A 71043-nucleotide genomic window follows, 5' to 3' on the forward strand; every position below is an offset into this window, starting at 1 on the left:
ATTTAAAGATGTCCTGGAGGTTCCTAAGCCTCTCCTCATTTTTTTTTTTTTAAAATTCTTGTTTCTGCATTCTTTTCTGTTTGGTTGTTTCTTTCTTCCTTCTGGTCCACTCCATTGATTTGAATCCCAGTTTTCTTCCCACCACTATTGGTTCCCTGTACATTTTGCTTCATTTCACTTAGCATAGCCTTCATTTTTTTATCTAATTTGTGACCAAATTCAACCAATTCTGTGAGCTTCCTGATCAAAATACTGATCATCAGTATTTTGAACTGTGCAGCTGATAGGCTGGCTGTCTCTTCATCACTTAGCTATATTTTTTCTGGAGCTTTGATCTGTTCTTTCACTTGGGACTTTTTTTTTGTCTTGATGTACTTGTTATGTAGTGAGGGGCAGAGCCTTAGGTGTTCACCAGGGTGGGTCAACCCAGTTGCTGCATTGTGACACTGTATATAGGGGCAGGGTCAGAGAAGGGACAATGACGCTTGCTCCACTCTCTGCGAGATTTTAGTCACTTCCCTGGCTTCCCCCAAGCAAATTGGGCCCTTCTGGTGCTGATTCCCATGTGGCTGGGCTTGTGTATGTTCTAGGACCCTGTGGGTCTGTCCAATGAACTCTCCTGTGAGGCTGGGAGTTTCTCCCACTGCCTCAACCCCCACAGGTGTTTTCAGTTGGTGGTTTGAGGCTTTATTTCCCTATGAAGGAACCCCGGGTTGTGTGGTCTGTTTTGCTCCCCAGTTGTTTCTCCTGGTTTATCTGCACAATCTGCCACCTGGCCAGGTCTGCCTGCTGCTGCTTTGCCAGCTGCAACCTTGCGCGCCCTGCTCTACTATCGGGGCCACCTCACTGGGTCCGCCTGCTGCCACCTCGCCTGTCTTGGTCCTCTAGCCATCACCTTGCCATGAGTCCTCTCTGCCTGGCCTGTCTCTGCCCCTCCTACTGGTCTGGATGTATGTTTCTTCTTTAACTCCTTGGTTGTCAGACTTCCATACAGTTCAGTTTTCTGTCAATGCTGTTTTTTAAAAAAAATTGTTGTTGTCCTTCTATTGGTTGTGGGAGGAGGCACAGTGTGTCTATCTACGCCTCCATCTTGGTTGGAAGGCGTTTATGATTTTTTTTTTCAGTTTGGGGGATGTCTAGCCGAGATGGCAAAGCCAGGGGGCATTTGTAGTCAGGATTTTAACACTCGGTTTGAATTCAAGAGGGGCAGGTAACCTGAAGTGGGAGCTAAGAGTGTTTTCAGAGAATGCCCAGGAAATTAAAAAGAAATGTTTTCAAGAGCTCTTTTAAAAAAAATATACATTTTATTGCTTATATTATTACAGTTGTCCCACTTTCTCCCCTTTCCTCCCTTGACCCAGGTCATGCATATAAGATCTTTGGCTACTTCACTTCCTATACTATTCTTAACACCCCTGTCTATTCTATACCTACCAATTTGTACTTCTTAATCCCTGCACCGTTTCTGGGCTGGGTGGTCTGGTGTGGGGCTGGGATCCCTCGCACCTGGGTATTCCCCCCTATTTTTATCCACGACACATGGGTGGGAAACTGCTTGTTCTGCATCTCCACATCTCTGTCCCTCCTACCCATCTAGGTGGATGGGACTTCTTTAATTCCTCGGTTGTCAGACTTTCCTACAGCTTGGTTTTCTGACGATTCTGGACAACAGTTCTCTTGTAGTTTAGTTGTACGTTTTGCTGTGGTTGTGAGAGGAGGCGAGTCGTGTTTACTTATGCCTCCATCATGACCGGAAGTCTCAAGAACTCTTGTGGCAGGTCAAGTACAAAGGCTGAGAAAAATGGTCCTGTCCTTCCTTGTTTTATAGAAACCTATCAGGAAGGACCGGAATTGTAAATTACTGAATAAAAACTTGTTTTACCAATGGGGAACTTGGGCCAACATTGGAACAGCTATTATTATCGCTAAAAACACAAAAGTGAACTTGATGGCACTCATTTAGAAAGTAGGCATTCAGCACAAACTATTTTCTTATGCTGTAAAATAAGAGTAATGATGTATCTTTTTATCATCCCTTTCATTTTTTTAAAAAATATTTTATTGTTGTTCAATTACAGTTGTCTGCATCTAACCCCCAGCGCTCCCCCACCACCCCACCCATCCCTCCCTCCCTCCCCCACTTCCACCACTTGGGTTTTGTCCATGTGTCCTTTATAGTTGTTCCTGAAAATCCTTCTCCTTTCCCCCTATCATCCCCTCCCACCTTCCCTCTGGTTGCTGTCAGATTGTTCTTAATTTCACTGTCTCTGGTTATATTTGCTTGCTTGTTTGTTTTGTTGATTAGGTTTCAGTTAAAGGTGAGATCATATGGTATTTGTCCCTCACTGCCTGGCCTATTTCACGTAGCATAGTGCTCTCCAGTTCCTTTTCTAAGATTAAAGCCTTCAATGTGGAAAATACCTGTGATGGTCCCTATTTTGAGGCCTGGGTGAATTACTGGAACCTCTCTTTCCCAGGTGGAAACCTGCACCCACTGCAAAGTTCTGCTCTCCATTCATTTAAATAAACAAAACTATTCAGTTTCCTCGGTTTTCTAGATTATTAATTTAACTCAGTGGTTTACTTCATTCCAGTATTTTTTTGCTAACAGCATGACACTGCACTTTCTTCCACGAGAGTGTTTTTTCACCCTTGACGACAATTCTTTCTATAGGAATACAGGAACTGTTTATAGTCCTGTGGGTAGAACTTGATCCACGGAACCAACCCTGATGTGCTGGAATGTGCCTGATGTGCTACACCCAGCTTCCTCTCATCGGTGTTCAGGAACGTAGATGTCACGTTGCCCGATGAGTGTCAGATTGTAGCAACAGTTATGGATGTAGCGGCACACCACTATCTATTTCCCGGTTTTATTTTGCTCTAGTCGGGATCTCGGAACATCAGTCCCGCAGCACGCTCTTTGAGAAATGGGTGGTGGTTGGGGGCGGCTGTGTTCTGCACGCCCTCCAGAACCCCCCACTGCACAACAAAGGCCCCGGGAAGTGCCACATGGAAACTGTACAGTGACACACAATCCGGTGACTGTGGTTAACCACTCCTCTGCATACTCGAAAGTTGCTAAGAGACTAGATCTCAAAAGTTCTCATCACAAGGAAAAATTGTAACTCTGTAAGGTAATGGATAGTAACTAAACTTCACTGACATTTCACAATACATACATGAGGTCTGTCCAGAAGGTATCCAGCTATATACTATAAAAAAAAAGACATTTACTGAAGAAAAAACAAGGTACAGGAAACATTGTACATAGGACAATGATGCCTCGGTCCCCTTCAAAGAAGGCACCTTGGAACCTTACACAGCTCTCCCAATTGCCAAGAGCTGCCCCATCGTATTTTTCTGAATCTCATCGATGGTCTGAAGTCTCTTCCCTTTTGAAGGTGATCTTAGTTTTGGGGAAAGTCAGAAGCTGCAGGGTGTCAAATCTGGGCTGTAGTGGGGGATGAGTCATGTGGGTGATTTGACGTTTTGCCCAGAAACTGCATAAGATGTGATGCACGAGGCGGCACATTGTCGTGATGAAGCTGCCACTTACCAGCTCCCCATAGCTGCAACCTGTGAGTCATCCAGATGGTTTCCCCGGAGGAATATCCAAGGCCAATACAAAATGTGATGCAGATCCGTCGTTCTACTCGCTCGGTCATTTTGAGTGTGACCACACAGCACACATGCTCACTCAACGGTGTCTACTGCCCCCACTGACTAGTACAGTGAAGTCGTCATTGTTCACACGCATCCAGGCGGCTAGTCTTGGCCGCCAGGTTGCATTGATGTCTCACAAACAGTTCTCGTTATATCAGCCATGGCTGGACTTTTTCTGGACAGACCTCAGGACATCTGCTCATTATATCCATATGACATGTGATTATGTCACATCATCATGTCACATGGATGGACACTTTAAACTCATACAATGTTACATGACCATTACATCTTGGTAAAACTGGAAAAAAGTAAACAGATAGCATCTCCCTAAGTTCTTCATACATGAGATCCTGGACTCTGCCTTTTGTTTTTTAAATCCATGTGTAACATCCAGTGGACAGACTTTTGTAAATGTCGCCCCAGCACACGTAGACCACAAGGACCTTTTAAAATCCTGTTCTCACTCCACGGGAGAGCCAAGGCCCTGTGGGAAGGGCTGCAGGGCCTTCCCGGGCCTCTGCAGGGTGTCTGGCCCTCTTGGCATTGATCTTCCTTTTCCCATTTTACCTGGTCTCTAATTAATTTTCCTTGCTCCTCTTCACCCTATTCCTGGGGGCTTTGCCTCAGAGGAAAGTAGGGTAATTGGTTCTGTGTCTCTCTTTAAAAGAAATTGCTTCCAGCCGCGGGGCTAATTCCGACCTCATGGTTTTCCCTTCTGAAGCAAATCTCTGCTAATTTCTACCGCTTCTTCATTTGCTTCAGGCTGAAGTGAGAAGCACTGTGTCCTTAACTCTTTCCTCTCACTTTAGATTTTAGACTCACAACATTTATAATAAAAAGGGTGGGAAGGAATTAGTGGGCTACCAAAGTCATATACATAGGTCATTAGGTTATTTCTAGCTGGCGAGGAACGGCTCTCTGGGGGCCGAATACTTGACCTCCCAGTGGCTCAGTGCTCGCATCTGTAGGAGGGAACAGAACACCACCACATGGGACTGCAGCGAGAAATGAGTCCATGCTTGCAGAAGAACGTAGAACAGTAATTGGCACAGAGCTTTAATAACAATAATAATTTTACTTTTAAAACAAGATCCTCGAGTGAGTTTTCCTACAATAATTATGCTTAATTCTTTTTCCCAGGCTTTCTTCAACAAAACCAATCATGAAAATGGGGCCCACACAACACAGTGTTATTTTTTCATTTACCAAGCGTTGGTCGCCCTTTTGGCTTTGTTTTGGGCATCAGAAGCACTTCTGTGGCCCAGAAGAACATGGACACCCAGTCAGGGCACATGCCTGGGTTGCACAGGCTGGTTCCCTGCAGGCCAACTCCCAGCAGGGGACGCACGAAAGGCAACCACACATTGATGTTTCTCTCCCTCTCCTTCCCCTCTAAAGATAAATAAACAAAAACCTTTAAAAAAACCTTATATAAAAAAAGAACATGGACAAGCAGAGCTTGGGAAGGCTCTAAGGGGGAACCAGAGCCTGGGTCCTGGGGCTCGGCCTCCCACTTGCTAGATGTGTGTCCCTGGGTCACATGCTGAGCCACGGGAACTGGCAGGTACCTAGGGCTCCCTACGTGCCAGGCAGAGTTCTCGGCACCTTTCCAGTTCTCACTTCAGCAGCTCAGTCTCCGGCAGCTGGAAGAGCGTTGTGCATAGTCCTGGGGGCCCAGGCGGCATCTCCGGGTGATGGGAGGAAAAGGGTGTTGAGTGGGCTGCAGGCTCTTTCCCACACCCATGACTGGACAGCTCTGACCCAGCTCATTTTGGGATCGTAGAGGCCCACTCACCCTCTGTTTGAAGGAGGAGTTTCTAACACTAAAAAGATGAAAAAACAACCGATGAGGCCCCACCACCAGTCAGGACCACCCATCTCTGCCTCTGCACTCCCCACCCATTTGGCAAAACTTCTGGTAACACTCACGTCCAGGCCCAACTCCTAGCATGGTCAGTGACTGACCAGTGGGTCTCTCTCTCCTGTCATCGGGTGTCTCTGAAGGAGAAGGATAGTGACTTTTATCTTTTTTGTTTTTCGGTGCCCTCCTCAAAGGACAAGCAATGTATTGAGCTGATGCTCCAGAATTCATGCACTTGAATGAACGTCTTCTCTCGCCAGTGGCCTTGGGAGCCAAACTTCTCTCCAGTGTGGAGCTGTTTACAGGGCGCAGGGAACGTGAAAATCTCCGCAGGTGTAGAAAGATCTTTAAGTGTAAAGTTGTCAACACCTCAACAAGTCACTTAGCAACCAGGTAGAAAGCTTCTCTGATGAGAACGACGTGTCCCTCCAAGAATGGGATTCTTGTTGAGGTGACAAGTGTTCCGAAGGCCGTGTCAAGACACGGGCAAGGTGCCTGACACTCGAGCGAAATGTGGAAAGAGAGCGGACAGTGCCTTAGAGTTCAGCTGCATAAAAAGGAAAGAACCGGATGCCGCGGGAGGGTTCCCAGCCTTTGGTCACTCTATCTGGGCCCTCGGGACAACTCTGTGAGCATGCTCAGGGTGCAGCTGGGGAAACTGAAGGTGCAGCCCATTCACAGGAGATCCGGGAGGCTGCAGAACCAGCTGTTCTTAGTTCTCCATCCCCTCCCAGGTGCTTGGCCAAGCACTTGGTGTATGTCTTAAGACTTTTAGCCTTAAGATTTGAGATGAACACCTATTTTTGTTTTATTTATTTATTTATTTACTTATTTATTTTCACTTTTCTCACACTAAATTCTTTATTTAATTTTTAATTGTTGTTCGAGTACAGTTTTCTGCCTTTCCCCCCACCCCAGCCCTCCCTGCCTCCCTCCCGTTTCCACCCTCCCCTGTTATTGTCCATGTGTCCTTATCACTGTTCCTGCAAACCCTTCACCCTTTTCCCCTGTAAGCCCCTCCCCTCTCCCCTCTGGTCACTGTCAGCCTGTTCTCAGTGTCAGTGTCTTTGGTTGTATTTTGCTTGTTTGTTCGTTTTGTTGATTAGGTTTCTGTTAAAGGTGAGATCATACCCTTTGCGACAGCATGGATGGAACTGGAAAGCATTATGCTGAGTGAAAGAAGCCAGGTGGTGAATGCCTAGTTTTAGACTTCAGAGTCTGGTTGGGGTCAGGACCCCACACGCACCAGAGGTGTGGAGGGGGCATACCCCTGGCAGAGTGACAGAGCATGACGATGAAGATTCAGGGCCAACAGCCACCTCAACAGCCAAGTCAGTGGTCATCTTCTAAGAGTCCTTGGGTTTTTCATGTGCCCCAATTGCACTATTCTGGAGTAACACTAAAATAAAATGCTCATGTGAAGATACGAAATACAAGATGTACTGATGCAGGTTCCTACACGGTTAGCTACACATTGGCTGTGTTCTGAGGGCTGGAGGGCTCTATTTTTTAAATCCTCACCCTAGGACATGCTTATTGATAGAGAGAGAGAGAGAGAGAGAGAGAGAGAGAAACATTGATCAGTTGCCTTCCATATACACCCTGACCAGGATCAACTCCAAAACCTAGGTATGTGTTCTGACTGGGGATTGAACCTGCAACCTTTTGGTGTATGGATGCTGCTCCAACCGAGCCACCCAGCCAGAGCTGTTGGCTCTTTCTCTTTTTTCCCACAGGTGGCTGTGTCATCCGACTTCAGCCTTCCTCACTAATCTGACCCTCGTCAAACCAGTGTGGGCTGCCTCCTTTTCTGGCCCCACTCAGAGCGACAATCCCCGAATTGTCGGGGAAGATGTGGTCCCATCTACTCAGAAGGAGGAGGGGCCACACTCGTCCCAACCCGTACGGTGTGACTGGCCACAGCCGTGTTTTGTTATAACCTCAAGGGCCCTACCGGCTCCAGCCAATAGTTTCTCGGCCCCTGGAGGGGTTGGGCTCACAGCTATGTTCTGGAGCCCTCACGCAGCTGGGGAAAAAGCTGGCCTCTTTGTGGAGGGTGCTGTCAGCCCAGGTGGGGCAGGCTTCTCTGGGCCATGTGGGCAGGGTGTCCCCCAGTGGGGTGATGGTGAGCCCCCATGTGTCACGCCTGTCAGCCACGGACACTGTAGCTCAAACGGCTCACTGGACTAGCTTTCCGCATCCTGAGGGATACGATCTTGCCAGAGTGCCCATGAGCAGATAAAACAACTGTAAAGATTAGAAAAGTCCAAGATAAACAAGTAGTGCTGAAAAAGAATAACAATTACATTATTAGTTGCATGGTTAATGGAAATGAACAACCTTTGATTATCTAGTCCTGATAGGTAGGGAGAAGAGTTTTTCTTCATTTGCGTTTTCCATTTATATAAAAAATTAAACAGTTTTTAAGCCCTGGCTGGTGTAGCTCAGTGGACTGAGCACAGGCCTGTGAACCAGAGGATCACGGTTCAATTCCCAGTCAGGGCACATGCCTGGGTTGCGGGCCAGTTCCCTGCAGGCCAGTTCCCTACAGGCCAGTTCCCAGCAGGGGATGCACAAAAGGCAATCATACATTGATGTTTCTCTCCCTCTCTCCTTCTCCTCTAAAGATAAATAAATAAATAAATAAAATCTTAAAAAAATTAAACAATTTTTAAATTTATTGATTCTAGAGGGAGAGAGGAAGGGAGTGAGGAAGGGGAGGGAAGGGGAGGGGGAGAGAGAGAGAGAGAGAGAGAGAAATATCTTCACAATCATTGGTTGTTCTTATAGTGCCCTGACTGGGGATCAAACCTGCAACCTTGGTGCATTGGGATAACGCTCCAACCAACTGAACTGCCGGGCCTGGGCTTTGTTCAGCTTTAAATGGCTGCTGAGGTGACACTTCACTTTTTATAAAAATTTACCTTTGGTCTCCTTCAACTTGCTTTCTATGAACCAGGTCATTATTCTTTGTGATGGCGACTGCTCGCTGAGATGACACAGGGCTTGTGGCCCTTGCTTCTAGACTGGATCCAAATTTGAGGATCCTTACCAGAGAACATGATGCTCTGTGAAATAAGCCAGGCACAGAAAGACAAACACCACATGACGTCACTCCTATGTGGAATCTAATGAACACACTGAACTGACAAGCAAAACAGAGACAGGCCCATAGACGGAGAGCAGATGACAGCTAAGCGGGGGAGGGCTGGTGGGGAGGGATCGGCAAAAAGCAGAAAGGACTCAGCGACAAGGACAACAGTGTGGTGCTTGTGGGGGGCAGGGAGGGGAGTATAAGGGGACTAAATGGTAATGGAAAAAATAAAAAATTAAACAAACAAATTTAAGGGTCCTCAAATTCTCCTCAAGCATCTGGGCAATCTTTCTCCATGGCCATTCCCCACTGCTGTCTCTGGTTGTCACCTTGATTTCTGTCAGGGCGTCATTTTCTCTTAGTCCTTCTACCAGGGCCAGGATCCCGGTTCCAGCTGTAAAGGCGGACCCTGTGTTCAGGCTTTCCAAGAGTTTGCTTCCTTTCAGCATGCCCGCACGGGTCATTGGTGCAGGGTCGCTGCGGTGCGTGGCAGCCAGGCCGAACTTCTTCACAGCAGCCTTGGTCTCCAAAGCCTTCGAGATGCCATTGGGGTTGGAACTGGGATGATCTCCGTGTTGAGACTGGCATCTTGGAAGCTGACATGGTTGGTTTTCGTCTGCCGCGCCCCCACTTCCCCATTTGTGGGGTTTGGTGGTTACTCAAATATCAGCTTGAGCTTTCTGCCTCTGACCACGCTTCTCACAGGCCCTTTGCCACCTTTCTTGGGGGATGTTTCTTCATCAAACTTTGAACTATCCAGCCAGTTGTGTTGTGGAGTTCGGTGTCAGAAGCCCTGACCAAAGCTTCTTCCAGTTCTGGGCCAAGGGCCACTTTTTCTCCTTTACGAGTTTCTAAGGGCTTTTCTTCAGTGAGAAAGATTCTTCCTTTCTTTTCCCCAGTGAAGGGCACGGGGCCCCCCATCTTTCTGTTCCAAAACCCCCTCCTCCTGGTACAGGAGGGGGAGCTTGAGGTCCAGGGGGCCGGTGGCTGCTTCCTGTGTCTGATCTTTCTGTGGGAATCCAGTGGGACCCGCAGGGGATTTAGATCATCAGGAACGTTTTCCAAGTGCTCGGTCCCTCTTCTGAGAGTTTGCCAAGAAGCCCATCTCCATCAATGCTCTTGCATTTCTTCAGCTCTTTGAAAAAGGAGTGCTGTGGTTTCTCATATGCCTTTCTCATGGGCCATGGACATTTCACCGGGCCAGCTTCCCGAGACCTCAAAATACCATCCTTGCGCCCATGCCAGAGCCAGTGGTACAAGCTGTCCGTCAGTCAGTCCATCAGTCCCCAGGGTAGTCAGGCCCCCAGCAGGGGCAGCCCTGGGCTGGGTGAGCACCCAGATTCCACACCTCTTGAGCCTTGGCAACCCATCTCCCTAAATCTCCGTGAGTCTCCTTCACCTCGTTCCACACATCAGCCCACTTCATCTTTGCCCAAGAAGAATCCCATGCCAACTACGGGGAAATGGGGCTTGGCATTGTTTTGAAGCTATTGGAGCAACGAGAGATTAAAGAAAAAAAACCTGATTTATTTGGTCTGGGGGAGGGCCTGAGCGTTGGGGATTTTCAGAAATTTCCAGGCGGTTTTACTGGGCAGCCAAGGATGACATCTGCCGAATCAGATGATCAATGATATGTTCCCATCTCTTAAAAATACACATGCATATTTTTGTACACAAGTATATGTATATTTTTCCTGCCAGGGAAAGCTGGGGCCCCAGTGGCACCCAGTGGGGTCCCATCTGTCTAACGACTCGCAGCGCCTCCTGACTTCTCTGGGCCCTCATCTGTGCAAGGGCAATTGGAATATTACCCACTTCGTTCCCTTGTCCTAAGGGTTAAACTTCCACCCATGCCGCCTCATTCCTAACCTGACCTTGACTAATCATCGCTCACAAGGAAACCGTTTGCTAGGAAAATGCATCTCTTTTCTGGAAGGCGGGGAGGGTGTTCCTTCTGGAGGCCTCAGGGGTTTGGGGATCACCAGATTGTGTCGCCTTCTGAGCACCCAGGAGTGTTTCCAAGTTAACTCTGAAGCCGCCGTGCAGAGGGCAGGAGGGGAGCGCCCAGCACCGGCCGACGGGAATCTGAGCAAATCCCACCACAGGGAGCGTCTGGCGCTTAGAGAAAGATGCTCTCCCCCTTGGGGCCAGGGGGGTGGAACTTGCAGACGGCTCCTGCTACCTCCCACGCAGCCCGGAGTCGGTGTCTTGCGGCTTCTCTAAGCCCACGCCGGACTGTGAAGGGGATTCCGGGGCTCTCGCCCCTCCCCCCCACAGTTGGAGGGCACCGCGAGTCGCCGGGCACTGCGTGTCGCCCTCCAATGCCCGCCCCCCCACACCCTGGCCAGCCTCCTCACCTATCAGATTCGGTGTGTGCACCGCGCGCCGCTCCTCCCACCCCGAAGTGCGGGCGGCGCTCGGCCTGACCCGGCTGCTCCAGGTCCCGCCGCTGCTCGGCTCTGCAGGTCCCCCTTGGGCTCCGAGCTCGCTGCGGCTGCCGCCGGGCTGGACCTCTGAGCCATGCGCGACACATGGTGAGGGCCAGGGGAGCGGGGGCGCGCACACAGGGGCCAAAGGCTGTGCTGGCTCCAGGGCGCAGGGGCCTCTGGGGGTAGGGACACCGGACACGCGGGGGTAGGGGCGTGCCAGCCAGCCGCGGAGAGGGCACAGGGCAGCACCGGTCCGGGCACGGGCACCAGAGGAGATGTGGGCTCGGGGGCTCGGGGCGCTCAGGGGGGTGGGGCGCAGAGGGCGAGAGGACACAGGGGTCCGGGGCGGGAGAGTGCAGGGCTGGAGTGGCAGAGAGATGCCGGGCTCGCCCTGGAGGTGCCGACTCGGAAACTTGGGCAGGCTTGGTGAACCTGGGGTGGCGCTGGCTGGAGCGCTTTGGACCGCCGAGCACCCTGTGCTGCGGGCTTGAGGTACTTTTATTTTTACATTAAGGAAAGCAAAATGGTTACAGACCAAATTTTATCCAACTTGGGCTACCAGGGTTCATTTTTTTTAATTAACATTTTTTCAATTTACATTTTTTTCTGGGGGGAGGGGTGAGAACTTTCCAGTTCTACTCTCAGGAAATTTCAGTTATACAGCGTCGTCGAGTGTGGGCCCATGCGCCCCGAGAGAGCCTCAGAACCTCTGCTCGTTTTCCCAGCCCAGGCCTCAGCTACGACTTCTCTACTCTGTTTCTGTGAGTTTGACTTTTTAAAAAATCTTCACCCCGAGGACATTATTTTTCACTGCTTCTAGAGAGAGGTTGGGAGAGAGAGAGAAACATCCATGTGACCCATTGGTGGCCTCAGGGTCCCACCGGGACCTCGGATGGAATCTGCAAGCTAGGTATGTGCCCTGACCTGGAATTGAACCGAAACCTTTTGATTATAGGACGAAGCTCCATCCAACTGAGCCACATGGCCAGGACTTTTTAATTTTTTCTATATTTACTTATTTATTATTTTAATTCCACATAGAAGTGATACCATGGAGTAAGTACTTGGCTTTGTATGGATGGCTCATTTCACTTAGCGCGATGCCATCTGGGCTCATCCATATGTCACCGTTGGTAAAGTTTCCTTCTTTAAGGCTGAATAATATTCCACTGTAGATAGACACAGCATTTCTTGGTCTGTCCGTGTATTCACAGCCTCTCAGATTGTTTCTGTACCTTAGCTGTTCTGCAAAAAATGCTGCAGTGAACAGGAAGTGCAGGAGTCTCTTGGAGACAATGTTTCATTTTCTTTGAATTATATACCCAGAAGTGGGGTTGTCAGATACACCTAAGGCAGTTCTATTTTTAACTTCTTGAGGAACCTCCGGGCTGTTTCCCACCAGGGCTGCACAGGCTCACAGTCCCATCAGGCGTGCAGGTGCGCCCCTTTCCTGCGTGTCCTCCCCAGCACAGGTGATTCGTGCCTCTCTGAGAGCAGGCATCCTAGTAGGCGTGTGGTGATACTTCATGTTTTGTTTGTGCTTCCCTGACGGTGAGTGCCATTGACCTTTTCATGGACCTGTTGGTCATTGGCATGTGTTCTCTGGGAAAATGTCATTCAAGTCCTTCCCCCATTTTCATTGGATTATTTATGTAGCTGTTGCTATTGCTGTCTTTATTTATGAAGTGTTACCTTGTCCCGGCAGTCCTGTTACTCTGTGGGCGCAGAGCCAACGTGAGACTGGGGAATGGACGTCTCAGAGTTAAATGGATAACCCACTCTGGAAAACCCTGTCACCTCCGCAGGGCCCTGCAGACTGTGGGAGTTGTGGGGAGGCTGACGGGCAGGATGGTGAAGGGACATCTCCACATTAAGGAGTGGTGGTAGGGTTTGGGCTTTGTGGAGGGGACTGGAATTAAGTCCGTTTGGGTCATTCCTGCCTGCAGTGAGGTAACTTCAGAGTTCATTAACATTTTTGACACTATCTGTACCAGCCATGTGTGCGGGTGTGAGACAGCAAGTGTGTGTGTGTGTGTGTGTGTGTGTGTGTGTGTGTGAAATATACCCAGTTATTGTTGCCTCTGACTTTTTTTAAAGCCCTCTTTCTGTTTTACTTCTTTTTCGGTTTAGGTTTCTGACTTCCTGGGGATAAATATAGCTCCCAGTAACCGAAAACCCTTTCAAACCTGCGGCAGTCAGATGTTGTAAAATCTCCTTTACTCTCTTTACGGCAGCATGACAGACTTGAAACAATCACCTTTTGTAAATGATGGACATGGCCTCCCGTTTCTGCATCTCTCTCAGTTACTGTCTCCGCCCTTGGTTCATGAGACCCGGGAGGGGACTCTTCTAAGGACGAGAGAGAGATCTGGGGAAGGGTCATATTCCAGGGAGCGCTGGGGGTGGGGCCGGACTGCTGCGCTCCGTGCTCCACAGACAAGAGATTCCTAGACTGGCAGTGGTGGGGAACTGAGTGCTGATTCTGCCCCTGCGCACAAGCGCGAACATGTTTCTGTGAAGCGATGGAGTCTCGTCCATGCCCATCTTTAATTTAAAGATTTTATTTATTTATCTTTAGAGGGGAAGGGAAGGAGAGAAGGAGAGAAGTATCAATGTATGGTTTTCCTCTTGTGAGTCCCCTGCTGGGAACTGGCCTGCAACCCAGGCATGTGCCCTGACTGGGAATCGAACCGCGATCATGTGGTTCGCAGGCCCGCACTCATCCACTGAGCTACACCAGCCAGGGCTATGGCACTTCTTCTTAAACTGGTCCATGTAACATGCAGATTGTTGCAAAGGGAGCGCACTCAATGCCTTCCGTCTGGTGAAATAAGTCGGAGAAAGGCAGATCCTGGATGGTCTCCCTTATGCGTCGAATCTAACAAAATGATACAAAACTGAACTCACAGATGCAGAGAACAGGTTGGTGGCTGCCAGCTGTAGGGGTGGGGGTGGGCTGAACAGGTGCAGAGGTCAGTAGGTGCACACTTGCAGCTGTAGGGTGCATACATTCTGGGGATGTGATGTACGGCCTGGCAAAACCTACCTATCCATCCATCGTTTTTTTAAGGAGTGGCTGCATTCTGTTAAGATCTGTTTTTTGTCTCCTTTTATGTTTTTCCTTTTTGTACAATTAAAAAAATTTCTCTTTCACTTACAGTTTACATTCAATATCATTTTGGATTGGTTTCAGTTGTACAGGCTGGTGGTCAGACAATCGTATACTTCTGGTTTCAAGTCAGTTCATCTCATATAGGTTCTTTGTTAGGTACATTAGAAAATAATGAAGCTGGGATAAGTGCAGTGAGGATCTCACTGTGAGGTCCACTGACATTTAGGTCCTGGAAATGCAGCTCAGAGTGTAAAGCCACTTCACCAAGCTGTCACCCCAGCAAATTGACAAGGACAGTGTTTTGTTTGCAAAGCTTTCTCCAGACATGGGGCCCCCTTTCTTTTGTAGGGTTTCTAAGTAGGGACTTTGAATAAGCGAGGACCACCACCCACGTCTGATTTTACGGGACTCTGTATACCTGGCCAAACTTCCTTGCATGGGCGACAGTCTTCATCCCTTCGTCAGGGGACGGGGCCTGTGGCACCTCCTATCGCAGTCAGGCAGCCAGGACAGCTCAGCCCAGTCTGGGTGGGTTCCAGGCTCTGTACCTCCTTCCTGGGTGCGAGTTAACCCTGGGCTCTGAGCCAGGCATTGGGGTCCCAGATGTCTAAGATTTTATTTTCTCAGATACCATAAAAATCTATTTTCACATAGGTCAAGTCCATTACTGATTCGGGATGCTTTTTTAAAACTCTCACCTGAGGGCATGTCTTTCCATTGCTTTTTAGGGTGAGAGAGAGAAACATCCATGCAAGAGAGAGGCATTGAATGGCTGCCTCCTATATGCACCTGGACTGGGGATTGAACCTGAAACCCAGGTATGTGCCTCGACGGTGAATCGAACCTTCAATGTTTTGGTTTGCGGTCAGTGCTCCAACCAGCCAAGCCACACTGGCCAGGACTGATCCAGGGTGCTTTTGAAACCAGCTGTCCTTCAAATGTTGAGTATTCATTTCATGATATTTTGATCATATGACATGTTTATATCAGCATGTGCTTACACAAGCTCAGCAACAAGTTAGAACATGAAGCACCTGCAATTAGATCCCTCAGCATTATTCCCTTCAGCTCTCATTTCACTGGCCAGGAGTCATGTGACCATGCCTGACTTCAAAAGTTTAGGGGAGTGCAAGCCTCACACTTGCCAGGAAGACACAAAGAACCAAAATCTCTAATACAATTATATAATAATCTGGACCGTTGGATCGGATACAGTATTGTTTGTAAATATGAATAGCTTAGTTTTCTCTCTTCCAATTCTTATGTCTCACTTTTGGGAGATCTTATTGCGCTGGCTAGGGCTTCTGGTTTAGTGTTTAATAAAAGCAGTGATAATAGACATATTTGTCTTGATCTTAATGGGAATTCTGTTACTTTCACTATTAAGTATAATTATATTAGTGTTTGGTGAACACCCTTTGTCAAATTAGAAAGTTCCCTTTATCATGAGTTAGTGCTACATTTTATTGATTCTTTTTTTATTGTTGTTGTATCTTCTGAGATAACCATGTGACTTTTTTCCCTCCTTAAACTTATTGCTAGCATATATTAATAAAAAGCTAATGTATTATTTAGGAACTTTCCATTTGTTCAAAAGGTATTGTTTCCAATTTTGTTTCCTTTACTATCCCTGTCTGAAGTTGAGAATTTTTTTCTGTTCTTTTAAAACAGCTTGTACAAATGATAGATTTTTTTTGGTCCCTCTAACATTCAGTAAAGTTCACCTCCGTATCTTTTTGTATTATTGCATTTTAGAGTGGGAGCAGGTGGGATTTTGATTATAGACATCATCGCTTTGTTCAGGTTCTAATTCTTTAGTGAACTTTTGTTATTTGTGAATTCTTAAAAAGTAATTTCATCTAAGTTTTGGAATTTATTGACATAAAGTTGTTCATAATCTGTTATGATTAAGCTTTTTTCTCTCTGGTTGTGGACACTTTAATTTTTAATATGGTTTATTTGTGCCACACTTTGGTTAAATTATGCTAGAATTTTATTAGTTTTTCTAGTAAACAATTTTTGAGTATGTAGATGTCATTTTTGTTTTATTCTCTAGTTTGTTTTTTTCTTTTTCTTCACTGCTCACATCCTTATCTCTCTTCTTTCTGCCTTATAAGTATTCACTTTATTGTCTTTTTTCTTTCTTCTTGAAATATGTGCTTAGTTTATTATAAGTTATTCTTTTTTGATCCATAAATTTATTCCTAAGTAATTTTTACTTTTATTCCACATGTTCGATAACTTCATTAGTATTTGGGTAATTAGTATTAATCCATAATTATTTCATGTATATGAAATGTATAATACTATTTCATGTATAATGCTATTTCATTAGTATTAATCCATAATTATTTCATGTATATATTTAAAAGTTTCAAAACATGTTTTCTTTGTTATGTTTTTATGTTAAGTTTTAGTTCCTATAAATGGTACATGTGCAATTAAAAAGAATGTTCATCAGCTATTTCTTTACATATTTATTAAATGAAATTTATTAATTTTTATCAAAGCATTATTATTACTATTTTTTTGGTTTGTTTGTGTAATACTTTCTGAGAGAAATGTGTAAAAATACACTTTACCTTTGTAATACTGTCATTTTGTGTTATGTTTTGAGATGATGCAAAAGGCTTACAGGTTTATCAAGGCTCTGTCCTATCATATGGTGAATTGCTGTGTCATATTGGTGGTCTTGGCTTCAATTCTATTCTTTTTAAAGGAGTTTTTAAAAATTAATTAATTAATTAATTATACCTTCACCCAAGGACATACTTATTGATATATTTTTTATTGTATTTTTTAATGTGTTTTATTGATTATGCCATTACAGTTGTCCCATTTCCCCCCTTCATTCCCCTCCACCCTGCACACCCCCTCCCACCCACATTCCCCCCTTTAGTTCATGTCCATGTGTGTTAAGTTCTTTAGCTTTTACATTTCCCATACTATTCTTGCCTTCCCCCTGTCTATTTTCTACCTACCATCTATGCTACTTAGTCTCTGTACCTTTTCCCCCTCTCTCCTCGCATTCCACTGTTGCTAACCCTCCATGTGATCCCCATTTCTGTGGTTCCGTTCCTGTTCTGGTTGTTTGCTTAGTTTATTTTCATTTTAGGTGTGGTTGTTAATAATCATGAGTTTGCTGTCATTTTACTGTACATGTTTTTTACCTTCTTTTTCTTAGATAAGTCCTTTAACATTTCATAAAAGGGCTTGGTGATGATGAACTCCTTGAATTTGACCTTATCTGAGAAGCACTTTATCTGTCCTTCCATTGTAAATGAAAGCTTTGCTGAATAGACCAATCTTGGATGTAGGTCCTTGCCTTTCATGACTTGGAATACTTCTTTTTAGTCCCTTTGTGCCTGCAAGGTTTTTTTTGAAAAAAAAAAACTATCAGCCAGAATCAGTTGATAGTCTTATGGGAACTCCTTTGTAGGTAACTGTCTCCTTTTCTCTTGCTGCTTTTAAGATTCTCTCCTCTTTAATCTTGGGTAACGTGATTATGATGTGCCTTGGTGTATTCCTGCTAGGGTCCACCTTCTTTGGGAGTCTCTGAGCTTCCTGGACTTCCATTTTTTTTTTTTGCCAGAGTGGGGAAGTTCTCCTTTATTATTTGTTCAAATAAGGTTTCCACTTGCTGCTCTTTCTCTTCCCCTTCTGGTACCCCTATGATTCAGATGTTGGAACGTTTAAAGATGTCCTGGAGGTTCCTAAGCCTCTCCTCATTTTTTTGAATTCTTGTTTCTTCATTCTTTTCTGGTTGGTTGTTTCTTTCTTCCTTCTGGTCCACTCCATTGACTTGAGTCTCAGTTTTCTTCCCACCACTATTGGTTCCCTGTGCATTTTCCTTTATTTCACTTAGCATAGCCTTCATTTTTTCATTTAATTTGTGAACAATTTCAACCAATTCTGTGAGCATCCTGATCATCAGTGCTTTGAACTGTGCATCTGATAGGTTGACTATCTCTTGGTCGCTTAGTTGTATTATTTCTGGAGCTTTGATCTGTTCATCTGTTTCAGCCATTTTTTTTTTGGTCTGGTCATGCCTGTTATGTAGTGAAGGGCAGAGCCTTAGGTGTTCACTGGAGTGGGGCAACCCAGTTGCTGGGTTGTGACGTTGTATGTGGGGAGGGGTTTCAGAGGGAACAATGCCACTTGCTCCACTCTCTGACAGATTTCAGTCACTTCAGTCACTTCCCTGCTTCTCCCAAGCAAACTGGGCCTTTCTGGTTCTGGTTCCCATGTTGGGGGGCTTGTGTGCATTCTAGGACCCTGTGGGTCTGTCCAGTGAACTCTCCTGTGAGGCTGGGTGTCTCTCCCTGCACATTGGCCCCCCATAGGTGTTTTCAGTTGGTGTTGTGAGGTTTTATTTCTTGGTACTGGGACCCTGGGTTGTGCAGTCTGTCTTGCTCCCTAGTTGTCTGTGTGTGACTGTGGGACGCCTGGTTGGTCAGCCACCTTGTGTGCAGTGCTTTGCTTCACACTTGTCGCCTTGCTGGCTCTGCCCATTGCCATCACGAGCCCGGGGTCCTCCAGCCGTTGCCTGTGCACCCAGGGTCTGCCTGGTGCCATCTTGCACACCCAGGGTGCCTTGCGTGCCACGACCCCTGTCTGCTCGGCTGTCTGACTCTGCCCTGCCTATTGGTCTGGATGAATGTGTCTTTTATTTCCTTGGTTGTCCGACTTCCATACAGTTCAATTTCCTGTCAGTTCTGGTTGTTGTTTTGTTTCTAAATTTTTGTTGTCCTTATTTTGGTTGTGCGAGGAGGCACAGTGTGTCTACCTACATCTTCCGGCCTCCATCTTGGCCGGAAGTGACTTACTGATATTTTAGAGAGAGGGATAGGGAAGGAGAAGGAGGGGGGGAGAAACATCGGTGTGAGAGAGAAACATCAGTTGGTTGAATCTGAAACCTAGGCATGTGCCCTGACTGGGAATTGAACCCTCAACCTTTTGGATTATGGAATGACGCTCCAACCGAGCCACACTAGCCAGGGCTTGTATTCTCTCGTGTCACACAGCTGCACTAGCCATCTGCCCCTTTCCCTTCCCTGCTATTTGCAGGTATTTTTCCCCGCCTCTCTTTGTCCCTTTACTTTGGGCGTGTCACTTGAACCTGAATATAAATGGATTTTTTTTTTGCCAACCTGACAAATTCTGTTTTTAAATAATCCATTTATAAGATGTATGATTTTGAGGTACTTGGACTTAATTCTATTATCTGTGGTTTTGTCAACATTTTTTTTTCTTTTTAGTTCTCTTAATTTTTTTTGTCTCCTGTTGAATTGATAGTTTTCTATGTTCCCCTTTTCTCCCTTTGCTGGTTTGCAAGCTACAAACCTTATTTTCATTCTTTTAACAATTATCCTTAATTTTGAAGATGCATTTTAAACATATATAATTTAAAGTTTTTCATTATTTCTATCATTTTCTCTCTCATGACAAGAACCTTAGCACACTTGAATAATCAAACTGTCATTATTTTGTAACTGTTGCCTGGTGTTTGGATTTAACTTTTAAACATTAAGTATTACCTACTTTGCACATATTATTCCGTCTGGTAAAGTGGTGGTGCTCTTTCAGGATAATGAAAACTGATCATGCTAAATGCCATGTGGGAGATTAAACTTTAGAGAAGAGTTAGGAGGTGAGGAGGGAATTTTAATTTTTTCCCCTCTTTTAAAACAATATATTTTATTGATTATGCTATTATAGTTGTCCCATTTTTATCTCCCTCTGCCCCTCTCTGCCCTGTACCCCCCTTCCATCATCATTCCCCCACTTTAGTTCATGTTTATGGGTTGTACATGTAAGTTGTTGGCTTCTCCATTTCATATACTATTCTTAGCCTCCCCTGTCTATTTTGTACCTACCATTTATACTTCTTATTCCCTGAACCTTTTCCCTCATTCTCCCTCTTCTCCCTCCCTGCCGATGTGATCTCTATTTCTGTGAATATGTTCCTGTTCTAATTGTTTGCTTAGTTCATTTTTTTGAAGGTTAAATTGTATCATGATAGTTGTGAGTTTATTGTCATTTTACTGTTCGTATTTTTGATCATCTTTTTTCCCTTAGATAAGTCCCCTTAACATTTCATATAATAAGGGCTTGGTGATGTACTCCTTTAACTTGACCTTATCTGGGAAGCACTTTATCTTCCCTTCCACTGTAAGTGTTAGCTTTGCTGGATAGACTAATCTTGGATGTAGATCCTTGCCTTTCATGACTTTGAATACTTCTTTCCAGCCCCTCTTGCCTGCAAGGTTTCTTTTGAGAAATCAGCTGGTAGTCTCATGGGAACTTCTTTGTAGGTAACTATTTCCTTTTTCCTTGCTGCTTCTAAGATTCTGTCCTTATCTTTAATCTTGACTAATGTAATTATGATGTGCCTTGGTGTGTGCTTCCTTGGGTCTAACTTTTTTGGGACTATCTGAGCTTCCTGGACTTCCTGGAAGTCTATTACCTTTGCCAGACTGGGTAAGTTCTCCTTCATTATGTTTTTAAATAAGTTTTCAATTTCTTGCTCTTCCTCTTCTCCTTCTGGCACCCCTATGATTCAGATGTGAAAACATGTAAAGTTGTCCCAGGGTTCTTAAGCTCTTTTCATTTTTTTTTGAATTCTTGTTTCTTCATTCTGTTCTGGTGGAATATTTATTTCTTCCTTCTGGTGCAAACTGTTGGTTTGAGTCCTGGTTTCCTTCCCTTCACTGTTGGTTCCCTGTGTATTTTTCTTTATTTCACTTTTCAGAGCCTTCACTGTTTCCTCTATTTTGTGACTATAGTCAACTCTTTCTTTGAGCATCCTGAGTACCATCACAGCTTAGCATCCTGATTAGCATCACAGTTTTCAACTGTGCATCTGATAGGTTGGCTATTTGTTTGTTGCTTAGTTGTATTTTTTTCTGGAGCTTTGATCTGTTCTTTCATCTGGGCCATATTTCTTAGTCTTGGGGCACCTGTTATGTAGTAAGGAACGGAGCCTTAGGTATTCACCAGGGTGGGACAAACCACATTACTGCATTGTGACACTGTATGTGGGGGAGGGGTCAGAGTGGGAACAGTGCCTCTTGCTAGTCTCTCCACCTGTCAGTCACTTCCCTCATTACCCGCAATCAAATTGGGCCCTTCTAGTGCTGATTCCCAGTGGGTGGGTTTGTGTACATTCTAGGACCCTGTGGGTCTTTCCAACGAACTCTCCTGTGAGGCTGGGCATTTCTCCTGCTGCCTCAACCCCCACAGGTTTTTTTAGTCAGAGGTTTTGAGACTTTATTTCCCTGCACTGGAAACTTGGGTTTGAGTAGTCTGTCTCGCTCCCCAGTTGTTCCTCCTGGTTTATCTGCAGTCAGTTGTGGAACTGCCTGGACCTCCAGCTGCCGCCTTGCTAGGTGTCCTCTCTGCCCGGCTGCTCATCTCCGCCCCTCCTCCCGGTCTAGGTGAACATTTCTTCTTTAACTCCTTGGTTGTCGGACTTCCATACAGTTCGATTTTCTGTCAGTCATGGTGGTTTTTTGTTTTTAAATTTGTTGTTGTCCTTTTTTTGGTTGTGTGAGGAGGCACTAGTATCTACATACACCTCCATCTTGGCCAGGAGTCACTTAGAAGGGAATTTTTCATGTGATTGGTTCCTAGTCATTGAGATTCGTAAAGCAGGGTGGCGCTCACTCTCCCGATTACTCAGCGGCAACCACACTCAGTCAGCCTTTATCTCTTTCATTTCATTAGCCTGTGGGATGCATTTCTCACAAAATGTTCTAGAATCAGAGATATCTGGATAACCCTGCCCACCAATCTTCTTTCTGAGATTCGCTATGCACATGAATTCCGTAAGTTTCCAAAAAGTCCTGTTGTAAAGAAGCCTGTTTCATTTTGTGTCATCCAGTGGTTCCCCAGCTTGCAATCCCACCCCACCCACTGTCCCCAAGCACACCGGGGGCCTCTTGGTGCCTGGTGGGGCGCAGTTTTGGAAAACTGGGCCCCACTGCCAGCAAGCACTCCATATTCCCTTTAGTTCTGATCTTGGCTTCCCTTCAACCCTTGATTCTTTTCTTTCTTTCTTTTTTTAAATAAACAGTTTTATTGGAGTAGAATACCAATATCATATATTTTACCCATAAACTTTACAATAAAATGAAACCCAAGTTCTTTTTTATTATTGTGGTGAAGTACTTAATACACTTAGATTGAATAGACCATTTTAGCCACAGTTCCATGGTGTTCAGTATATTCCCAATGTTGTCAACCGTCCCTTCTCCAGGTGCAGGATGTTTTCATCACTCCCAAAGGCATCCTTGTCCCCATGGTCAGGCGCTTCTCCCAACAGTCCTTCAGCCCCGGCACCCACCGTCTACTTTCTGTCTCCATGGACCACGCTAGGTATCTCGTGTAAGTGCAATCACACAGCATTTGTCTTTTTGTGTCTGGTGCATCCGCTTCGCTTAGCTAATGTGTTCAAATTTCATCTGTGTTGTAGCGTCTGTCAGAATTTTCTTCCTTTTGAAAGCTGAACGATACTCCATATGTGTATACATGATCTGTATGCAAACCCATTTTGTTCATCCATGCATCTGTTGGTGGACACTCGGGTTGCTTCCAGCCTTTTGGCCGTTGTGACTAACACTGCTGTAAATGTAGGTGTCCAGATATTTGAGTCCCTGCCTTCACTTCTCTTGGGTTCGTACTCAGAAGCAGAGTGACCGGATTGTACTGCAGTTGGGTTTCTGGAGGAATTGCCTTACCATTCTCCACAGTTCTGCGCTGTTTTACGTTCCCACCAGCAATGCACAGAGTGAATGCAATTTCTCTACATCCATGCCAGCACTTACTAATTTTAAAAAATTTTTTAGAAATAACCATCCTACTAGGTGTGAAGTAGTGTTTCATTGTGGTTTTGACTTGCATTTCCCTAATGATTAGTGGTGATGAGCTTCTTTTCATGAATGTATTGGCCATCTGAAAGTCTGTGGAGAAATGTCTACTCACGTCCTTGGCCCATTTTTAAAAATCAGGTTGTTTGCTGTTTGTCCTTGATGAACCCCCACTTGTTAATGGGTACTCTTACTGTCATGGACCTTAGGGTTTCCACTTTTTGGTTTTCTTGTTTCCATCACAGTTCTTCATTAGTCATCACTTATGAATCTCCTAGTTTGTTTCGTCCCCAGGCTTGACTGAACAGCCCTATTTCTCCCCACCCCTTCCCACATCCCATTTTTTTAATGCAACAACTATTTGCTGAGCACCTGCTTACTTGCTTCAAGTGGGACACTAGGCTAGACCCCAGGTTGCATAAATCAGCACCAGTCCCTGACTACAAAGAGCTCATAGTCCAGTTGGAGAGGCAGCTGGAAGAAAGGAAAGTGCAAAGCCAGCGCTCCAGCAGATGTTACCGTGTGCTCTGGGAGTCCAGGGAAGAGAGGGACGATCAGTTCTGGGGAGGACAAGAGGGGAGAAGCCTGCACGGTGTCTGAGCAGGGTTCCAAGGGATGTATAGGAGCTCTCCAGCAGCCACATGTCATGTTTTGGATCCTGGTCTCTTTAGCTGTTGGTTCGGTGAATGGGAAGTTTCAAGCTGATTGCCCTGATTGCCTTCTTTATCTTTCTGAAAGATTGCCATTGCTCTCTGATTTTAGCCCCAGTTCCTCCATTGAAGCTGCCTTTTGGAAATCTGAGAGATTTGGGCTCCACAGTTTTCTGTAGGATTGACACTGGTGATGACCCCTCCCTTCTTTAGGCTCTTTTGAGCCCTGGGGCACTTCTCTGTGACTTTGAGGGATTGGGGGTGGTGAGCAGTGGGGTTTAGGACTGTGGACCCATGGGTGCTTTTACCAGGCTGTGGATGCTGGCTTTGACCTTGAACTCACTCTAGGACTCAGGCTAGTGATTTCACTCTGTGGGGTCTCCTCAGAAACAGAGAACATTAGCCCCCCTGGTAGGTATGGTGACAACGAATGAGTACCCACATAAAAAGCGCTTGGCACAGTAGCTGGAACATAGGAAGTGTGAGTGTTAGCCATTGTTGGGACATCAATGTGGTTTTTCTCTTTGTATCTACTTGATCCCTTTTCACTTCTATTTTCTCCTCCTGGCTTTTGTTTTCTAAATTCTACTCTTTGCTCTTCATTGTTCTGTTCCTAGGTGTTGTCTCACTGTTGCCACTTCAAGGTCCCCCTTTGTGCAGTCAGATTCTAACTAGGTGACCGCTGGACATTTTCATAGGGGTCACCCTCTCTTTGCACACAACTGTGTTGCCAGGACTTATTGTTTGGAGAACATTTTGACCCTTGTCAGTCACTCCATGTCAGCCTGCTTTCTCACCAGATTCTGCCGTGTCAGTTCCGCTGTAAGTCTGGAAGAATTGGACCTTTCAGCAATTTCTAAGAATTACATTACTTTGAAGATGAAATCACAAGTGTCACCCTCTCTTTCTAAAACACTGCCTTTTGCTCTCTTCTAAAAGATTGTCTTTGCTCACCCTGCACACTTGTGAGTGGACCTCCTGGGGACATGTCAAATGATGGTATCCTGAGCACACGTCAGAAGGGACGGTAGGGCCTTACAAATCAAGCAGACTAACATCACAGAAGTTTTAGGGGTGATTTCGAATACGACCTGAGAGCTTACTAGTTCCCGGGTACCACAAAGTACTTACTTGATTTCACAAAAACTTTAGGAGGTCGTTCTCATTATTTTCTCATTTTAAAAGTTTTCCATTTCTCATTTGTAGAGGAAACTGTCTTAAGAAGTTAAATATGCCCAGAGTCTCATAACTAACAACTGTCAGACTTAAGATCTGACCCGGTTCTCTTGGGTTCCAAACACACAAATCTTAACATCTTGATTGTCTGCTCTAGGTAAAACCAGCAGTTCTCATGTCCATTCCTCATTTTATTTTTTTCTTCCCACTTTCTGTATTGGATGTGTTAGAGCTTAGTCCATTTGAAAGAGAGAGAATGCATGTATTTATAAGTAATATTTTGTTTTAATGTTTGGATAAATGCAGTCCTGCTTCTAGTTTTATGATTCCTGCTCTTTCCTGTAATTTTTGTTTGTAAAGTCTTTGTGAGCTTAGTTCTTTTCTGTCTTTCCTTTAATAATGAAAATACTTAAGGCTATGCATTTGCCTCTAAAAGCAGCTTTGAACACATCATGAAAAGTTATATCTAGTATTATCATCTGTTTTGTTTTATAAGTAATCTCTTATTGCACATTTAATTTCTACTTTGACCTCATAGTTAATTTTCTTTATTTCTAAGTGATTGTGATTTTTGACGATCTTGATCAAAATTCATGCTAATCCCTAGTTTCATTGCTTTATGACCAGGATGATGGCTTTTTGTTTCCCTCTTAGATCTGTGGACAGTTACATTGCAATTCAGAAGCACAGGCAGTTATATTAATAGAAATGCTGGTTTAAAGTGAAAATGATGAGGGTTTGAAAATGGTGCTTAGAAATCACTTATTTTAGTCTAACTTTGAGTTTTTGTTTCTTCAATTGGTATGTTTTGTTCTTTTTATTGTTAAAATATAATCTATATCCTTAGTAAAATTCTTAGGGCACATTGCCAGCTTTGTTTTTTTTTAGTAGGAAAATAGTCCCAGTCTGTTCTGTAACAATTGGCACTAAAAGGAGAAACTGAAGAGGTGTCATTAAGTGGATCAATGGGACTCTTTAACAAACCCACTAATTTTTAATGAGCTGAACATTTTTAATGAGCTTTTAAGAAGTGTCATATTTTCAATGAGAATCATTTCACTTTAAAATCTGTAGTTTTCCTGCCAAAGTTGTCTTTTGTGAAAGCTGTGCACTTTTAGGCAGATTTGGAGTGGAGTGAGATAGTGAGCTCAGAGCAGATTCCACAGTCAACCCAAATGTTGGAGAGGGAATTTTCTGAGCAGTGGAGTCTTGGTTCCATTAATTCTCCCTGTGACCATTGTAGCCACATGCTCCGACATTCTCATGACAGTGTCTCGTGCAGTGACGACTTGGGCATTGGTGACCTAGGTCACACACATTTGTGGCTTGCTCCGTGGTTTGGTGAGAAACAGTAAAAGACACAGGAGGTGACTGTCCTCTGACTAGGACATGATGTTTGCATGTTAGCATTTTCTTTTTCTATTTCAGGGAAAGTGGTTTCCGCAGATTCAGGGGAAAGCTGTGGTTGCCTCGAGGTGGCCAGAGTAGAGGACACAGTTCCTGGGAGGTAAGACTGGTAGAAATACCAAACCAAGGAAGGGATACCACCAAATGGAAATAGCTCCCCAGTTGTTTTCAAATCCTTAACATGACCATTTGCCTGCTCTTTGATAACCTTTTCTGCCTGTGGAGTTTTCTCCAAACCAATAAAAATCTAGTGTGGGAAGATTTTTCTCGTATGTGGGAAAAAATTTCTCTTTCAGATGATTCCTGGTGAGAGGAGGAAGCACACGGTGACAGAACTGAATGCAGCCGTGGGTGTGGTTCCATCTAATGCTGCTGTTTTCTTTGTCACTTAGCAAAGCGCACCAAAGGCACATTGCAAATTATTTGTTCAGGAACTACTCTGAGTGATTTTATTCATTGATTCACTTAGTAAACATATAAGTACTACCATAATGAGGAACCACAGACCAAGGGCTTTGAAAACAGAAATTCATTATCTTACAGCTCTGGAAGCTGGATGTCCAAGGTCAGGGTGAGGGCAGGGCTGGTGCTGAGGTTGAGAGAAAGTCTGCCCCGCCTGCCCCCAGCTTCCATGGTTTGAGGCCAGTCTTTGGTTCCTTGGCTTGTAGAAGTATCATCCCCACCTCTGCCTTTGTCTTCACATAGTGTTCTGTGTACGAGTGTCTGTGTCCAAATTTCTTCTTTTCATGACCTCGCCTTAACGCATTACACCTGCAGTGATCTGTTGTGAATGGAGGCCACATTCTGAGGTCCTGGGGTGAGGACTTCAGCATATGGATTTAGGGGAACACTATTTAACTCATGCCAGTAAATATTTATGTACCAGTAAATGTTTACTGAGCATTCACTATGTGAAAAGTATGGTATGAGGCACTGAGATTTAAAGTATTTAAATCTGAGTATTTAAATAAGTATTTCCGGTTCCAAGCCACTTACATCTAAGGAGAGTGATGTATAAACAAACAACTGTAATCTAGTAGCATTATGGTAAAGGTATTTACAGGAAATTGTGGTACCAAAAGGGAAATGTTTAAGTCTGCTGGTCAGGGAAGCTTTGAGGAAGGGGCAGAGTTCGGGCTGGATCTGAAGGGCTTAAAAGGAGTTTCTGGGTAGAACACAGCCCTTGGAATGGAAGAGCCTCCTGGGGACCTGAAACACAATGGCGCACTCATGGAACTTTCGACCAGCGATGGCAGGATCGTAGAGTGCACTGTGGAGTCACGGGTGGCCACTGGGAAGTTTTAAGCCTTAGAACGATGCTGTTGGACTTGTGCTTTTGAAAAGATCTGTTGATGGACAGCGTGGGGGCTGGAGGGCCTGTGATTAAGTCTGGAGTTTGTGAGATGAAACAGTGGCAATGGGCAGAAGTCTGTGCTGATGTCGTGGGCTATGAGGCTCTTCAGCCTGAGAGGAGGGGTGGAAGTGAGGATGTCTCTGGGGCGTGGAGCTCACCTTAGGGTTTGGAGTTAGTTAAAATGTGGGAGGACAACCTGGGTTTGCGGGTTATTTTGTGTGCCCTCCGTCATGGAAGTGGATAAGGGAGTGTCAGTGAGAAGAGGGGGTGGAGGCATGCCTGAATTTTAGGGGTGGGATGAGAAAAACAGAAGAGAAGCAGAGTGAAAAATCCAGGAGATGGGAGAAGAAACATGAGCGCACCACCGAGGAGCAAAGCCTGGGTGGAAACGCCCAGCAGCCCCTGCAGGGCACGGAAGGTCGGGCCTGCGTAAAGCCCGTGTGCCTATGGGTTGGTGTTGACATTGTGTTCTTTCTTCTTCTCCCTTTTTTTTTTAGATTTTATTTATTTATCTTTAGAGGGCAAGGGAAGGAGAGAGAGAGAGAAATATCAATGTATGGTTGCCTTTTGTGCGTCCCCTGCTGGGAGTTGGCCTGCAGGGAACTGGCCTGCAACCCAGGCATGTGCCCTGACTGAGAATCGAACCGCGATCGTCTGAGTCGCAGGCCCGCGCTCAATCCACTGAGCTACACCAGCCAGGGCCTCTTCTTCTCCCTTTTTAAAAGATTTTATTTATTTATTGAGAAAGGAGAAGGGAGGGAGAAAGAGAGGGAGAGAAGCATGGATCGGTTGCCTCCCATACACACTGTGTATGGGGACTGAAAACATAACCCAGGCAGGTGCCCTGACCGGGAATCAAACCAGCGACCTTTTGCTTTGTGGGATGACATTCAACCAACTGAGCCACACTGATCAGGGCTGACATTTTGTCTTTCAGAATCTTATCTGGTGTATGTGTATGTGTTGTCAGTTTGATACCTAAAAGGCAATTTGAATCTCTGCTAAACTTTTTCAAAGAACACCAAAGACAGTCTTCATGACATCCAGCAAAAGTTTACATTCTCTCCACACTGTATCTGCCGCCTTCCAGCTCCCCTGCCCCTTCCTCTCGGTTCTCCAAAGTCTCTCCAGCTCAGCCCTTGCTAGCCCCTTCTCTCATCCCAAATCCCCCGGCTCTTCTCTGTGGGCTTTGTTTTGTTCTCCTAGTAACTCTGCTTTTTCCAGAATTTCTCAGTTCGTCCCTCATCCATCACCCTAATTGCACGTAACAGGCAAGCTGGTGAAGGCAGGATTTGGGGTAGGTTTCGCGGGAGAAGAGGCCGTGAGCATTCCTGGGTCAGCTCTTGTCTGACCCAGAGCAGGCGGTGGGTCACCTTTGGCAGAGTGATTTTGGAGAAGCCGTGGGGGTGTCCAAGGCCTGACAGTGGGAGCACAGGCTGTTTATTCTAGAAGATTCATCTGGAAGAGAGAGAAGATGAGAGACTGACCAGGCATTTGGTGCTTTGGACATCTGTTTGGAGTGGGTTTTTGTTTTGCTGTTGTGTGTAAAGCAGGAGCCCACCTAGGCAGTGGCTCTCATCTTAAGAGGAAAATCAGCACCATTTGCATTGCTCATTGTCAATATGTGTTGTCATTACAGCTGACAGAGCCACCAGGCCAGAAGCCTGGGTCCCAGAATATGGGCATTTCCTGCTTGAGCATTATGATGGGGACGGAGTTGTGAATGTGGGTGCACTTTGGGGCTTATTGACACAGGGAAACAGTGTCCTTTGTTTTGTGGTCATAGATTCTACCCAGATGATTCATCTTAGAGTATTTATTCAACAAATATTTGTGTGTCTTCTGTGATTTCCTTCCCACAGTGCTGAGCCCTGTGGCTCCTGGGGCGCTTGGGGACAAAGCAAGGCAGAGACAGTATTTTGTCCTTCCTGCACTCATTTATTCTTGACCCCAAGATTCCTAATGGGCAGCAACTATGGGACTCTTTGCAGAAGGCTGAGTGACTTTGGTCTGGGAGCAGGGGAATGGTTGCCATGGTTTACCCCACGGGGGAAGAAGCCGATGCAGACAGGCGGCTCCATCTATTGCATAGGGGCTGCGAGGATCACCCTTGATGAGCTGTCTTGCTCCTTGATCCCCTGGTAATAAGAGAATTGAAAGGCAGGTGTGACTCAGCATTACTTGTCACCGCTGGAGGAGGGTGCTGCCAAGTTCGTTGATTCAGGGGAAGTTCAGTTTAAATCAGTGAAATGGTTATTATGTGTAATAACATTCCCTGTTCTTGCTTCTGCATCTAAGAAACACCTGGGAGGTACAGGCTGATGAGCAGACTGGCTGTGGAAGTGTCCTGAGGGGGCCTATACTTTGATCCTGAGACAGGCCAGTGACCCAGGACGAGGAGAAGAGGGAAACTGAGGCAGATAGTTAGACCAAGCGGTTTAATTGCAAAGTCCTGTCTTCCCTAACCAATGACACAAGACTAAATGCTTCACACTTTCCCTCTCCACCCACAGGGAAAATAGCTGATAGCTCCCTACCCAGGGAGACAGCAGAAATCCAATTTGCATCATTTACACCAGCCCCACCCAAGGATGATGAAGTCAGGGCAGTAAATCTTACTGTGGCGCAGCAGCACACAGCTGATGAACACCTGTTGTGACCCCCCTCTAGGAGCTCCCCTAAACGCCCAGCCTTTAAAAGCCCTCAAGACGAAGGACCTAGGGCAGGGTCCCTCTGGGGCGTGCCCACACCGTTCTTCCCCATTTCTTTCTCAGATGTGCATTCTCTCCCTAAGTTCTGAGGGTCCCCGTGTGGCTTGGGGAGCAGTGGGCAGCAGAAGCTCGTCCTGGCTGACCCCCTGAGCCTGCCCTCAAGGCCTTTTGTTCTCTCACTTCCTAGTGAGCGGGTGAGCAGGTGACAGTGGCCCGCCTTCATTCACTCCCCTCACCTTGAATCTCACGTCTCAGTGAGCTAGCCCTGCCTAGGCTCTCTCCTGTTGCTTTTGCAACCCTAAGCCCTTCCTCGTCTCACTGTCCCAGCTGTAATAAATGTACTCTCAGAACCGCCTGGACTCCTGTTGTGAAACTGAAATCTTTCCTGCACGAAGCCAAGAAGAACCCACACTCTGCAGGCTGGCCCGAGGCAGACCCGCTCTGGACCTGGCTCCTGTCCAGTGATAATCTGGGTAAGAATGTTCATAACCAGCACAATATTTATACACAGATGGCTTTTTGAAATTTGTTTCTAGAGTTCCATGTAGACATTGGCTTTCTTAAGAAAACTGGAAAGATTTTTCCCCCGCTCCTAGTTGCTGATTCTCTTCAACTGTGTACTGTTTCCCTCTTCCTGGCTCACATTTGTAAGTGAACTTCTAACTTGAGCAGCCTTGAAGCTTCAGTGAGATCTCTTGACAACTCTGTAGGTCAGTGTTTAAATTTTAAAAAAGGGGCCTTAACCCTCCCTCATCAGCCGGTTCCTTGGCCAGCTGTCAGGGCCTCCCCATTGTGTTCAGGAGTTGCTTCCGGCCAGGCCAGCTGACCTTGACTCAGTGGGCAGAGGTCATGAGGTTTCGCTCTACTTCTGTGAGAGAAACAACTCCAGTGCCTTCTCTAGTCCTGTGCTCTCAGTAGAATCTGCCACTTTCCTGAAGACGAGAGCAAGTCATGACAGGTCGGAGGAAGCTCTGTGATTGCCGCGTAGGAAAGACGACAAAGAATGGACAGCTGAGGAAACAGGGCATCACCTGGAGGTAGAAGTCACCCGTCTGTTACGGGGGCCTCCACTGTGACATAGAATGTTCAGCCTTGCTTCCTGCAGTGAAACCGAGGCCATAAATAGCCCACAAGCCGAAGGATGTGTCAGCAGAAGATAAATGATGATGATTGCAGTTACCCACGGTGGTCTGGGGAGTGGGCCTGCCTGTGCGGACCACACACGGGGTGTGTGGACTCAGGTTTTTGCTCATTTGTGGGTTTTTGTGGTCACCTCCTGTCAGGGTTGGGAGGTTTCCGGGCAGAGGGAGTTTTCCCATGAGAAGCGGTGGCCTGAGCGTGGTCTCCGTGTTCCCTGGAGGGTGAAGGCAGGCGAGTCGGCAGGGTCTGCAGAGGCTGAGCGGCTTCTGTTGACTTCTCTTGTGTTACAAACCTGTGCACTTGAAGTTTGTGCCTAGGCAGCTGTGCTTTGTTCGGGGCATGCGCTAGCTTCTGAGCGGAGGTGATTTTCCATCCTCTTACTAGGCCCACGTCCTGGGACCAACAGGCGAGTGCTGGAGTTAACACTGTGTGGTACAGGTAGTTCCCCGTCTCTCCTCTGCACAGTTTTTACTCCGCTCACGGGAGAGCAGTTGACTCTCTCGATCACAGCCACACCTCGCCTCAAGTGCCCGCCAGCCTCCTCAGTGCGAACAGTGGGTGGAACTCTCGAGATTATGATGTTACTTCCTCTTTCATGGAAATAAGCCAGGTTCTCTCTCTTCTGGGAAATGATTGGAGTCTAATGAAATGTACATGAAGCAAGAATCCCAGATGCGCTGAAAAATTTGGTAGGGCAAGTCCATCCCGGGGGCGATGCTGTACAAAGCGAGTGTTTGTTCTCCTGTAGGAAATGTACCCGGGGGCACAGACGCATGATTCAATTTGGGGAGGTGTGGGTATCTCCTGTGGTCCGTTCGGGGCTTCCCTGTGGGCTTCCGTGTGCCAAATACTGTGCATTGGCCGACACTACAGCGGGGAAAAATACAGAAAGCGCTCCGTCCTTTTCACAGTGGGGAAGGTGGACAGCAGTCGGAGGTTTGCCCAAAGAAATAATAAAACCTGATCCCGTTAACGAAATTGATAAAATGCCACACAATGGGTGCCTTGGGTAATAAATACAGGACATTGCCCTGGAGGGTTGGAAGGCGAAAGATTTGGGTGTCCTGAAGAGAAACCAGAGTGTGCCTGGAGGGTTAAGCTAGAGCTGGCTGAGCAGAGGTGCGGTGGGGTCAAAGGGGAAGGAGGCCTGAGGGACTTGTGCCAGGGAGGAAGCGGGTCTCCTCCCTGAGCTGAGAGGGGACAGATGTGGCCTGAGGGTGCAGGAGGGGAGTCAGCTGTCAGGGGGAGGGCAGGATGCAGCTGATTTGGAAGGAGCTTGGTGGATGGGTCAGTGGCCATCTTTTTTTTTCTCTTAAGTCCTCACCCGAGGATGTATTTATGGATTTTAGAAAGAGGGGGAGAGAGAGCCTAATGTGCCGGCAGCCTGATCTCCAACTTCCAGCTTCCACGGTGGTGAGAAGGGGTGTCCTGCGGCATTTTGCTAGGGCCGCCCCGTGCTGCCTAAGGTGCCAGTGCCCGAAACGCCTCCCTAAAACTCTCCGGTGACCCACGCTGAGGCCGGCGGTCATCGGCACGGACCCCTGGACTCCCGCTCCGCGGTCACTGGGTTTGATTGGAGATGCCGTATGCAAAGTGAGCGGGGCTTCTCCGTCGGGTTTTGGAGAAGGGTGAAGGGCCCCATCGGACCCTGGACTCATCAGCTTTGAAAACCTACAGAAGGCTTGCGGACCCCCTGCTGTCTTTAGGAAAGGCCCAACTCCCCCGTGCTCTGTAAGGCTGTGCGGAGCCCACTCTGCCTGACCTTCAGCCTCGCCTCCAAGCTTTCCCTTTGCACAGTTCCCTGTTTCTGGAACCCACCAGGACCCTCCAGGCTTGCTGCCTCTGCCCGTGGGCCTCCCGAGGACAGCTGTCCTGAATGTCCCCATGTGGGACTCCCGCTCTCTCCTCTGTTTGTCAAAGAAAAAGCAGCTGGACCGGGGAGAACGTGCCAAAACAGGTTTGGTTCAGAAATGGATGCGGTGAGGAGGGCGAGGTCTAGTGGGGCTGGGCCATGGTCCAATGGCAGCGTGGGCAGCAGGGCTTCCCGGCCAGGGGCAGGGCGGCCTCCGTGGGTGGGGGTGACGAGGGCGGGGGTCCTGACGACTCGACAGGGTTCTTGCCAAAGGCGGGCCAGGCCGGGCAGACACCAAGCCCGGAGGATGGGGAGTTTGGTCAGATAATGAGGGTGGGGGCTCCTAGCTCAGCCCACTCAGCAGGATTCTTGCTAAAACGGGGCGATGCGCAGACGGACACGGAATTCCAGAGGCTGAGGTTTTGTTGAGAAGGGCGTTCAGAGACTCCTGGTCAGGCCCACTCACCTCCCAGCTGGTCGTACCCAGTTACTGCCCTGCTTGTCCTGGGGCTGTGACCCCTCAAAGGTTCATTCTTCTTGTTGTTGAGCCTTGGGCCCCTGAGCACTGCCTGTCCCACTCTGGTGAGGTTTTCTTTTTTTTTTTTTTAAATTGAATTTATTCGGGTGACAGTGGTTAATAAAATTGTATAGGTTTTAGGTATACAATTCTATCACACATCATTTGTCCATTGTATTGTGTGGTCACCACCCCAAGTCAAGTCTCCTTCCGTCTGTCACCACCATCCCCTTTACCGTCCACCCCCCCTTCCCTCTGGCAGTCACCATACCATTGCCTGTGCCCATGAGTCTTGACTCGCCTTCTCTCTTTCTCTCTCTCTCTCTTTGCTTAATCCCCTCTCAGATGAGGTTTTCTGAGGCAGTGGAAGAACCTGGGCTGAGGCCGTTGTGTTCTCTTGTGCGGCCCATGGGTTCCACCGGAAGTCCTTCCAGCAGGATGTATTCTGTCCGCAGCTGGACAGCCTCAAAGGATGGGCACAGAACGCCCCCGAGGCCGTGCTGGTGGGGGCACTTCCTAGTGAGGTTCCCTGCAGCCGCCGCCAGCATGAAAGGTGAAGCCTAAATGCGATTTTTTTCACTGCTCTTGGCTGAGCTGATGAGGCGATGTGATATGAAAGGCAGAGAAAGAAACCATTCCTCACTGGGCCGGGACATGTGAATTTCCTTCTCGAAGGCGCCCTCTAAACACCTCTGCTTGCAACCTCCCACCCCTGGCTGGGCAACGACCCACAGAGTCTCAGGCAGCTGGGTGACGGCCACAGCCAGGGGGCACTCCCATTGAGACCCCGTGGAGCTGCCGTAGGGAGCCCCAGGAGAGGGTAAGACATTTCTTAAGTGGGGGAGGGGTTGAAATAGAGTTTACGATTTGCTTTGTTAAGTAGGAAAATTTAAAAAATTGTCAGCACTATTACCATTTTCTTCATAAAATTAAAAGAAAAATCTTTTACCAAAAAGAGTGGAAAGAGTGTGCTGTTTACAGTGTCCCACTACGCTCAACCCCTGTCCTGACTCTCAGGCCCAAGCTCAGCCCTGGCTCTGTCAGAAGGGCAGGCCAGATAGAAATAACGATGACAACCACAGACCTCAGAGTGACAGGAAATGCAGGGGTGGCCTTGACCACTGCCTGGGTGTCCACAGGGCTGTTGTCTTCCTGCCCCTTGAGTTGCTGCCATCATCAGTTTTGAAATGTGAGAGTCAGGCCTGGAGAAGACCCCATATGCTGACCAGGAGCGATACCCTGGGGTCTGACACCTTAGATGGGGAAAACATTATTTTCTTATTTTTATGAACCTTTAACTGAGATTCAGTGCTTTTTCCATCATGATTCTGGGCACTGGAGCAGTTTCCAGGGGCTGCAAAGTACCACACATGGAGGGGCTTAGACAGCAGTTACTTATTGTCTCCCAGTTCTGGAGAATGGAAGTCCAAAACCAAGGTGTTGGTAGGGCTGGATCCTTCTGAGGCTGTGAGGGAGAGTCTGTCCCATCCTTTCCCCAGCTTCTGATGGTTGCTGGCCATCTTTGCGTTCCTTGGCTTGTAGAAACAGCACCCCAGTCAGTGACATCATCACATGACATTCTGTGTGTGTGTGTGTGTCCAGATTTCCCCTTTTAAGTAGATACCAGTTGTAAACGGATTAGGACTCACCCTAATGACCTCATTGTAACTGGGTCAATTTCTGATCTCCAAATAAGGGGGCATTTTGAGGTACTGGGGGTTAGGACTCTGCCATATGAATTTAGGGAGCAGACAATTCAGCCCATAACAGGCACTGTGCGGGGGCGACTTTGCCCGCAAGTCCCCCGCTCCGACCCAGATGAAAGTGAATGATCTGCTTGGGGAGGAGAGGTGGCCGATCCCTCAGAAGGAAAGGGCTTTTATTGGGTTGTAATTCACAGGAATACAGGGCGGCAAGGATGAAACAGTAGGTAACATTTCAAAGAAATCTGAGGGCTTAGTCTGAGTCAGAGTCTGTCAGGAGGGGGGTTTTGCAGAAACTTTAGGGTTTCCTGCTCGGACCCTTAACATATGAATGAAAGCACTCTCAGCAGAGCAGGTTTCACAGGTATTTTAGGAGTTCTTTGTGATGCCAGATTTTTTCCCAGGATCCGCTCTGGCAAGGCAAGGAGCTGCACCCCTCCCCAGCAGGTATTCAGGCTTAAGTGGGTTAGAGCCAGGGAGCGCTTCTCCCAGAGGACATGGGGACTCGGGCTATGTCACATAGCCGGGGGGCAAGGGTCTATTGCTCGCTCTTTGTTTCAGCGCCCCCCCCCCACCCAGTCCTTACATGATGGCCTCCCAAGTGATCCAGTCTGGCTTAGGTTGCTCCTCCCTGTGAGGAGACTTACCTGTCGTGGACTTCTGACCACGCTTTGGGGCCAGGGAGGAAACCGAGGCAGCATTCGCTATCAGAGACAAGCTTTGTCTCCTTAGTGGCTCTTATTCTGGAGGTCGCTCACTCATCCTTAGCCATGGGGGGCAGTTACAATTCCTGAAACCAGGCAGGGCGGTTCACAAAAGCACCGAACCCATATAGCAGTAGAGTCTGTGCCTTTGTCTCCAAAAGAAGTCACCGATACTTTCCCATTGTAGTGTAGTTGTGTACGTTTCCAAATACGGACAGGGCTCCTGCTGCCTTCCTCACGGACACAGTAACTCGGCACGGAGCTGGAAGTCGTTGGTAGAGAAAGCAATGAACTCGTAGTGGCCCAGAGCATCACTCTGGAGCGCTTTAAAGGCAGTTTGATACATTTATTTCAGCATAATTGATTTCCTTTGTAGTCCTAAGTATTTTGTTTTATGAACTGTGTTAAAAAGATCCATGGTATATGAGGCCTGTCTGGAGAAGTCCAGCTGTTGTTAATATGACGAGGATGGTTTGCGTGATATTGCTGTAACCTGGTAGGAGCGTGGACTGGAAGGCACGTGCGTGAACAATGACGCCTTCACTGTACTAGTCGACAGGACGGTAGATGGTGTTGAGTGAGCATGTATCCTGGGTGGCCATTGCATTCAAAATGACTGAGAGAGTGGAGCAATGAATGTGTGTCAAAAGGCCGCTCACTGTCCTTTTTGGTGGTCCCCAGGCTGTGTTCGCTCTCCAGGTGCCCTGCAGCTTCTGCAGGCCTGGCCTGGGATGTGAGCCAGCAGTCAGGGGTCAGTCTGTCAGAGCAGCTTGCAGACTACCCTTCCTGCTGTTTGGGTTTGGGCATCCTGTGGACAATACACTTCACTTGTCTGGGACCAGGAAGGCGAGGGCAGAATGCTCTAGCAAGGTGGGAGCAAGTTGACATTCCCCCGGAGCCACCCATACTATTAAAGGGCACACTGTGCCCTGGCCAGCTGGCTCATTTGGTTGGAGTATTGTCCGTTCACCAAGAGGTTGTGGGTTTGATCCCCAGTCAGGGCACATACCTAGGCTGCAGTTTCCATCCTTGGTCAGGGTATGAGGCAACCTATCAATGTTTCTCACATCTGTGACTCTCTCTCTCCCTTCCTTTCTCTCTACAATCAATAAACATCCTCTGGTGAGGATTAAAAAAAATTAAAGGGCACACTTTGGAAAGAAGTCATGGCAGAAATAATGACAGTCCAGCATCCAGGGCCTTCTGGCCCTCCTGTGAGGGAGGCATTGTCACCCCAGTTGGAGATGAGGACACAGGCCTGGTGCATTTGTGGACCTTGTGCCAAATCAGACCACCGCTGTGGATCAGGGATACGTGCACCGGCCTGCGGCGTTATGGATGGAAAATCAAGACAAATTCACGCGTAATAAGAGTCCTGTGGAGGAAAAGGGACGGCACAGCTACTCCCTCAAGGCGGGAGTGCCTCAGAACAGCCTGGCCACCTCTCAAGGGGAGAGCACCCCGACCCTTGCCTAGCCAGGCTTTTATTGGGTTTTTGGTGCAGGAGTTCAGGTACAGCTTATTAATCATTGTCAGGCAGTAAATAGTAGATAGCATACAAAGAACTATTAGGGCTTCTTCTGAGTCAGGGTCTATCAGCTAAAAGGCTACAAAACTTTGGAAAAGCAAACTCATTCCCTGCTGGGGCCTTTATCATTTAACTAACAGCATTCTTATCAAAGCAGGCTTCATAGGATTTCACATATCCTTTCTCGGGCCTGATCACCTGGGGACCCCGCCATTCCCAGCACAGGGCTGCACCGCCCTCGGTCATTGTTTTCAGGCTTAAGTCAAGCAAAGGAGGCAGATAGCCAAGGAATTCTCAGAGACTTCTCGCAGGCGGACTGAGGACTCAGGCTTCATTAAAGCTGAGGGGCGAGGGGCCATCACCTCACTTCTCCATAGCTCCCCAAGTCCTTCCCTGGGGCCTCCATGTGATCATGCCTGTCTTAGGTCAATCCCCCCTTGAGGAATTTTACCCTTCATTGGCTAACAGATCAAGTATTGGAGGCCAGTTATGGAAAAAGGAGCAGAAGCAGCGCTCCTGCCAGGGAGATAAGCTTTGTCTCCTGAGTGGCTTATGGCCCGAAGGTCGTTCACTCAGCCTTAGCCATGGCGGGTTACAGCTCCTGAAACCAGGCTGGGCAGTTCCCAACAGATAAGCTGCCCATGATCAAAGTCTCCGCTCCCCGAATCCCCTTCTCCCCATCCCAGCAGCCTGTCCTAAGTCCACAGGGGGACTTTTTATTTCTGCTCTGCCGTGCCCTTAGCCGAGTCACGATGGAAAATGGAGTAGGTGCTGATTTGACGGCTAACAATGTTTCTTCATGTCACTTGGTCATTTCTTTTTCTCTGGGCCCCTCTGTCCTCTCAGGTAAGGTGGCATTTCGAAGGCACAGGCACCGAGTTGAGAATTGATGGGTTTCTTTCTTCTCCATGGCAAGTTCTTTAAGCGTCAGCCACACTTTGGGCTGACGGTGACGGGAGAAATTGGACCGTGACTGACGTACGTCTCTGTCCAGAGCTCCAAGTGCTGCTAATACTGAACCTTGGGCCAGAAAGGATGCTCGGACCGTTGCGTGATGCTATTTTTGTCAACAGGGGAAGCAGGTCGTGGAATTTGTCTCCCTTGTACTCATTTTCCAGATGATGAAAGTGAGACTGGTTGAGGCTGTAACGTCCTTTCAGGGTTATAAAGGTGGGTGGTGCTCTAGCAGATAGTGAGGCTCGGTAGGTGGGGAAGCGCTGCTGGTGAGGCAAGAGTGATTCGAACGACGCTGTTCTTTTTGGTGGTGGTTGTCTCTTTCTTTTAGGGGTTCCTGAGAAAGCTCGCCATCGTTTTCAGGAAGCTAACCAAGCCAGAACTTGAGAGCCCAGAACAGCCTGTGCTGACAGCAGTGTGGAACGAGTTTCCTCTTGGACTCTACCCTGTGGCTTAGCTTTCAAACCAGCGGTTCGTTTTGCCCAGGAGAACGTGAGTTTTTTGCTTTCTTAACATTCTGACGTTAACATGAATCATCCTGTATTTGTTGAGAACAAACAGAGGTGGTTGGGCAAAAGATGACAGACTCGAGTGACATGGAGAAGTAACCTAAAACAACAGAGTAACAAATCACCACTAGCAGGGGCGGAATCCAGGGCAGCCATACAGGTCAGGAAACTGGTCTTCTTTCTGGGCGTGATGAAATGGTGCTTGGTTCCGTCCGAGAGGAATGGAGACGGCCCGCACCTTCGGATCTGGTGCGCGTGGTTCCCAGTCTTGTACGTGCTCCGCCTAGACATCATTAGAGACTCAGAGAAGGGCAGAGCCGGAAGGAGCTAGTGAGAGATGTGTCTGCACGCCCTTCTAGAAAGGGGTGGTGAAGGGGCGGCTGGCCCCGGGGCCAGCGTCTGTTCCCTGCGGTCCTGATTGTATAGCGTGGCGTGCCCGGCCCTGAGAGCCATCCACCCCTCACTGGAACCACGGCATCTGGCCTGCGTGCAGTGAGACCCCAGAGCTGCCGAAACACCAGCCCTGACACACGGGTCTCTTCCTACGTCCCAGCCTCCTGGGATAGAGCTGCCACGCGCGCTCTGGCGTGCGAGGCGTAACTGTGCGATTTTGCTCCTTTCAGATGGCTTCCGCGAAGATGAGGTGGATGTACATTTCCCTTGTGGCTCTGGGAGCCCTCTGTTTGTACGTCAGCATGCATGACCTGTCTCTCTTTAAAGAAGAGTTGTTTGTTTTCAAGAAAGACAGCGGGAAGTTCCTCCAGCTCCCAGACACCGATTGCCAGCAGGACCCTCCCTTCCTTGTGCTGCTGGTGACGTCATCGCCCGAGCAGCAGTTCACCCGCCTGGTCATCCGGAACACGTGGGGAAAAGAAATGGTCGTGAGAGGAAGGCGGGTAAAAACACTCTTCCTCCTGGGAACCAGTGCCAGGAAGAATATAGCGGAGGCGGTGGCCCAGGAAAGCGGGCAGCATCGCGACGTCATCCAGAAGGACTTCGTGGACGTTTACTTCAATCTGACTCTGAAGACCATGATGGGGGTAGAGTGGGTCCACCACTTCTGTCCCCAGGCGGCATTCGTGATGAAAACAGACTCGGACATGTTTATCAACGTCTACTATCTGACGGAGCTCCTGCTGAAGAAAAACAGGACAACCAGGTTTTTCACTGGCTTCCTCAAAAAGAACGATTTTCCGATCCGGCAAAAACACAGTAAGTGGTTCGTCAGTAAATACGAATACCCGTGGGAGAAGTACCCACCGTTTTGCTCCGGCACGGCCTACGTGTTTTCCGGGGACGTCGCGAGTCAGGTGTATAACGTTTCAGAAAGCGTCCCTTTCCTGAAGCTGGAAGACGTCTTCGTGGGGCTCTGCCTCAAAAAACTGAACATCAGCCTGGAGGAACTTCACTCCCAGCAGACCTTCTTCCCGAGCGGGCTGAGCTTTTCCACCTGCCGCTTCAGGAAGATTGTGGCCTGTCATTTTGTGGGGCCTCAGAAGATGCTGCTCTATTGGCGGGCTCTGGAAAGTTCCCTGGGAGAACAGTGTCCAGCTGAGTGAGGGGAGCCCAGCGGCACCTCTGGATGTGCTTCTGACAATCCGTGGTAATGGTTTTTGAAAAATCCTGGGATGGCATGGCTGAAAACTGTTAGGGGATGGGAAGGGAGAGGAGGAAGGAGGGGGAGGGGAAGAAGGAGAGGGAGGGTGACGTCATGTAGTATTCCAAATCTAAACTGGAACGAAAGCTCAGATGAAACCCCTGATCAATTTCAACGTAGTGCCCCAAGCAATAATAGCTCCACCCCTCGGGCACCTCCACCATCGAGCCAGGTGTTGGGTGCACATCCGCGCTCTCTCATTTCAGGGGCCAGCGTCAATGTCAGGTGGGGGTGTTATCATTCCCATTTGGCACAGGAGGAAACAGCAGCTTTGGGAGGTACAGGAACTTGTCTTCAGGCTCCCAGCCAACAAACGAACGTCAGAGCAGGGAGGGACACCGAGGGCTGTTACGGTCCAGTGGGTGCCCCCTTCCCCCGCCCTGGCTCAGTCCGCCGATCCCTTGGGGGAGAGGGGTGGTGAGGAGGCTCTGAGCGCAGCCCTGCTGCTGGAGCCCCCCCGCCTCAGCTCCCAGTGTTGTGCTCTCCTGTGCCAAGACTGGGGTGAGCACAGGTACCCCCCACTGCCTTCTTTCCTGCCCTGGACCTGCGGGGGGCGGGGTGGGGGGTGGGCACGGAGTCCTTGTGAGCCCAGTACTCAGCTCCTCCCAGAAGAGAGCAGTCCCCGACAAACCATTTTTTATTCATTTTGCTCAGAAATCACTGCAAAGCCCGGCCCCTCGTGCAGATGACACATTGGCACGCTGCTGCCCTCCCCAAGAGCACGGCATCTCCGAGCCCCCTCTGACCTCCCGTCTGTTTGCCCCACATGCTCTGGGCTACACATCAGGTCTCTAAGTTCACACCGGAGGGCAGTGGGGCACAAGGCTTGGTCAGTGAAGTATTCTGGGAGCTTTTCTGGGAATTCAGGTGGATTTTTGTTGAGATGCTTTCAAGGTCCGCTCGGACACTGATGGCCGTGCACTGAGCCCTGTTCGAGTGAGCGGTCTTCCTGTGTCTGTTGCCCAAGTCTGACCTGAGTCCCATCTTCAAGTTTCTCATGTGGCCAAGAAACAGCTGAGTTTTGTGGTGTGGAGTTCAGCCTTCCATGTCCTCCCAGACGATGAGTGAGCCTTTTGTGTAGAGTTGTGTGAAAACAAGGTACTTCTTTGCAACGGCCTTGGCCCATTCAGCCATCCTCACACTACATGCTGGTCATCTTGCTGCTGACCGTGGGAATGGATGGTTCCCAGTGTTTACTTTACGGACTTGACTTTGCCAGCAGTCAGAGCGAAGGCCTCACGTGGCTGCGTAACATATATGTGTTGGACTCAGCTCTGACCTGAACTCAGGAAGAGATATTTGCTGCAAACTGGCCACAGCCACGCTGAAGTGCAGTATGAGGTCTGGTGTCCTGTTTTTTGCAGTGTCAGTGTGTGTGTGTGTGTGTGTGTGTGTGTGTGTTTGGATTGAGCTGCTGTTTCCTTCCCCTGGCTGCTCTGAGTGTGCGGGGTCACATTCAGAAGAGCCGCCCTTTCAGGTGGGAGAATCGGACACTGTGCATGTCTTCTGAAGCCCAGGTTTTGCCAGGGCCACGTCCCTCAGTCCCGTAGGGTGGGCTGCCTCTGACCCCGCAGGTCACGGTGTTGGTTGGGCAGTAAGGCTGGGTCTGTGCTTACATGTCCGCTTGTCTGCTGTGTGTCCGTGGGGCCCAGGCCAGTCAAGCCAGCCCCTCTTCGCTGACGGCCTGGGGTCCGGCCTTCTCGGCATCAGCCGTGATACCAGCATGCACGGGCGCTGCCTCCTTACATGCTCACAACGGTGCTGCTGTAAGGGCACTGCCAGGATCCCTGCTTCACCGATGTGGAGGCCGAGGCAGAGAGAGGGTGACTGGCCAGCTTGGGGTTACGTAACTGAAAGTAGCAGGAACAGCATGTGAACCCCAGCCACTGGGGGCACTGTGCGTCAGTGTCCCCGGACTGCCAGTGTCCAGGAAGACACGGGAGCTCCCTCCCTGCTCAGGCCGCCCCTCCCGGCGATTCCTCAGTCTCCAACCACCACTTGTGCCCACCCGTCGGTGTCCGCATCCCTGGACCCTGCCGTCCACTGGGCTCCCCAGGCTCCGGCCCCTCTACTTCTGGATTTGATCTCCAGCTCTTCCTGCTCCTGCGGAGCAGGACTCCTGCCCAGGCTTCATGCCCACCCTCACCGTCCATTTCTCCCTCTGGGCCAGATCAGCCCACAGGTGTGCAAACGTGCTGTCATTTCCCACCCGAAAAATCACAGCAACCTTCCCTCGACCTTCCCTTTCCCCTCTCCATTCCCTTTGCACTTCGCACCCTCAGGGGGGTTGCATGTGTCTGTCTTCAGACACCCCTCTCCTGTTCTTTCTGAAACCCGATCTAATCAGACTTGGGTGACCCCTGCTCCATCAGGTGGTACTCATCAGGTCACCAGTGACCCGTGTGGCTGGGTCCACAGTCAGTTCTCAGTCCTCATCTTGCCAGAACACACACTTGGGCTTGCTGTTCCCGGCCCAGCTCTTCTCACTGGCGTCCGGGACGTCTGAGGCTCTGGTGTCTCCTCCTCCTTACTGGGCGCATCTCTTTCACCTCCGTTGCTTCTCATGTCTTCGCTTTGACTTCCAGTGCGGGCAGGCGGGGGGCCCAGCCTCGGGCCCCCTTTCTTCTCTGTCTCTACTCTGTGCTCTGGTGGGCTCATCTGGCCTCGGGGTTTTAAATCTTCATCACTGTTGATGACCCGTTTGTCTTCAGCCCAGAACTCTCTCTTGCTCGCTGTCTTGTACATTGCACTGCAGCGAACTTGACATTGCCTAATGAGGCCATCCAAAATGAACTTCTGATGCCCACCCCCCACCCCCACTGGACTGTGGCCTGGGATGGTTTAAGTAGCCACCCTACCCTGGCTTAGAGATGAGTGCGCCCTGAAATGGGTGATGCCGGGTCACGCTGGTTGCTACACGGAGATGTTTGCTTTCAAGATTTCTGAGGCTTTTGCTCCAGAATCACAGCGGGTTCCAGTCTTGCCTCCACCACTGATGTGCCAGGTGACCATCAACCAGTCTTCCCCGATTTTCGGCTTTGAGTTTCCCTGCAGACCTGGCTCCCTGTCAGACTAATATTTCTGCCTACCAAGCCATCACGGCAGGTCACCCTCCTACACATGGAGAAGTGTCTGGCCTGAGTCAGGGTATGTGAGTCTATGCTCAAGGACTTCAGGGGCACAGCTGGCAGGTTGTCAAAATAATCAACCTTAAATCTAAGTGGAAAAGTGACGTCCATAGCCAAGTGTATTTTGGTGTCTTGCTGTTTTGCATTGTCTGTCTGTTGTGCTACCTCCCTTGGGTTTAAGACATCGGTGCCTCAGGCACGCCGAGTTTCCATGGCCCACATGGCATTCACATAGCCTGGCCCAGCGATCCCGCCACGCACATGCTCCCGGGAAGTTGGTGCAGGGCCCGCGGTCTCCAGGCTCCAGTCCTTTAGTTTGCAGACAGACAGATGAACTGAAGAAGTGATGACCCCCTTAGTTAATGCCAGACTAGGCAGAATTGGCTTTAGTGCACACCCGGTCAAACAAGAAAGCAAGAAAAATCCAGCACGACTGGAAATCGCTTAATGCCAATGTAGGAGACTCTGTGGTAAGATTTCGTTTTTCCTAAGAGACAAAAATAGAAGTAAATTTAAATGTAACTGAATGATACTTGAAAATACTGTCTTCCTGTATTTTAGAGGGGTCTCCTAGACTCTTTCGTCATACTTTGGGAGTAGGCGTGTGGTTTATTTATGATTTGTTAATAATTACAGACATATTTAATAAAAAGTAAATTACTTAAATCATGATGTACTTCCGTTGGTTAGTTCTTATAGGTAGATAGGCTAAACGTGCTCTTCCTGAAAATTCTGCAATGTATGCACAGTGTTTTTTAAAAAAATTCTTACATGATGTTTTATATTTATTTTGTGTTTGGGAAAATATTTTTAAAATTCAATTTGATTTTATATGTTTAGCAAAATATGTTGAGCAACCTTGGCATACTTTGTAAGAGATGGAGATTTCTTATTTTGCTTGTGTTTTTAAGCGAAGAAACGAGGCTCCTGCTCTCGGGGGGCCTTCCGCGGCGGCAGGGGCAGGCGAGCGGAGGGGGCTGAGGTCTGCCCGTTGGGAGTTCCGCCCGGGCATCATCCGGCAGGCATCCCTCTCCATTTCCTTTCTCTCAGGAATATTTGTATTTGAGAAAAGCTGTTGTTTAAGTTTAGGAAATGAAGCCTTGGGGATGGATGTGATTGTACCTTTTGAATTTTCATGGTAACTTATCTCTGAGGTATGGATTGGATCCTGGATCTTTCAGTGAAAATAAAATGACTGAAACTGGTGTGCTTGCTTTGACTTTAGATGTATCTGCCACGGTTCCTGTGATACTGCGGACCCGGAAACCACCTTCATCCTCGCTTGTTGTGTGAACAAAACAAGTTGTGGGGACAGGCTGGGGGTGCAGGGTGCGTGTCAGGGGGCATGGATGCCTGGGGGTGGGCAGAGAAGGACGAATGCCTTGCTCTTCCCTACCCTGCAGCCAGGCCTTGCCCTCCAGCATGGGGCTGTCTGTGGCCCCTTGAAGGCCTGTTACAACCTACTGGTCCTTTCCACTGCCCCTCACAGACTCTCTTCCTACCACTCTCTCCGCCCACTCCTTTTGTAACGCCAGTCGAGAACATTCTAGAACATTCGAGAACATTTGAGAACATTCTCACAGCACAGAAATATGCTCTCACTTTCCTGTCCGAGACAACTTTCTAGGTGCTTGTTCCTTTGCCAGTAGCACCCTGATGCGGACTCCGGCCTGCGGGGTCGGGGTGTTGTGGCTGCGACAAATTCACACAGCCTGCAGAAGTCCTGTGGAGAAAGAGAGACAGCATGGCCTCTCTCTAAGTGAGAAAGCATCCCGACCCCTGCCTGGACAGGGTTTTATTGCTTTTCTGGGTACATTATATTGAGGATGGTCCTCATTTACTATGCACAGGTTCACTTTAGGTGATTACCTTTTACAGATAACAAAGGAAAGAATGTTGCTAATTGCTTCAGAGAAAAGGATGTTGCAGATGCAAGAGGGAAAGTGGTTGAGCTGGTTACTTTCCATTTTGGGAGGTTTTAGCACAGACTTAGGAAGTTACTTTAAAGAAATGCAGTAAACATTTGCTGCCTCAATTCAGGGTGAGGGAGTTTTAGCAAAAAGCAAGCCTCATAGCAGCCTAGGTACAATGCAGGCGTGGTTCCCCACGGGAAAGCCGATCCATGGGCTCGTTTCCTGTGTGCCGACTCGCTTGCCGCTGGTTTTCCGAACCAGAGGCTGGGCTGTATTCCCCACTGCCATGCAAATCTGTTCCCTATACCACTCCGCTTCTCCCTCTCCCCCTGATGCTAAGACTTGTCCAAAGAGCAACCATCCTGCCAGCAGACGTCCACCAGCTCTGCTTGCTCCTCCCCTCACACTTGTGTGGGGACCGTCTAGGTGGAGGCCCCTGTGCTCCCCATCTGGCTGGTAAGTGGATCTTCTTGGAGGCCTCAGTGCCACCTGACACCCTGAGCCCAGCCTCCTGCTCAGGTCCCCTCCCCTGGCTTCTGGGACACCACGTCTTGCTGTATTTCCTCTCCCCTCCCCTCCTGGTTTCCTTGGCTGGTTCCTCCCCTTCGGAACCCTGCCAGCCAGCATTCTGGAACACTCCAGGGCTGAAGGCTCAGATCTTCTTTTTTCCTCTCTGTTGGCACTTGATCGAAGTCAAATGACCGGTTTCCGTGCACACTCATCAGCTTGGCTGCTGCAATAAAATACCGCAGACTGGGGACTTAACAGAAATGTATCTGTGCACAGTTCTGGAAGCTGGAAGTCCAAGATCAAGGTGACCACGAGGTTCCTTGTAGATGGCTGTCCTGTGCCTTCACGAGGTCATTCTTCTGTGTGTGTGTGTGTGTGTGTGTGTGTGTGTCTGTGTCCTAACCTCTTGTAAGGACACCAGTAAGATTGGATTAAGGCCCACCCACATGGCCTCATTTGGCCTTAAAGGCCTTATCTCCAAACACAGTCGCAGTCTGAGTAGTTTGCAGGACCATGTTGCGGAGATGTAGTCTGGCTCATAGTAGGCCCCGCCTCTTCCCTGTTAGTCTCCCTTCGTTCCTTTATTCTATTTTCCTTTATGTCACTCATCTCCTACTTATATGTCTATTGCCTGTCCTCCAAACACTTGTATTTAAAGCAGCGCCTTTCACCCTGTGACCTATTTTTTCTGAACAAATGAATAAGCTTTTGACTTGTGAGAACCGAGCTGGAATGTACTTGATTTTGTGAGCTGGAGGGTGGGCCTGTGGTTCCAATGGCCAGGACTGAAGAATAGCTGGGGCTGCTGGGTGGGGCCTCCGACTGGGAGAGGGTGATGGAAAAACAGCAATGACACCCCCCTCCTGCATCCCACGTCTGAGGATGAATGTGGGGTCCCCGGTGCCAAACGTGGTGGTCCCCTGGGTGCTGTGGCATGCTCTTAGCACCTGGGCATCATCTCTTTGCCTTTGAGGAGACACTGTTGTCTCAAGGACAAATTGAAGCTGTTCACTCCTCTTTCATGAGACTGGATGGAAATCTTATGGGAATATGGGTTATCTTAGTGGGACTCCTGAAATTTAGGGGGACTCACATAGGGTCACACGATTTTTAGTTTTTCTTTGTTTCCCTTTTTTAAGTTTATTTTCCTTCTATTTATCCCCATTACCGTATACTTCTTCCACCTCTACCCATCTCCCCCACCCCCCATTACCACACTGTTGCCCTGTCCATGATTTCTTTTTCTTTTTCTTGCTTGATTCCTCCGTTAGTTTTTATAACAAGGGCATTAAAAATACTGTCTCTTTCCTTAACGTTTCGCATCGGTCCATTCCGGATGCCCGGTGTACGTGGCAGTCTCTGCTCAGATATTTCTGCTTCGTAAAGATGTGAAGAATCTTCCAATAAATAACAATGTGAAAAATATTGCCTGAGGGAGGATGATTAGCGAAAGAAACTTTTCCCAAAGAACTTCAATCCAGGGGGCAATTTACTGGCCCACCTGGGTGGCTGGGTTCTTGGGGACCCCCCAGGGTCGAAGGGGGAGCTGGTCTGGAAGTGGAGAGGACCCTGGGACTCCCTGACAGGCAGTGTCTCCCCTGCTTTTGTTTGCCTATGACCTTGTTACGTCCCACTGTATCAGGTCCTCTCTGCTAGTGACAGAGGGGTGGGGCTCTGTAGTGACAGCCTGCAGAAGGGGAAGACTCTTGACCAACTCGTATGGGTCAGTCTCTACCGAGCCCTCTGACTGGTTGGCTTATGCCACAGCCCAAGCCCTTAGGTCAGTTGTGTTGCTGACAGAGGAGCTGTGGCTGGCCACACTTGAGCCGTGGCCTGTTCTTGTGGCTCCGTGGCCTTGGGGGGTGTAGACAGTGATCGATGCAGTGTCATTTGAACCATGTGGATCAGCAAGGGGTGCGACTTTGTCCTATGTGAAGAATGCTGCCCAGACCAAATAATTGGAGTCCATCCAAGAGATCGTTAGGCAAAGCTCTGAAGGAATAAAGCTGTGCTGGTGAAATGACCAGAGAGTGGTGCACGTGCCTTAGGACAGCAGTTTGTAACCTTTGTCATCTCACGGCACACGTAAACTACTAAAATTCTGTGGCATGCCAAAAAAACATGTTTTTTGGCAATCTGACAGAAAGTAAACATAATTTGGATTCATTTGCACCAGACGGCTATTGTTGTTGTCACTTGTTTATTTGACAATCTAAGGGAAAAGAGTTCGGTGCGCCTGACTAAATGGCCAGGCGTCACAACCTTAAGACACGCTTCTTAATCGGGGTTCTATCCGCTCGTTCCGCCCACGAGTCCACTTGCCCTGAAAAGCCTAAACGGTAAGCTGAGAATAAGCATTGAGCGATTGACTTGTGCACATTATTTCATTTCGTTCCCATGTGAGTAACTACTAGAATTATTCCCACTTGACTGACGCAAGACGTTAGGTGGTGAAGAAGCTGAGGGAGAGGTGAACTGTGACGCCACCAGCCCCCTTCGCTTTGGCTGGACGGTTTTCTCTCCAACGCCCCTGCTGTGGAGCCTGGAATTCAAGCGTGAGCCTGAGGCATTCATCTCAAAGGAGACACGATGAAATTGTATGTTTAAACTTTTAATAGTTAAATCATTTTTCCATCACCATCTATTTGGCCCCCTTTACTCTCTGCTCCCTGCTATAGGTGGTGGGCACACAGTGTACTACACAGCTCTGGTATCATAGTAATGCACACCCAAAATCTATGCGACCGTAGTAATCAATGTCACCCCAATAAATTTAATAAAAATATTTCCAAAGGCTTATGGACTGACAATTGCTGCACATTCCTCCATCAGATTTTTGTCGAATGCTTGTTTGCCAGAGCTTCTGTGCTTCTGGAACTCATTTTCTATTACAGAAGATGGTTTGTAGACAGGCCTCCAAACAGGCCCCCCTTTTCCCAGGGCAGTGGGGAAGCGCTTTGATAAGTTTCATGCTGGGTGTGGTGGGTGCACACCTAGTGTGTTCCTGGGGCCAGGAAAGCACTGCAGGAGATGGGAACCCTAACCTGAATCCTGTGTGGCACCAAGGAGCCAGCAGGGAGAGAAAGGAGTGTGTGCAAAGGCTGGATGTGAGCAGGAGCCCTGTGAGTTAGAGAAGAAAATGCTGTTTGGTACAGCAGAAGCAGAGCCCGGTGGGGCAAGACTTACTGTGGACAGAGTGTTTGTGTCCCTCCCGAATTCCTATGTTGAAGCCTCAGTCCTCGATGTGATAGAATGGAGAGGTGGGGCCTTTGGGAGGTGATGAGGTCAAGAGGGTGGAGCCCTCATGAATGGGATTAGTGTCCTTATAAGAAGGGAATAGCAAAGCGGTCTCTCCTCCACATGCGGACTCAGCCAGGAGGCCAAGGAGGCGCCTGTCTGAAAGCCGAGATGAGAGGTCTCACCAGGAACTGAGTCAGCTGGCATCTCGGTCTTGGACTTTCATCCTCCAGAGCAACGAGAAGTAAGTTTCTGTTCTTTAAACTGCCCAGTCTATCGTATTGGTTGCGGTGCCTGAGCCGGCCAAGAGAAGACTAGACAACTCAGAGCCCCATGAAGAGGGCCTTTACCAGATGTGGTAGGCCAGAGTTCTCCCATCCAAGCCCCCCAGAGGGGTGGATGTGACAACACGTCACATGGCAAAGGGATTTTGTCAGTGTAATTACAGTTACTAATCAGTTGTCTTTGCATTAATGAAAAGGGAGGTCATCAGGGTGAGTCCAGTCGAATCACACAAGCCTTTTAAGAGCAGAGTGTTTCTGGTGGGGGAAGGAGCAGTCAGAGTGATTCCAAGACTGGAGACACAACACACTCTCACGGGCCTAGAAACAGAGGGAATGTGGGCATCGTCAGCCGACGGGAAGCAGGGGATCGTGACTTCAATCCCACAATTTCCATCAGCCAAATCTGCCAACAAACTGGATGACACTGGAGGTGGACTCTTCCCCAAAGCTTGCAGACAAGGGCCCAGCCGGCTGACACCTTGTGACAGTCCGTGGGAGGCCCGTGGCAGTCCATTCAGACATCTTGCCTGCAGAACCGGGAGATAAAGAGCCCAGCAATTTGTTACATAGCAGTAGGAAATTCATATTCAAGCCCATGACCATGATGAGGTCTGTGTGACCTTGACACTAACACCTGACAGGCACAGTAAAAGAAAGGAAAATTGTAGACCAATCTCACCTATGAAAACCGATGTAAAATCACGCATAACCCACTACTGAAGTGAATGTTGCAGCATGTTAAAAAATATGAGAATATTATCTGGTATTGGAAAATGTGTTGGTGGGATTTACAGGAAGAGGGTACGTCAGGATTAAGTTTGCCTCCTGGAATGGAGAGTTCTAATATAATAGCGACTCTAACAAGATACCATGTTGTGTCTCATGTAAAACCCTGGGCAGATGGGCCGAAGCTGGTATGGTGACTCACCGGTCGGAAGTGGCCTGGACTCAGTCCTGCCTTGCCTCCCTCAACGCATGGCTTCCATCCCGACATTCACATGGCTTCCCCAGCTCCTTCCTTGGTGATTTATTCCAGCTGGGCCCTTATCCAGCAAAAAAGTTGAAGTGGTAAAATGAGGGGCATGGCCCCACATTCTCTCTCCACCTCACCCACTCCCTGCACCTTGAAGGGGAAGACATGGACATTATATACCTTCCTCAAATCACAGCTCATTAGCCAGAACTTGGTCATGTGGCCACGTCTAAATGCCAGGGATAAGGGGAAACTATTTGAGTGGCCATATGTCCCCTGAAACTTTATCACCATGCAAGAAAAATAATGGGGGAAAACTAGCTCTCTGGCCCAAAGAAGAATCCCCCCGCCGCCTGCCCACTGTCTGTCAATAAATACAGAGAAAACATTTATGTAATAAAATAAAACCTTTTGTATCAGGGTTCTGCAGAGAAACAGACTAATACTTATGTATACAAACACAGAGATTTATTTCTAGTAATCGGCTTATGTGCTCGTAGGGACTGGTGTTGACGTCAAAAGGTTCAAACCTGTAGAGAATTATTATGAGAGTTTATTAGGGTTTAATTGAGCCAACTGATGACATGCCAGGAAGCAAGGTCGCCAAATGCTCTCAAGGGTGACAGCTTTGCAGTTCTTTTTATACATTTCAGGTGAAGAATGGAGCTAAGAAAGATTCCAGGGAGCTGGGAGAAAGCGAGGCAGGGCAATCTGTGATTGATTCCGGGATAGTTGAAGGGAGCATGCGTCCTCTTGAGGGTGGTCACACCTGGAGGGCTTGGATGACGAGGTTCACTCTGTCATTTGAAAGGAGTGTTAACCTGAAGGCACCAGAACAGTGGGCAGGGCTTGCTGAAAGCAAAGATCAGCCTTTCGCTGGGGAAATTAGAGACCCGAGGCATGACTGCCTCCCATGACCAGCCCAGTTAGGAGTTTGTGGTCAGCTCACCCAGGAAGGTTACTTTCAGTCTCTGAGCTTGTGAGGTGTGTTCGCGCACACTGGCGAGTCTGAGATCTGGCAGCCTGGGAACTCCTAGGCAGGAGCTGGCCTTTCAGTCTTTAGGGAGAATTTCTCCTTCTCTGGGAAACCTCTCCTTTTGCTTTTATTGCTTTCAACTGATTGGATGAACCCCCTCCCCTCCTCATCTGGAGAATAATCTTGGTTTACTCAAAGTCTATTGATTGTAGATCCTAAACACATGTATGAAATTTCTCCAGACCACACCTTGATTAGTGTCTGATTGGGTAACTGGGGACTCTAGTTACCGTATTCTGCTGTGTATAATGTACACCCATGTTGTTGGTCCAAGCTTCCAGGAAAAAAAATCTTTTGTTTTAATTTTTAAAAAAAGATTTTATTTATTTATTTTTAGAGAGGGGAAAGGGAGGGAGAAAGAGAGGGAGAGAAACATGGATCAGTTGCCTCTTGCACGCCGCAAACTGAGGACCTGGCCCGCAACCCAGGCATGTGCCCTGACTGGGAATTGAATGAGTGACCTTTTGATTCACAGGTGGGCACTCAATCCACTGAGCCACACCAGCCAGGGCTCGTTTTATTTTTTAACCTTATTTATTTCTTTATATTTCGATACTTGTTTTTTTGGATTATCAAGAAATTTGAGCATTTATTTTTGAACATATTACGGCACAAGACATTTTACATAACAAATAACTACAAAACACAAGAACAGATCAAAAGTACAAGAAATTTTGTGTACTGGTCTCAAATTAGTACTGCCCATGTGTAGTGCGCATTCTTATTTTTCCCCGGGCAACAGGTATGCATTATCACGGCAAAATACGGTAAGTTGACACATCAAACAGTCATACCCCTTGTGCCCCCAACAACAACAAAACAGCAAGCAAGTTAGGATTTCGAAGATGTTTCCCCAACCTGAGAAAGGTCATTGTAATGTATATTGGTTATCTTTTATGTCTCCGTATTGATGGATATTTTAAGGCTGCTCAACATTCACATCTTCTTCCTACATTTAGCCAGTCGACCTCCCTGTGAGTCTCAGTGAGAGTCTGACCCTGCCTCCCACTCTAGAAGTCCGAAAGGCGCACCCCGTCCTGAATCCTCCCATCCCCAAACACTCTGCAATTCCATCCTAGGCAGCTGTGTGCTTTACCAGGGGCCTTGATCAAGAATGGATTTAGGGCTCTGTCTGGTGGCAGGTGCAGAAGCATCTGGACTGTATACTTATCAGGCCTGAAACGTTCCCTGGGCCCTGGCTTCCCACGTGGCCTCTTTGGTTCATGTCCATTCTCTAAGCCTGCTTTTTCGGCCTTGGCATGGATCCTGTTAGAAACCTGATGATCCCTTTGTCGTTGTTGCCTTCACTGTGACGAGTTTAGCTTGAGCCAGTTTCTGTTGTTTGTAACCATAAACCCTAATGGGTATCTACAGAAAGCTTACAGCAGCTAGCTCGACAGTGAAATGTTAGAAGCACTACCTTTCAAAGCAATTTTCTGAATTGGAGGCCATATGACTCTCCAGGGGACATTTGGCAATTCTTGGAGAGATTTCTCATTGCCACAGCCTGCATGGGTGGGCGCTTTGCTCTGACACCTAGCACCTGGTGGGTGGGGGCCGGAGGTGGTGCCGAACCTCCCACTTAATGTCAGGAATGCTGAGACTTAGAAATCCTGCTTTCAAGCAAAACGCAAGACAAGGAGGCTTGTTGCCATTTTTTCTGTTCAGCAGGGTGCTGGAGGACCTAGAAAGCACAATAAAACAAGTGGAAGAGATATAAGGACTGGAATGGAAAAACTAGAATGCTTATGATTTGCAGATGATATAACTAGATATTTGAAGGCAATGGTAAGAAACACGAGGAAAACCGTAAGCAGCTCATCGAGGTTGCAGGATATAAGGTCGGGGTACATAAGTCAGTGCATGTGAGTCGTACCATGCCAACAACAACCCCGTAAAAAGTAATACCTTCGGTGTTAGTTTTGCAGCTTCTTGTGAGTCTAGGACAATTTCGAAATAAAAGTTTTGAAAAGATAGTTATTTAAAAATTTCTTTAGCAACAGAAACAACTGTAAGCTATTTAAGAATAATTCAACAGTAATATTTAAGAACATCTTAATGGAAGAACAGTAAGAATCAAACATGAGGGGGGACCCTAAAAACCTGGAATTTATTTATAAAAACCTGTGTGTTTATTCTTACTTGTTTAAGCTTGAGTCGCCTTCAAAGTGCTCTCCATTTCATGCAATGCACCTATCGAGATGTTCCTTCCACTGCTCAAAACAGTGTTTGAACTTGTCAAAGTTGATGCCTTTTGGTGCTTCTGCCATTTTTTGTTTCACCTCTTCCACATCAGCAAAACTTTTCCCTTGGAGGTATTTTTTCATCTGGGGAAACAAAGCAAAAAAGTTGTTCTGGGCAAGAACAGGGAGTGTGGGGCACGAGGTTCAGACTATTTCTGGTCAAAAACTGCTGAACACTCAGTGTGGTGTGGGCACGTGCACTTGTAAATCACCCATCATGAAATGGGCAAATGCATTGAAAGACTCCTCAAAAAAAATTCCACTGAAGCCGAACGCAGCCTCTCACAACAACGCCAGCTAGTCTACTGATACAGATGGGCTCCCAGAACACTCACCTAGCAAGGGAAGCCTGTACTACAAGGGGCCCACCCTCCAGAAGATAATTCTGGGTTATTTTGGGACCCCCCCAAAAGGAGAGACATGCTATGTTTGAAAAGACCTAATCATGTAAGATGCCACTTCTCCTAACATTCTACATTCAATGTAATTCCAATAGAAATCCCAACAAAGACTTTTATAGAACTTGAAAACTGATCTTAAAAATAATATGGGAGGGTAAAGGGCCAAGAATGCCAAGAAAATTTTTGAAAAATAGAAGTGACCTCTGGAGAGAGAGTAGGGATATGAGATACAAAGGGTGAAAGGGCAGGGGAGGAAATACAGGCAAAGGCTTTTTAGTAAAAAAGTCTAAGAAAAACATGTAAACTGTGGGTAGCACGTACATGGGTGTTTGTTAATGTTTTTTTTAAGAGAGTGGGAAAGGGAGGGAGAAAGAGGGAGAGAAACATTGATCTTGCATGCCCCCCAACTGGGACCAAACCCTAACCAAGGCATTTGTCCTGACCAAGAATTGAACCAGTGACCTTTCACTCTGCAGAACGACACCCAACCAGCTGGACCACAAGGTCAGGGCATCTGTGCTAGTTTTGAAAAAGCTATAAACAAACAAAATCTTGCTCTGGCTTTTCTCTATGGGTTAGAGGCAGGTACAACTGGAAGTAAGGGGATCCATGGTGTTAAATCTACATGAGAGGAAATGACCAAAACCATGGGGAAAATTGCATGGATACATCCAGGGAGTGAGATGTACGGAACCAGTGATTAATTAAATACGGGGAGTGAGAGAATGAGGAGACTAGGATGATACTGAGGGTTTGGGGCTTGGTAACTTGGTGGGCAGCAGTGCCGTTTTCTGGACAGAAAACAGAAAGGGACTGAGGTGTGGGAGAGGGGACAGCGTAGGTTTGGACAGAGAGCTGGAGGGGCCACCCATGAGGGGATGTCTGGGAGGCAGCTGGTCTCACAGGTCTGGAAGCCCAGGAGGAGCACCTGGGCTGGGGACCGAACCCTGGGAATCGAGACCGTCATCAGAGCAGTAAGAATGAAAAAGAGGAGCCATCACAAGGTGAAATTTGTCTTATTTTCAAAGCAAAATTATTACACGGTGAGTTATATAGAAAGAAGCTAATTGGGGGGGAAAGGCAAAACAAAACCTGAAACCCAATTAATTGAAAATAGCTCTTTACCATTTTAAACATTTTCACAGACAGTCTCATTTGACTTCACAATAACCCTTGACGGGGGCAGAATGAGTGTGTTTCTTCCCTTTTGTAGTTGAAGTTAAATGAAACTCAGCAGGATCATGACCTGCTGCAAGATTGTTTTTTACTCAGTTGGCAGGATGGGTAACGGGAGGCAGCTCAGTTTATTCCACTGCCCAGCTGCTTTTGAGAGCACCAGGCAAAAGCTGAATTGGGCTCAGCAGGCTCTGTCATTAAGCCAAAGACAAGTGTAAGCCCCCCTCATTTCAACAAACACTAAATATATGGGGTGTAAAATTAAAAGTATCTTTTTATGGTCCATTGCTCTGGGATTTCTTCCTGGACAGCCTCCCTTCGAGCTCCCACATCAACCTATGGCCTCTGGCTGTGAGTTCCCAGAGGCCTTTGCATTTCCCCATTAAGAGAGGAACAGAGTCACCAAATTCTGTGTAAGACTCCTCTTTCTGGAACACCAGGAGATGGGTCTCCCCAGCTGCTAGGTCGAGGTCATGTGACCAGTTCTCACCAATAGGGTGTAGGCAGAAATGTCAGGGGTGGCCTCTGGGTTGAAACAGAGAAGAACAGGTGTGAGGCCTGTGGGCTTTTTCTTTGCCGTTGGTAGTGAGTATCGAGGCCACTTGTTGAAATGGCAGCATTCCCGGTTAGAACTGGCTCAGGTCTCAGTGAACCATGGGAGCACTATTTGGTATCAGTAACAGAGGGGTACATTTGAGTGAGCTAATTATGAGTCTCTGTGTTTCCTCCACAAAATCCTGGACAATCACAGCGAGCAGGGGTGTGTTTTCAATTGAATATTTTTTTCTCTACAGCCCGACACCCATATATTTTACTTTCTTAATAGAGACCTATATTGCCATTATAAAATAGCTTAGCAGGCTAAAATGAAGAGAACCTAAGCAATTTGTAGCTTTTGAGAATTACAAAGATGGGACAGAATTAAATCACTAGATTAGGAAGATAAGGAAGTATGTTGGAGATTGATGTCATCAGCCATGTGACTGACAGATTTCCTTACAGGAAGCTGTGCTTGTCGGTGGGACTGATGATGTCCCCCTGCCCGCACCCCTACCCCGCACCCCAGGCCTGATCCCTTCTGTTGTTTCTTTGGGCACTTATGTTGATATTTCTAAATAATATGCTTAGATCTTCATGGCTTGTTACGTCACTCGAGACATTTTCTAGGGAAATGTCTAGGGACATTTCTAGGGACCCATCTCCCCAGTACTGTGGATGAAAGTTAAGCTGCCTCACACCTTCCAGCATGACTTTACCTCCCTCCTGTCCTCATTATATCATAATTTTTGCTTAAATATTCACTTGCTATTTATTATTTATTGCGTGGCGTGACCTTGACTCTGCTGCTGCTGACACTGTCCCTGATTTTCTGCTTGCTTTCCAAGCTTGAATCTCTTGCATTCCTATTGCTTCTGTGAACTCCCTGGTGTCCTCTGTGGAAGTTCTTTTCTGCTTAAGCTGAAGACAACTTCTCCTACTTGCAACTCAGAACTCAAAGAGGCACCTAGAAGGTGTTCAATAAATATTTCTTAAGTTAACAGATAAATCAATGAATGAGCCGTTACCCATTCTCTGTAGAACACTTTACAGTTTCCTAGAACTCCGCCCCACATTCCTAGCAAGCCCCTCGTTGCTGCCCCATTGAATGTTCCAACATTTAAGGTACAATATTTAGTATGAGAGCTGAGGAATAAAATTAAAATATGAACCTAAAAGGTAGAAGAACAATTTTTTTCCAAAGAAAATTAGATATGCAAATAGCTCTAAGAAAAAGAAGTCTGTAAATGGGAACTAAACATGCAGCTATGAATTGACACTCACCAGGGGCACTGTGGGCGGGAGCAGTTCACTGAAGGGCCGCATCTGCAAAGGCATAAACTGCGTCCCTTCAAAACGCACTAATTTTTGTTTTAATCACATGACTTGAACTTTTGGTGTACAGATTTTAAGGAATGTTTCTACTCACCCCACCTTTACTGAAAGTGAAATCAGCCCTATCTTCTTTCACCCTGCTCAAAAACTCCTCCACTTAGATCAGTACCAATTTACATCCAAATCATCCAAATCATAGTTTTGTAGCAGATGTATACAGAATATCCTTTGACGGATCTTCAGAACACAAGCCCAGACGGAAAATCTTAAGGACTTCCCACGTTTATCATGACAAGCCACGTTCGACACGCCGTGGTTCAAAGCATATTTCAGAATTGTCCTAAGGATTTCACTCTCTTGTTACCCATTCATGCTGAGAAGGGAAAGAACTGTACGCCGTGCATTGCCTCTGGTTTGTGGAGCGCAGCCCCAGAGCTGGGTGTGCTTGTTCTGAGGGCTGGAGGACCATTCCCCAGTCTTTGGGGCCATCTTACTAAGCAAGACAGGAAAGGCCATGGTGCATTCAGTGACCTCCTGTCCACCCCACCGGTTACAAGGAGGGTGATAAGCTGCCGACAGAGTCCCTTTTCGACTCCGTATCTGACTTCCACGGGGCCAGCACTGACCTCATTTCACCAACACATTCCACCAACAAGAGGAGATAGATAGTAAATACTTTAAAGTAGGTTTAAGAAGAAAGAAAAATGAAACATTAAGAATGAGGAGCAGGCCAAGATGGAGGCGTAGGTGGAAATACTGTACCTTCTCACATGACCAAATTTAAGGACAACAAAGATTTAGAAACAAAAACGCAACCAGAACAGAAAGAAAATTGAACTATACCAAAAGTCTGACAACAACAACAAACCATTCTTCCAGGTCGGTAAGAGGGGCAGAGTCGGTGGCCGGTGGAGAGGGGTCCGGCAGGAGGAGGCGGTGATTGTCGGCCCGGGCATAGGGAGAAAATGAGCAGACCCAGTGAGGGCACAAGGCGGCTGGCTGACCACGGACACATATTCGCACACAGAGAAACCAGGTGGGGTTAAAAGTGGTCAGTGAGACAGACCACGCAACCCAGGGCCCCAGCAATGGGAAACAAAGCCTAAAAGCACCGATTGGAAAAACTTTCAGGGGTTGAGGTGCTGGGAGAGACTCCCAGCCTCACAGGAGAGTTTGCTGGGGAGACTCACAGGGTCCTAGAGTGTCCACAAGCCGACACACCCAGGAACTAGCACCAGAAGGGCCCAATTTGCTTGTGGGAAGTGGCAGAGGGTACCGAAATCTGAGAGAGAGCAGAATAAATGCCATTGCTCTCTCTCTGACCCTGCCCCCACACACAGTGTCACAACCCAGCGACTTGGGTTGCCCTGCCCTGGTGATCACCTAAGCCTCCACCCCTCATATGTAACAGGTACAAACAGACCAAAACATTATGGCTCAAGCAGAAGAACAGATCAAAGCCCCAGAGCCAATACTTCTAAGCGACAAAGAGATAGCCAACCTATTGGATGCACAGTTCAAAATGCTGGTAATCAGGATGCTCACAGAACTGGTTAATTTTAGTTGCAAATTAGATGAAAAAATGAAGGCTACACTAAGTGACATGAAGCAAAATGCACAGGGAACCAATAGTGATGGAAACAAAACTGGGACTAAAATCAATGGAGTGGACCAGAAGAAAGGAAGAAACAACCAAAACAAAAGAATGAAGAAGCAAAAATTCAAAGGAATGAGGAGAGGCTTAGGAACCTCCAGGACACCTTTAAACATTCCAACATCCGAATTATAGGGGTACTAGAAGGGGAAGAGAAAGAGCAACAGTGGAAAATTTATTTGAACAAATAATAAAGGAGAACTTCCCCAATCTGGCAAAGGAGATAGGCTTCCAGGAAGTCCAGGAAGCTCTGAGAGTCCCAAAGAAGGTGGACCCAAGAAGGAACACACCAAGGCACATCATAATTGCATTACCCAAGATTAAAATGAAGGAGAGAATTCTGGAAGCAGCAAGAGATAAGGGGACAGTCACCTACAAAGGAGTTCCCATCAGACTGTCAGTGGATTTCTCAAAAGAGACCTTACAGGCAAGAAGGGGCTGGAAAGAAGTATTCCAGGTCATGAGAGGCAAGGACTTACATCCACGATTGCTCTATCTAGCAAAGCTCTCATTTAGAATAGAAGGACAGATAAAGTGCTTCTCAGATAAGGTCAAGTTCAAAGAGTTCATTATCACCAAGCCCTTATTATATGAAATGCTAAAGGGACTTATATAAGAAAAAGAAGATGAAAAATATGAACAGTGAAAGGACAGCAAACTCACAGTTATTAACAACTACACCTAAAACAAAAGAAAACTAAGCAGACAGCTAGACCAGGAGCGGAGCCACAGTAATAGAGATCACATGGAGGGTTAGCAACAGGGAAGTGGGAGGAGGAGAGAGAGGGAGAAGGTACAGAGAATAAGTAGCATAAATGGTAGGGAGATAACAGACAGGGGGAGGGCAAGAATACTGTTGTAAACGTAGAAGCTAAAGAACTTGTGATACATGGACATGAACTAAAGGGGGGGAATTTGGGAAGAGGGGGTGTGCAGGGTGGAGGGGAATGAAGAGGGGGATGAGACCACTGTAATGGCATAATCAATAAAATATATTTTTAAAAAAGGACAAGGAGCTTCAAAACTTTAATATTTTTGTTTTACATAGCCCACAAATTTCCTGTATAATTTGTGATGCTTATAAAGCATAGTATAAAAAAAGAATTCCACACTGTCATGGAGCGCCGACTGGTGTGGCTCAGTGGGCTGGGCATCGCCCAGCAGAATAAAAATTCCCATCCCTGTCAGGGCGCACACTCAAGCTGCTGGCCAGGCCCCCATTCCCTGTGTCGGGGTGTGGGAGAGGCAACCGATTGATGTTTCTCTCCCCCTCTTTCTGCCTCCTTTCTCCTCTAACTGAAAATAAATAATTAACATTAAGAATGTTTTTAAACAGTGTAATGGAAAGCCACACGACTTGAATATGACCAAAGAAGAGGACGCAACATGTGTATAGCAGAGGACTGGCTTCCAATGCTTTTCTGACATAGATTTTTTTAAAAAAAAAAAACTCTTTGTACACTCTGGCCTCATCAAATCCTTCTACATTTTTTGCGTCAATAGAAACACAATGGTTGCTTTAGGATGTCTTCTCCGCACAGTTGCGTCAGCGCCTTGTTCCGAGGGCACACGGGTGTCCCTCTTCAGGACTGCACTCCCAACTTGGCTCCTAGGTCACAGAAGAGGGAAGCGGAACCCACCACCCTCGGGGCTCCTGGGTCCTGCCTGGAGGCCACCAGGCAGCGCTGCTGCGCAGGCCAGAACTTACCATTATCCACTGAACGTGCCTTGCCCTGCCCACAGGAGGGTGGCCTGTGTGGGGAGTTGGTGTCCCGGGCCCGGTCACCTGTCGCAGCTGTAGGAGCCTTTGATATTAGCCCGTCTAGGCGAGGAGTTCCCTGGGCTGGACTCAACCCAGGAGTGCGGAGAGTCATTTGCTATGTGTGATTTATGACTGGCCTGTGAGTATGCTGTGCTTACAATGAGCTCTTTCTGTGAAAGTTTCTCCTCCCCCACTAGAATGAACAACTATCCATTCTTTCATTGCTTAGTTTATATGTGTAGCCATTAATAATTCTTCCCTCCTCGTCCGACTTCCTGTCAATTCTGTTCTGTGTGTAGCCAAAGGCAGTGGGTCCTTCTTCTGATGTAACATTTAGTGGCACCCTCAGCTCTTCGCATCTGGGGCGGATCTGGCCGGGGGATTCCCAGCCTCGCCGCACAGCTGGCATCCTGGAGCCCATTTCCTGGGATCCAGGTCTTCTTTGTGCTTGGTTGACTCTCCGGTATGGGTGAAGCACACCCTTTTGAGTTTAGAGATAAAGGTGCTCTGGGATGTGGTGGCTTTGGTGTCTTTCTGGCCTGCACTGGTGTTGAGAGCGTGCCTGGGTTTGGAGAAGGAGTTGAGGATAATGTCCCTCCCAGTCCGTCTCGGAATGGGCATGCTGGCCATGGCGAGGCACACTGGGGCTTAGGGGTGGCGAGGGGCTTCCTTTTTCACTGTGTAACTTTTTGTGTTCTTTGGCCACCAAAGATTAATTATAGACACTTTTATAGAGACGATGTGGTATGTACATACAATGGAATACTACACAGCTGCAAAAAGTGGAAAATGGCCATTTGTGACAACATGGGTAGATTTTGAGAGTATTAAGACTAACGTGCTAAGTGAAAGAAGTCAGACAGAAAAGGACAAGAACTCACTAATGATTTCACTAATAGGTGAGACATAAAACAGAGAGCAACAAATAAATAAATAAAACACGCCTGCAAACTAAAAAATGAACTCACAGATGCGGACAGCAGAATGGTGGGTACCAGAGGGGAAGGGAAATGGGGGGAGATCTAAAGGGTAAAGGGGGCCAAATATATGGCGACAGAGGAGACTAGACTTCGGGGGGTGGACATGTAATAGTGCACAGATGTTGGGTTTAACGTTGTAGGCCTGAAATTTATGTAATGTTCTCAACCAATGTGACCCCAATAAGTTTAACAAAAATTAAGAACTTAAGACACGAAAAACACAAAGCATGAAAAATATGAGGAACTTAAATTATCCCTCAATTTATTATGCATCACATTTTATTTAACATTGTTTGGGCCATACGAGCAATGTATTTATTACGACACAATGATTTTAGGGGGGTTTTCTCTACATTAGACCATTGTGTAAACCCAAATGCAATGACCATAACAGCATGATATAAAGGAATCTCGTGAGGTTATCTCAGAGCTTATTAAAAAATTCATGAAGATTTGGAAACTTTAGGGAAAAGATGCACATTTAACCCAAACTGTGGCCACTGAAAGTTGAAATACATTGGCTTCAGGCAGTCTTCTCATGCGCTGCAATTCTTGCTGCTCACCGCTCCCATGCCGGGCATGGCCACGCAGCACTGTTCCCACAATGACAGGGCCCGTCCTGGGTTTTCCCAGGCCTTCCAAACAGTCACAGTGGGGGGGCTGGCCTCTCAGCGAACAACGCAAACCAAGAAAGACCACATTGCTCACCTGCCTCCTACCAGACAAACCTCAGAGTTAAGGAGAATGTGAAGAGGAAATGGTTAAACCTGTATTTTTCCCCCGAGACCCTCTTGATTAGATAAAGCTCTCAGTCTTGTCCTTAGGTAGGAGAGCACTTTTAATTACACACTCACTGTTAATCTTTCCTGCTCCCCCCAATTGTTGTGGGAAAATGGCCAAGGAGGAGCCCCTATACGTACAAAATGATTTAAAGGATGATGAAAACAGGTAAATTCCCATGATTCCTTTAATCTAGAGAGTGGTTCCCAGCCCAGCCTGGGTATTGTAATCAGCCAAGAAACTGTCAAAACGCTGACACTTGGCTCTCTCCTCAGAGATTCTGGATTAATTGGTCTGGCGACACCTGGGCTTTGGGGTTTTGAAGCTTTCTAGATGGTTCTGGGACGAAGATGTGAGTATTGCTGCCCTGGGCACACATTGTCCTCTAGACACAAAAACACAAAGGCTCTCGATTCTCTCTGATGGTCATCTGACTCCTCTCCTCAGACACTGGCATCTTCAAGCATCTTATTAGTTATTCAATAGAGGTTTTTTAAAAAATATTTTGTTTATTTATTTTCAGAGAGAGGGGAAGGGAAGGAGAGAAGGAGAGAAGTATTAATGTGTGGTTGCCTCTCATGTGTCCCCCACTGGGAACTGGCCTCCAACCCAGGCATGTGCCCTGACTGGGAATCGAACCACGATCCTTTGCTTCACAGGCCCATGCTCAATCCACTGAGCTACACCAGCCAGGGCCAACAGAGGTTGTGCATTGATTCTTATAATCAAGGAAAGTTTGTTGGGTTTTCTTTCTTCTTACCTGAGTAATACATGTTCAATGATCCCCAAACTTAACTATTGTTCAGTTTTTGGTGGACGCTCTTTGTCTTTTATTTACTTTAAAAAATGCAATATACAGCCCTGGCTGGCTGTAGCTCAGTGGATTGAGCGTGGGCTGCGAACCAAGGTTTTGCTGGTTTGATTCCCAGTCAGGGCACATGCCTGGATTGCAGGCCAAGTCCCCACTTGGGGTCACACAAGAGGCAAGCACACATTGATGTTTCTCTCCTTCCCTTCTTCTCTCTCTAAATAAAAATAAAATTTAAGTTGTTTTAAAGAATGCAATATCCAACAAACAGGAAACGTATGGACAGTTTAATGACTAATTATCAGGCGAGTGCATGAAACCACACTGGGTCAATGGCCTGCTAGAAGCTTCCCATGTGCCCTTTTCTGAAGAAATAACAGTTCTTTGGATCATTGATTTCTTGCCTGTCTTTGTAGTTCTACTGCCTAGATACACTTTACTAAACGATGCGGTTGAATTTGTCTACTGTTTTTAGTTTTATTGCTGTAGTATATTCCATTGTGCCAAGGTACCCGACGGAGTGTCTGCTGTCCACAGGCATTGGGTTGTGGCCCCTGCTGGTTGACAACAGTGTGCCCTGAATGCTCTTGCTGTGTCTCCCGGGGCCCCAGACCCGGATTCTCCAGGGTACGAGTTCCTGACATGGAATTGTGGGTCTTCTGGGACACGTGTTTTCAACTTGAATAGAAAAGATAGAACGGATTCCCAGACTGGTTGTGTGACTTTAGGTCTACCAGCAGTCCGAGAGGCCTCATCGCTTCGAGTCTCCTTACTCTGTAGAACTTAGTCCTGCTAAACTTGGTCGGCGCTTATCAGAGTGAGCTGAAGTGAGTGTGCAAAGGCATTTCACCGACATTTTCCTTGGCGTGTTCTCAGCTTATAATGAGGCTGAGAATGTGTGGCACATGCTTCTATGGCACCGTGTTACACCCCTGGGCTCGTCTTCCGTTGTCTTTGGGTTGTATGCGCTGTTCCTTTTCTCACTCCTCACTGCGGATTCTTAGCTCGCTGAGTTTTGGCTTTCCCCCACCTCTACCACATGTAGCTAAGCCCATGCATTTCTTCCTAATCCAGCTTGGGTTGCAGCCTCCAGGCTCGATACCCAGTATAAATTTTCAGTCCAGAATAGTGCTTAGTTTATAAATGTGTTTATTACCTAACACTGCAGATTTTCAAGATGTCTTCATTAGCGAATATTTATTATTCATGATAGTCATTTCTATGATTTTTATCTGCTTGTTCTATCACTTACTAACAAGGGGAATGTTAAAATTCTCCCACCACAATTGTGGCTTTTGCTAGATATATTTCGAGGCTAAGTTATTAGATATGTACACACTACAACCAGTTGTATCATCCTGGTCTACTGAGTTTTGCATGATTTTAACCTAGTAAAGCTGTTTCTCTTAGCATCTTTAGCTGATTTTAATATAGTTATATCAGCTTTATTTTGCTTATTTTTTTATGACTTATTTCCCCATCATTTGATATCCAACCCTAGTGTATCCTTGTATTTTAGGTGTATCTTTTGTGAATAGAGTGAGGTTTTTTCCCCTAATCAGACAGTTTTTTTTGCCCTTTAACTGGAACATTTAGTTTATTTTCTTTAATATAATTACATATATTTGGATTTCCATACTATTTTGGGCTTTTTATTTTTGCACCTGGTTTGTTTCTTTTTGTCTCCTACCTTGATTTCTTATTGGTTTGGCTGTTTTTCCTCTAACAGTTAAAATTGTGACTTCTGATCCTATTGTTTTAGTGATAACCCTATAAGCCATAATACAGATCCTTATTTGATCAAAATCTAGAATTAATCAGTATTTAAGTCTCTGTTTGGATAGTACAAGGCTTAAACACGTTCATTTTATACATTCCTCATCTGACACAGGTTCACGTCATGTGTCTACATTTTCTTATTTTAACCCCATTAGTTGTTGCTATTTTGTGGGCAATGTTTACTTATATTTACCCATTTCAGATCCTTAATCTGAGGGGATTTTCCTGCTGCCTTCGAAGTTTCACTAGATATAGAATATAAAATAAACAGGTTTTTTCTTTTAGTGCATTGAAGATTTCATTCCAACCCACCTCATGTCTTCCAGCATTTCCGCTGAGAAGGCAGCTGCCAGTCTGTGATGTCCTCACTGGAAGTGTGTTTTCTCTACCAGGTGGTCTGCAGCTTCATTACAGATATACGCTTGTTTTTCTCTCTCCTCTTTGGGGATCCTTGGACTTCATGAGTTTGGGGACTGGTGTCCTTCATCAGTTTTTGGATCATTGTTAGCTAATATCTTTTAAAATATCACTTTCTGTTTTCTCGCTTTGTTCTCCCTCTTAAACAGCTTCTGTGCTCTCTTACACTGCCTTTCTTCTTAATGTATTTTTCGTCTTTTTGTCTTTGTAGAGAATTCTGAATAATTACTTCTAATAGAGCTTCTAGATGACCAATTCTCTCTTCTGATGGTTTACAGTGCTGTTATGCTCCATTAAGCTTTAATGTGGTTATTGCACCTTCAGTTTTCATAGTTTAATTTGGTTCTTCTTATAGAGTGTGCTATTCTTTTTGACCACTGAGAGATTGCCTGTAGGGGACCGGTTCGTCTTGCCCTGGCAAATGTGACTCAGCTCTGTAAGAAAAACCTACAGAAGTGAAGTGGTGGGCAGGAGCCAGACCTTCAAACTGAGTTTTCCCATGAGAATCAGGCCTAGAAAATGCCTATAGGCTGTTATGGCTTGCTCTTGGTAAAACTCCATCACCCTGGTCTAAAATACAAAATGTGTATTGTCTATCTTCAAGGTAGTTTCCAAAGCCTGTGTGAATTTTCCTAAGGACAGAGCTAATCAGCTCATTGCCATTCCCCTCTGCATGTTATTTTCATTTCCTTGATTGTACCTAAATGTAGACAATAATATTCTATATAATAGGTAATACATCTTTCTATTATATAAGGCCCAAGGAAAACATTAAAAGCCTGTCTAGGCAAGGGTTGGGGCGCTCCCCTCTTGAGGGAGTGGCCGAGGCACCCATAGGCGCTCTCTCCTTGAGAGAGTAGCCATGCGGTTCCCTTTCCCCCAGGGGATTGTTGTCAGCCACAATAGGCGGACTCTGCTGGCCAGAGTCTGCCACGGTTGCCTTATTCAATAGTCCAGGTTGACGTGACTTCACTCCTAATTGTACAAATGAGAGCTTTGACTGTACTTGAAGAATATTTAGAGAAAAGGGGATTGTATTCTACAAGGGTTCTATTATTTTTAGCCCTAAACCTGATGTGTAATCTTTCCATGTGAGTCCAACTTAAGTGTGGCTAAATAGCTAATCAATTTACTTCCGCTGTTCAGTTTCCTCAATCTTAAACATAGCACCTACCTGCTCACACGAAGACTTGGAGATGACTGTTTATAGCAGTTTTTACTTAGAGTAACCCACACTAGAAGTGACCCCAACGTGTATCACCAGGAAAATGGTTAAATCCAGCTAGACATATTCATACAATAAAACACTACTCAACAATAAAAAAGGAACAAACTACTGATATGCACAGCATGGATCAATCTCAAAAACACAAGCTGAGAGAGGAAGCCGGACACAAATGCATTAATACTGTGTGACTGCATTGATGTGAGCCCCAGAAAAGACTGATCTCCCCTGCGGTGACCAAGAGTGGAGCCTTGGTGGCCTTGGGTGGCCGAGCCTAGAGTATGGACATCTCTGGGGGGCTACTGGTCTGCCAGTCTGCCCTCAGGCTCCCAAAGATTCATGTCCATTCCACAGGCAAAAAAAAATACTGTTGAGCACTGGCCATGGGACGCAGGCTCAGGGCTGGCTGACTTCCTTCGTTGTCTCTCTCATCCACACAAACTGTGAGGCGGAACTCCCCTCACCGATGAGAAGTCTGCAGCGGGGAAGTTAAAAAGCACCACCAACATTTCAGCATCAGAACTCAGATGCAAATGCAGGACCAGCTTGCAAGGCCTGTCTCTTAACCAGTAAATCTGCCTTAGAGAAGAACACAGCCCAAACCCTCGGGGACCAGAGGGAGTGAGTGCAGCCACTGCAGGGTGGTGCTGGCCGAGAACCAGGCAGGCATCCTGTGTCCCAGCAGATGCCATCCCTGGTGGATGACACTTGACACCAGACTCTCCTCCTCATGTGAGACGCTAAGACCCACGGAAACTGAATGCCACCTGGGGTGAGGGGGAGGGAATTCACCTCTGGTCGATGTAGTTTGCCCAAACATAACTGAATTGACCCTAAATGATCCATGAATATCCTGCGAGGGGATGGTAGGGGAGAGCCTGAGATAGAAATTAAATCCAGACATAAACAGAAAGAAGGAATGTTACATCTGTGGCTCACCCGAGTTATGTGGATTGAGATACTGGCACTTTGAGGGCTCCAGCCATGCACCAGGCACTGTGCTGAATAACATGTACTGATTATACCATTTAATAATGACACTGGCCCTGGCTGGTGCAGCTCAGTGGATTGAGCGCGGGCCTGCGAACCACACGATTGCGGTTTGATTCCCAGTCAAGGCACATGCCTGGGTTGCAGGCCAGTTCCCAGCGGGGGACTCACAAGAAGCAACCACACATTGATATTTCTCTCCTCTCCTTCCCTTCCCCTCTAAAGATAAATAAATAAAATCTGAAAAAAAAGAGGACAGAGCCTCTTCTTAATAATAACCACTGAATGAGTTGTGGACGAGCTCAGTTAGAAAGTGGGGGAATCAGGTGTGTTGGAATTTCTGAGGTGCATTGTCCTTCTTTATTTTGAATGACTAAAACAAAAAAGTAGAGTCAGATAGACATCAAGATATTTCAGTTTGTTCCCTGGCAAATATGGTTGAGAGAATGTGATCTGCCCCTGAGCCTGAACTTGAATCTTGAAGCTCATTCATCCACCACCTTTCCAAAGTCTAGACTTTGGACCTGACCACAGTAGGACCCTCAGGAGACCGCCCTGGGGTGGAGATTTCTGTGCAGGTGGTGATTGAGGGTGGGGAGGGGCTGTCACGAGCAACACCTGTGAAGGAGTGAGAACAGGACCTAGCAGATGTTAAACGCTGTAAGGATCCACCTGAGTCCTGAGTCCTCGGCTGACCCCCTGGAGAACTCTAAACATGGATGGCATTTCGGAGATGCCTTGAATTAAAAGTAAGGGAGCTGGGTTTTCACATCCTCGCTTCCATAGGTTGCTGGAGGCAGTGTACCTCCAGAGAGGGATGACCCTTGGATAAGGTTGCTCCGTTCGGTCAAGGACAAACTTGAAGAGGAACACAGCTGTGAGCCCTTACCCAGGAGCCACTCTGGCCTCTGAAGGCATGAATGGCCTGAACTGAAGGTGGCTGGTAGCTGACACACCACGGGGGCCATTCCATTCCTCCTGTTGCTCTGCTTGGACCAATTTGCATTAAATACTAAGCTCACCCTACATGGAAGAAGGTCCCCTAGGATTTGCTTGATTGCATTCCTGGAGAAACCTACATTAGGGAGGGTCTTAGGACAAACTGCTGTCCTGTGCTGAAGGAGCCCTGGGAAGTGACCTCCCCCTCTACCGTCCGGCCTCTGCTCCTTACTCTCAGTTAGAAACTCTAGGTCTAGACCTCTGGGGTCTACAGTGGTGGGGGGCCAAGATTCTCGTCCCCAAGGGTGTTGGTCCCTAGCCACCGGGCTCTCCTCCATCCATCTTCTGCATGTCTTCAGTTACTGTCATCATCGGACGAGTGAGTGCCAGCAGACGCCGCAGTGGGCCATGTGACTGTGCAAGGCATTCTTCCTCTTTTTTGTGACTGAGGGCAGTTGCTCCTTCAGAATGGCGATGTCTTTCCTCGCCGGCTGGTCGCAGGGCAGTCACACCTTAAAGCTGAATGGGACTTGCTGTGCCCCTTAATGGAAGGAGTCCCCCTCTGGGAAGCAAGGTCTGTCCTTGCAGTTCCCAGGATTGCCCTGATGGGAAGTCCAAGTCCCCAGGTGGGAGTGATGGTGTACAGAGTGGATAGACTTCTACCCTTGAGTCCCATGAGTATATGCAGTTCTTGCTGGGGACAGAGTACCTTGTCTCGGTTATTGATTTAGAGGAGACTCTATGGTTTGGAGGGTAGTACCCCCCCTTGTAGGGTGTCATCTGTAAGCTGAATTTTCCCCTGTGTCTTCAAAAGGTTGTCCCTTCATGCCATTGGGTCAGAAGCTTCAAGGTGGTCCTTTGTCCTCTCTCCAACGTCCTTTACTGTAAAGTGGGTCTCTGGGTCCAATGAGATGCTATTGGTGGGTCTAACACCCTCAGTGTGTGATGCCGCCCGAGGCCCCGTGGACAGGAGAAGCAAACTCTCTGTGGCACATGAGTCAGGCCAGTCAAGGCGAGTGGTCATGCCCGTCCAGAGCGGCCGGCCGGTGTCTGGATGACCGTGCCACACCGAGAGCTCAGGGCTGGGCTGTGTGGCTTGCAGGTTGATTCAGCAGTAGCAGGAGCTCCGTCAGCCTTGGGGAGTCGGGGCCTGTGTCGGGCACACGACTAGCTTCCTTCCCGCCACCCCAGCGGCTCTGTCCGAGGGCCCGCTGAGCAGGCTCTGGCCAGGTCGGCGATGAAGAGGCTGGTGGTGGAGTCATCGTGTCTCCTTGGTTGCTGGGCGGGTCCTCGTGGTGGATGCTGACACAGACCGCAAAGATCTCTGCACTTAATTCCTACTCCCTCAGGACCATCCACGGACCTGCTTGGCCGTAGCCTTCAAATCTTTCTGCGTGCAGGCCAGTCAGCAGTGAGCTAAGCCATCCACAACTCTCAGCGGTCCATGGATGTTCCATCTGCCGCCCAAACGATGACCGGGGCACGGTTTGAAGGTCTTCCCCTCGGCTGGAACTGCCTCCCCATGCTTTTCGGGGTCACCCCCGGAACTCAGGGGCTGTACGGCAGCACCAGTTCAGCTTCAGGCAGCACCACATGGGAAGGCGACTCATCTATGACTCGGCTTAGCCTTTCCCCTCCCCTTCAGCGGGCAGGAAGGGGCAGTTGTCACCCGTGTGGCCGAAGGCATGAACCGCAGGAGGAATGCCGGCCTACCAGGTCCATGACCTGCGGGTCCAGGCCAGCCACGTACTGTGCATTCAAGCCCCACTGGCGCCTCATCTGTAGGCTCCACTCTGTTGTGAGAATTACTTGTTGATTGCTCACCCGACCTTCTGCGTTCACGGCTCCTGACAACACCCAGGTCATGACGGGCAGTCATGGCTGTGTGGCCATTCGGTGTCCAGGATTCAGACTCTATCAGGACCCAGGACCAGAAATGAGCAGCGAGAGCGCTTTATTTCTCTGCTGCAGGCGGCAGGATCTCGCTCGGGAATCCTAGGGCTCCACTTTGTGATTCGCCTGCGGGGCTTGTCTCAAGCGGC

The 71043-nt window shown here is 47.5% G+C and overlaps 1 protein-coding gene and 1 pseudogene across 6 annotated transcripts; one reads left to right on the forward strand and one right to left on the reverse strand.

Moving 5' to 3' along the window:
* Positions 1–4565: 4565 nt before the first annotated feature.
* On the reverse strand, positions 4566–9802 carry LOC118984890 (tropomodulin-2-like; annotated as a pseudogene).
* A 1182-nt stretch (positions 9803–10984) lies between these two features.
* On the forward strand, positions 10985–45227 carry B3GALT5 (beta-1,3-galactosyltransferase 5). 6 transcript variants are annotated; one of them, XM_037042982.1, is made up of 7 exons: positions 10985–11158; positions 14894–14983; positions 22423–22550; positions 26287–26365; positions 30658–30803; positions 39060–39220; positions 39861–45227. In XM_037042982.1, exon 7 carries the CDS (start codon positions 39861–39863, stop codon positions 40794–40796), a length of 936 nt encoding a protein of 311 aa, XP_036898877.1. In that variant the 5' UTR covers positions 10985–11158; positions 14894–14983; positions 22423–22550; positions 26287–26365; positions 30658–30803; positions 39060–39220; the 3' UTR covers positions 40797–45227. The 6 variants fall into 6 exon arrangements, with proteins under 6 accessions (XP_036898877.1, XP_036898876.1, XP_036898878.1 ...); XM_037042981.1 differs by lacking the exon at positions 22423–22550; XM_037042983.1 differs by lacking the exon at positions 22423–22550 and having other exon boundaries at positions 30679–30803.
* The last annotated feature ends 25816 nt before the right edge of the window (positions 45228–71043 follow it).

This window comes from Sturnira hondurensis, unplaced genomic scaffold (assembly GCF_014824575.4).
Source record: "Sturnira hondurensis isolate 20B ecotype Veracruz unplaced genomic scaffold, ASM1482457v3 Scaffold0003874, whole genome shotgun sequence".
Taxonomy (NCBI): domain Eukaryota; kingdom Metazoa; phylum Chordata; class Mammalia; order Chiroptera; family Phyllostomidae; genus Sturnira; species Sturnira hondurensis.

Bases quoted from the DNA above. Each gene is read 5' to 3' on its own strand.
- B3GALT5 (XM_037042982.1), top strand. From the start codon at position 39,861: ATGGCTTCCGCGAAGATGAGGTGGATGTACATTTCCCTTGTGGCTCTG.